General features: G+C 38.4%; 2 protein-coding genes and 1 long non-coding RNA gene across 6 annotated transcripts; all 3 read left to right on the top strand.

The window, feature by feature from the left end:
* Positions 1–11,969: 11,969 nt before the first annotated feature.
* setd1a (SET domain containing 1A, histone lysine methyltransferase) lies at positions 11,970–42,554 on the top strand. Of its 3 annotated transcripts, XM_056255229.1 has the most exons (21): positions 11,970–12,024; positions 12,995–13,139; positions 13,324–13,422; positions 13,540–13,810; positions 15,526–15,650; positions 16,445–16,716; positions 16,805–18,503; positions 19,233–20,225; positions 20,312–20,482; positions 22,014–22,098; positions 22,292–22,452; positions 23,677–23,716; positions 23,887–24,091; positions 24,179–24,231; positions 24,573–25,903; positions 28,416–28,806; positions 28,990–29,168; positions 29,418–29,528; positions 32,809–32,928; positions 33,067–33,204; positions 40,619–42,554. In XM_056255229.1, the coding sequence occupies exons 2-21, from the start codon at positions 13,002–13,004 to the stop codon at positions 40,790–40,792; spliced, it is 6,756 nt and encodes a 2,251-aa protein (XP_056111204.1). In that variant the 5' UTR covers positions 11,970–12,024; positions 12,995–13,001; the 3' UTR covers positions 40,793–42,554. The 3 variants fall into 3 exon arrangements, with proteins under 3 accessions (XP_056111204.1, XP_056111205.1, XP_056111206.1); XM_056255230.1 differs by lacking the exon at positions 11,970–12,024 and having other exon boundaries at positions 23,680–23,716; XM_056255231.1 differs by lacking the exon at positions 11,970–12,024 and having other exon boundaries at positions 24,576–25,903.
* A 2,178-nt stretch (positions 42,555–44,732) lies between these two features.
* hsd3b7 (hydroxy-delta-5-steroid dehydrogenase, 3 beta- and steroid delta-isomerase) lies at positions 44,733–70,255 on the top strand. Of its 2 annotated transcripts, XM_056255228.1 has the most exons (7): positions 44,733–44,750; positions 54,140–54,369; positions 56,954–57,109; positions 61,941–62,049; positions 65,809–65,908; positions 67,126–67,288; positions 69,331–70,255. In XM_056255228.1, the coding sequence occupies exons 2-7, from the start codon at positions 54,210–54,212 to the stop codon at positions 69,744–69,746; spliced, it is 1,104 nt and encodes a 367-aa protein (XP_056111203.1). In that variant the 5' UTR covers positions 44,733–44,750; positions 54,140–54,209; the 3' UTR covers positions 69,747–70,255. The 2 variants fall into 2 exon arrangements, with proteins under 2 accessions (XP_056111203.1, XP_056111202.1); XM_056255227.1 differs by lacking the exon at positions 44,733–44,750 and having other exon boundaries at positions 54,112–54,369.
* On the top strand, positions 57,130–57,411 carry LOC130088463 (uncharacterized). Its single transcript, XR_008807471.1, has 2 exons — positions 57,130–57,292; positions 57,340–57,411. It is a non-coding gene; the product is annotated as an uncharacterized LOC130088463 (long non-coding RNA).
* Positions 70,256–72,089: the final 1,834 nt, after the last annotated feature.

Raw genomic sequence — 72,089 nt, 5'->3', positions numbered from 1 at the left:
ATGTTGAGATTTCAACCAAAAATCAACGGTAATAGTATTGATTCAACATTACAAAGTGATATTTTTATCAACATCACTTTTGCACCCTCAGTTAATGTTGAAATGGTATTGGATCAACATTACACTGATTGATTATACATCACTGATGCTGAATCAATATTGAAATTAACAAAAAATAATCAATGGTAATATTGTTGAATCAACGTTACACTATGATGTTGAATCTAAATCACTGCTGTTGAATTAACACTGAAATTAACAAAAATAATCTTTGGTAATATGGTTTGATCAATGTTACAATGTGATGTTGATTCTAAATACATTTTGTTGAAACACTGAAAATACAACTGAAAAAGAATGTCAAACAATGTTGCCATCTGATGTACCAAGTTAATGTTGAAACATTAGTCGGGGACTCGGACTCGAGTCCAATTTTGAATGAACTCGGACTTGTCGCGCACTCGGATGAATTTGTACTCGGACTTGACACGGACTCGGACATTTTAGACTCGGAAAAATTTCCGAGTTCGGCACTGGAGGTTATTCAAAAACGAAACGAAACTACTTGTGTTGTTTCCACGCTGAGCATTGTAGCCAATCACAGACATGTATTAAGCGCATGAACACAGTGGCAAATCAGAGGCATTTTAGAGTCAACATGGGGAGAATTCGCTCAAAATGTATGTTTAGAATCAGCACGAGCTTTATCCTTTCGCAAAATAAACAAAGTCTAGACGCGATATAAATGAGAGATTCACTGTGCAGTGCGGACAACTTCAGTGTTTATGACGAGAGTTTTATTGAGAGTGCAGAACGCGGTAAGTGCTGGGGTGTATTGCAGCGCTCCGCTATTGACAATCTAAATAATAGTTTTGTTTTCGTGCTTCTAGATGACCAGTGGTTACGTTCACACTGTAATTATGAAGAGTGATAAATGCATTTGTGAATCCGCTAAATTTTAGTCCTGTGAGTCTTGAAATTGTTGCTGATTGACACAGTAACCATAGCAACATGAGAACGTGATAACCATAGCAACATTTTGGCGTCTAATAATTTTTATTATTTTTGTTACATTTACACTTTAGTCATAAGTTTACATACACCCAGGGTGCGATTTGTGAAAAAAAAAAAAAAACAGAGGGGGGGATGCTTTGAAAAAGAAATAAATCATGAGAACATGAACTTCATCACTGCATTTGCATTTGGAATTGTAAAATCTTTTTTCTTATTAACTCATGAAGTAGCCTAACGCAATATTTTTACTCTAATAGCTTATGAACTGTGATCACACACAACGAAAAAACACGCAAGAATTAAATCCCCCTCCCAGTACCACGGATAGTGCCACTCGGTGGTAAATTTATCTCCAAAATGTAATTTTTAGTTCTTTATTAATAAGAAGGATCATAAAAAATATTGTTTCTATTTAGTACTGCACTGAAAAAGCTTTTTCACATAACAGATGTTTAATAGCCTAGTCCACAAGGAAGGAAGGAAGGAAATTATTTTATTTGAAACAGGGACAATGCACAATAAACATTAAACTTGTTAAACAAGAGAATATGTCTTGGGCCAGGTTGTAGCAACATTTGCTAATTTGCACCTGTAGTCCCTGGGCAGGTATAACATATTTAAAATAAAATTGCACATGAGTTTGAAAAGAGTGATGTCCATCATACAGGTATACAGATTAACAATACAGAAACAGGGAGACCATCAGCCTATTTACTCTCGGTTTCACCCCTCCCCAACAAACACATAAACAATATAGCAGCATCTTAAACACATTATAGCACAATTCAACTCTAGACAATCATTCATAGACAACACACACACACTCACACACACACAATCTTAACAATGTGTGCAAACTTGCTTACTTAGCAACCAACTCTTTGACAAGCCAGAAAAAGTGTGAAAATATGTGCATAAAATATGTTCCGTGGGAAGGGTATTCCACTGTCTCATAGCGATACTTGAGAAAGAGGAGCTCCCAAGTTTAGTTTTACGACGAGGGAGGTTACACTCCCCCCTTGTGACACTTCTAGTTGTTCGCTCTGTTTTTTCAGAGCATAGTGTGACAAACTTTTTCAGAGGGGGAGCAGTAGCACTATATATGATTTTATGTATCAAAGACACATTCGAGTATTTTATTAAATTGTCAAGACTAAGCAGCTCATATTTGACCAATATATTACAGTGATGATAATAACGAGTTTTTTTATCATGAATCTTGAGGCAGTCTTTATACAGGGATTCTATGGGTTTAATGACTGTCTTACATGCTTGAGACCAGGATGTAATACAGTACAAGAGGTGGGAAATAATCATTGCATTTAAATATGTACTGGATGCAACAGTGGTAAGAGAATTTCTTATGTATCTATAATTTACTAAGTTAAATTTCAATTTATTGCACATATTTTTAACATGACCTTTAAAACTAAGCGTAGAGTCTAGAGTTACCCCCAGATACTTAAATGCATCTACATGTTTTATATGTTGGCCACTTACTAAAACTTCCGGATAAATATTAAGTTTAGACCGGTTTGTAAAAAACATAGTTACAGTTTTCTCAACATTTAATGTAAGGCATGAGTCATATAACCAGTCACTGACCTTACTCATAACATCTGATAACTTTTTGGCTACTTCTGTTGCACTTCTCCCATGGGTATATAAAACTGTATCATCAGCATACATAACAATGTTTGTACCCTTGAAAATCAAAGGCAGGTCATTAATATATAAGCAAATGAGTCCCTCAAGAAAAATGAGTCCCTCAAGAAAAATACAAACACAAACACAAAATACAAAACAAACTTGATTTTTAATATTGTGTGTCATTATTACCTGAATGATCCACAACTATTTTTTTGTTGTTGTTGTTGTTTTTGTAATGGTTGTTCATGAGGAAAAATCTTCCAGCTCCTGCACATTCTTTGCTTTTCCAGCTTTTGCATATTTGACTCCTTACTAACAGTGACTATGAGATCCATCTTTTCGCACTGGTGACAACTGAGGGACTCATACACAACTACAAACCATGCAAACATTTAGTGATGCTCAAGAAGGAAGCATCTGTTATGGATGGAACCGGATGTAAATTGGTGTAAATTGTTCAAAAATTGCACCATCATCTTGCTCAAAAGTTTACACTTCAATAGTGCGTCAACAAATTCCTGACCATTTCAAAATTTGGCACCTTTCCAGCAGTTGAGTCAATTTATTTTATTCAATCAATCAATGACATAAATATATTGAAAGATTATTCTTTAAAAAAGAAAGGGGGAGAAATAGGACAAAAGCATTTCAACCTTTCAAAATATAATTGGCTTCAGAAGTCTGATTTCTGATGTCATAACTGCAGGTGGTCCAACGGTTCAGGTTTTTAAAAATCTGTCTCGCATCAGACTACTGCCTCTTTTCCTTTGGGTTCTCTGAAAACTGAAAAAGAAAGCATGATGTTAACGAGTCAATTCAGTTGTCATACAGTCACATTCAAGAATGTTAATATACTAAACAATACGAGTCACTTTAAAAAAAAAAAGTTGCTGAACACAAAATATTCTAACTACGATTAGTATCATTTAATTCTGTTTATTTAATTTATTTTTCTAAAATCTATTAATGCTTCAATATCAAAAGAAAGCATTACGGCAGGGGTGTCCGATTTTATCTCCAGCCCTAATTAAACACACCTGAGGCAATCTTCTTTCTTTATTTTTTTACAGGCAAGTCATTAAGAACAAGCTCTTATTTACAATGGCGGCCTGACAATCAAGGTCATTATGATCAATGAAAACTTCCAGGCAGGTGTGCTGGAGCTAAACTCTTCATGAAGAGGAACAAACACCTCTGAGCTATAGCCATTAACTATATCTCAGTTCATTTTCTGTGAAACTACTTAGCATTCAAGTAACAAGTTTATCTTGTAGAATAAAAGAGCTCAGGTTTTTTCAATGAAAATTTCTTTAAAGGGATAGTTCAGCCAAGTCAAGTCGGCACCCGGCAGTAGTCTTGACAGACCTTGACTATGCGGATGACATTAGTTTGCTCTCCAATAACATGAAACAAGCTCAGGAACTACTACACAGGGTAGAGCTAGAGTGCACTAAGGGTGTACTCACACTAGCCAGTTTGAACCGTGCCCGAGTGCGTTTGACCACCAAAGCGCGGTTCGTTTGACTAGTGTGAGTGCTCCGAACCGTGCCCGGGCGCGGCTCGATTAGCCGGCCCTGGCCCGCTTGGAAGAGGTGGGCCAGAGCACGGTTCAGTTGGACTCGGGCGCGGTTCGCATGCAGTGTGAGCGCTAACCGTGCTGGAGCACGGAACAGGACGCGTGGCGTCATGGTTTTGCGACGCTCCAAAACCAACACAGTCCGTAATCAAAGCTGCAAAGTCCTTGCTGCACTTCAGCTGGTACCTTGCAAACCTCCTCATACGAGCAGCACGATTACGTGAAAATTTTCGCGCCACTAAGGCGACGCATCTGTTTAACAACAGGCTGTGGACCACCGTGGACCAAACGACACAAAATTATCCACAAAGAAAACAGAGCGATGGACTTCATTGTGTTCAGAGAGCGCCGCTCTTCTTGTTTATCCCGAAACCGTCGCACGCACCATAATGACGTAAGCGTGCTCCGGCACGAATGCTGAAACCCTATGTGAGTGCAGGCCAGAGGGGGAGTGGGGAGGGGGGACAATCGTACTCGGGCCCGGTTCATGGCAACCGTGCCTAGTGTGAGTACACCCTAAGGTTGGCCTTAGGGTAAATGCAAAGAAAACTGAGGTCATGACCTATAACGTACCACCGGAACATCAACCTCTGATAACAGTAGCAGACACTGTGCTTAAAGAAGTTGAGGACTTTAAGTACCTGGGCGCATGGGTCATCTCAACTGAGCAAGATCTAAAAGTGAGGAAGGCACTTGCATGGAGGGCCCTGAACGGCATGAACAGTGTATGGAACTCCAACCTCTCCCGCCAAATCAAACTCAGCTTCTTCTACGCGACAGTAGAGTCTGTTCTCCTCTATGGCAGTGAATGCTGGACCCTGAATCCAACCCTAGAGAAGTCCCTGGACGGGTGCTACACCAGGATGCTGCGTGCAGTGCTTAATATCAGTAAGAGTGTGCATGTAACCAACAAAATCCTGTATGAGGGAGTATCAAGAGTGAGCAACAAGATTGCTGTGAGGAGAATGAGACTTGCAGGACATTGCCGAAGGCATCGCGAGCTGCCAGCCAGCAAGCTGGTGCTATGGGAACCAACACATGGCCATCGGTCAAGAGGACGTCCCACGCTAACATACGTGGACATACTCAAGAGGGATACAGGAGCCCAGAGCACCAACGAATTGGCCGGATGCATGGAGAATCGGGATGCCTGGAGGCAACGATGGAAGGCTCGTCTGAGGACGACTTAGAGAGAGATAGTTCAGCCCGTAATGAAAAATCTGTCATCATTTACTCACCCTCAAGTTGTTCCAAACCTGTATGAGTTTCTTTCTTTCTTCTGTTGAACACAAAATAAGATATTTTAAAGAATGTTGGTAACCGGAAAGTTGACGGTGGCCATTGATTTATAGAAGGACAAAATTACCAAGTCAATGGCTACCATCAACAATCACGTCTGGTTACCAACATCCTTCACTCTATCTTCTTTTGTGTGCAGCAGAAGAAAGACATTCATACAGGTTTGGAACAACTTGAGGGTATACAGGCCTAAATAAATGATGTCATAATTTTCATTTCAGCCTGAACTATCCCTTTAAAGCTGCAGATTCACCAATATGTAGAACTTAATTTCTTTAAATATCACAAAATAGCAATGTCAGTCACTTTCTTAATAAACACAAGATGTTTTTTGTTATTGTGTTTCAGTGGAAACAAGCTAAACTGAATGGAAATTAGTTATTTCTCAAATTTAATACAGATTCAGGAATATGGATGGTTACCTGATTAAGCAGTGATAAGATACAGGATATCATCAAGTCCCAGGTCAGGTGATTATGCTGTCGACAACAACTCAGTGTATAATCAATGTCAGCATTATCAGGAGGGTGCTTCTCTTTTTTTTATTGACCATCTTCATCTGCCTTCACTCTTACTAAAGGAGCAATGTGCTCTGCATGCAAGCACTGATGGATGCAAGACATGGGCTATATGTTTGCAGTGTAACATTCTTGCTCATGTTCACGTCTCCTGTACTTCAAGAAATCTGTTAAATGGTGTTAGAACTTTATTCAGGAAATTCCTTATAAACTTTACTAAAGCAAGATGCAGCATCTTTTAAGAATGTAGAAAAATAGATGCTTTATTCAAACAGTTTAATAACTTTTTAATGTATCTAATTACAGTGAGTAACAACAAAAAGCGCAAATAAGCACGCAAAACAAAGGAACAGAGAAATAAGGTAGATGCACCATTGTTTGAAACTCTGCTAGAGAAGTCATGTAAGTATGTCTGGTGCTTCAACAAACAAGAGGTCTGTATAGGATGCACCCATGTTTTCTCTCTAACCCTTTCATGCATAGTGGTCACTACAGTGGACAGCTATTAAAAAAGCATTTTCTTGAATTTGCAAGGGCAAAAGTTGCACATCAATCTCTTCAATGGACCCTGGTGGATCATCCTATACATTGCAACCAAGTTGCAAGCCGTTGTGTTTCGAGTTTTTCCCCCTCCAAACCAAGATGGCCAATGGTCAGTCAGACATGCCAAGTTGCTCCGGAATATCCACCCGTTCCTTCTATAGGAGACTCTTGTAGGTAAAAAAAATATTGCAGCATCAAGCAACATCTAATGAGTCATATCACAGTAAAATTTTCCAAGTTTTGATTTTAGATTGGGAGAAAAATCTGATTAATCACCTGTCCACTATAGTGGACCTCATGCATCAATGGCTATATTTCATACTTATACTGTGAATATTGTTTTTGAAAATACTTAATCTGCAGTGACTTTTTTTTACTGTAAATAAATGTATTTGTATTATTAGAATGTTAATTTCATTGACATCGAAAAAAGTTATGTGATTACATAATTTATGTGACTTATGTATTACTTTACTCATTTCATCAAAAAATTATGTAATGCATTACTTGTTAGATCAAAAAGTTATCTGTTTACGCAATGAATGTTGCTTGTAATGCATTTATTTACTCGTAACATCAAAAAGTAATCTGATTACGTAATGCATGTTACTTGTAATGCATTACTTTACTTGTTAGATCAAAAAGTAATCTGATTTCGTAATGTACTATTGTAATGCTTTTCTTTACTCGTAACACCAAAAAGTAATCTGATTACGTAATGCATGTTACTTGTAATTAATTACTTTACTTGTTAGATCAAAAAGTAGTCTGATTAGGTAATACATGTTACTTGTAATTAATTACTTTACTTGTTAGATCAAAAAGTAGTCTGATTAGGTAATACATGTTACTTGTAATACATTACTTTACTCGTAACATTAAAACAAATCGGATTATGTAATGCATGTTACTTGTGACACATTACTTTACTTGTAACATCAAAAAAGTAATCTGAATGCGTTATGCCTGCCCCAACACTGCTCATTTCAGATGAGATTGAAAAAAACGTATCGCTAGGTTTTCTCAGAGGAGGGCTATGCTAGAAATGTGTCTATCTTGAACATAATCAGAATTATCAGCTAATGGTACACTGGAGGGAGCATCTGAGTGGTTTCCACAGTAGTACCTTGACAGGCTGTAGAAATTTCTGATGGAATCACGTCCTCATGTTCTGATATCAAAGATACACGAAGTGCAACTTGTATGAAGTTCAATTGCATTTGCAATATTTCGAATTTATATTTTTTGTATATATTTTATAGTTTTCACATGATTTGATATAATTGTATTGATTAGTTTGTTAAATACACATACTTTATCTGTTTGATTATTGTATTATGTTTAATACAGTATCTCTTCAGTTTAAACCATAAATGCATGCTGTCCACTCAAGTGGACACCTGAAAATCTCTTTGGAAAATTTGTAAAAAAAAAAATTAAAAATCAAATCTTGTTTTTCATGCCCTAAGAGCAATAAAAACACATAGGAAAAAAATCCTGACTGAGGTTATCATAATTCATGCATGAAAGGGCTAATGAGGAAGCATTAGACTACTGAGAAGTGCACATGCAAAACCAAAATGGGCGTTTACCAATTTCAATTTCAAACTACAATAAATGTTTTTCAACCATTTTTCAACAGACTTGCTAAAATCATGAAGGCCCACCCCTAAACCAAGCCCCCAGTGGGTTAGAGCAAATCGGGTAAAGCGGTTGAAAATGCCATTGTGGTTTGAAAACGGCACTAATTGAGAAACACCCACTAGTGTTCTGCAGAGATACATCTTGTGCTCATCAACTACAAATCACTGTTAGTTCAATGTCACTGTCTCCGCCCATGTGTGCTGTTGGCTTTCATCAAAATTTCAATGCTGATCCAACACACTTTAAACATTGAAATGTCAATCTCAACCAAAATGATGGTTTGGATCAAAACTCAACATTGTATCAATGTCACCATGCTAGGAAGTGATAGTGAAGATTTCTATTGTTAGATAAGATTTCTGTTTTGAATAAATGCTGTTCTTTTTGACGTTTCATTCATTAATTAATCCTGAAAAAAAGAATCACAGGTTTAAAAAAAATATTAAGCAACACAACTGTTTCCAACATTGATAATAGCTAACTGAGAAGAAAATTATCATATTAAAATGATTTCTGAAGGATCATGTGGCACTGAAGACTGGAGTAATGATGCTGAAAATACTGCTTTTACATCACAGGAGTAAATTACATTTTAAAATATATTATGATAGAAAAGCATTATTTTAAATTGAAATAATATTTCACAATTTTACATTTTTTTCTGTATTTTTAATCAAATAAATGTAGCCTTCATGAGCATAAGAGACTTCTTTTAAAAACATAAAAAATAGTAATGTTTCCCAACTTTTGATCTGTAGGCTATACATTTCAGCTTGTTGCCAAAGTAACATTTTCATTTAGTTTAACTTAATGTGTTAAAATAACAATGGCTTTAAAAAAAAAAGGATTTTTCACATATTCGTATTACAGAAGCAAATCTTAACTTGATTCTCATCCTATCTCACAAAATCTCATTTTATCAACCCTCAGGTCTGTTACCAAGCAACCAACGGACGCGCAAGCAGCTGGTATGTGAAGTAAACGCTAGAGATTAAAATGGAAAAACAAAATAGGTGTGCTTTTAATTGAGTGCTGCAGAAAGAGAAGTTTTGGTATCATATTTCGTGGGAGTCTGAAATTATTTATCAGTGTTTTTTTTCTTCCAAATTGCAGCACATAATTTGGGTGTTTAAAAGGTATTTTTAAAAAGTCGTTGCATCAAACATCGTTAATCTTCATATTGTATCATTAATAAATGTGATGTCATTCTCAGACAGGGCTATTGTCATGAGATTTTTACAGTTGCCTTTCAAATAATTTTGAAATTAGGACACCAGTCACCAGTGGGGCTGTCCTAAAGTTTTTTGTGGAGTTCGGATGCTTCTGTAATACCCCTTTATCCGTAGTTAAGATAAGATTATGCATACAGTTTTTTTTATTCCCTTTGGTTCTATTTTCACAAGTAAGGTGTACATTTTCAAAACTCTTGGAACAAAAATCCAAACTGATCACACTTGTAACAGCCAGTCTTTCTTTCAAAACCTGACCTCGTGCTTTCACTAGTTATGAAATCTTTAGTTTCAAACACAAGATCATTGTGATGAGAACATTTGGTTTAATCACTGAAACACAACAGTATGATCTTCTTTCAATTTAGTACCTTTAACAATCAGTTCATTCAACGACAAACAATGCAAGATACATGTTTCAATCACCATTGTTGCTGAAATACTTACACTCTAAACAATGCTGGGTTGTTTTAACCCAAATTTGGGTCAAATATGGACAACCCCAAATGTTGGGTTAAAAATGTAATTTCAAATTTTAACCCAACTTCAACTTTCACTTTTAACTGTACATTTTTTAATTAAATTTTTAACCCAACATCTGGGTTTGTCCATATTTGACCCAAATTTGGGTTAAAACAACCCAGCATTTTTTAGAGTAATATGGGCTACATTAGAAAATACACTTACATTACCTAACCATCTGTCTCCCTTCTATTGATGCATCAATCTGTTGTTACACACAGTCTTTGACTGTTTCCCCCCCTCGCTCTCTCGCTCTCTCTCTCTCTCTCTCTCTCTCTCTCTCTCTCTCTCTCTCTCTCTCTCTCTCTCTCTCTCTCTCTCTCTCTCTCTCTCTCTCTCTCTCTCTCTCTCTCTCTCTCTCTCTCTCTCTCTCTCTCTCTCTCACACACGTTTGTGCACAAACTTTGAACATATGGTGGTCATCATCTAAATCACTTGTGTAAAAATAATTAATTTCATTTGGTTATCCGTATCGGAAATGGCAAAAAAGTTCTATAGAAGTATAGAATCAAATCTAGGTGTACCAATTTACCATTTGTACCATTGAGATCAGTTGGATTAAATAATAGACACATGTATTAAACTGAATGAGAAGAGAAGCAAATCAAAGGTTTGATAATAAGAGTTTTATGAAAGGCAGTTACTGTGAATTAAATATTTATATAGATGAAACACTTATTTTGTGAAGTGAAACACAATTTGTGTATTGTACTAACAGAATTGAAAATATGCTGAAATGTTTGGGGAAAAAAGTGCACTTTTGATGATCTGTTGTGATATTAGTACTAAGAGTTTTGAGAATGTACATCTTACTTGTGAAAATAGTAATAAGCGAATAAAAAAAAAACTAATACATGTCATTTTGGAATAGCTTTTGTCCTAAATAAGGTTTTGACTAACATCACCATAGTTACCAAACATATCAGATAGGATTCTAATGTTAGGATCTTTCTGTAATGCGCCCCTGGAATAGAAATTATTAATAATAACAAAAAACTAAAAACACAAAAGCTCTTGGTGAAGTTTGAACTTTCAGACATTCAACCTCCAACCCAGGAATAACTTAATGTATCAGGAGTCAACAAAAGAACAGGTGAAATAAAAAAAAAACCTTGTCTACCATTATATTTACTACCTTATGTCCCACTAATAATAGTGAAAAAATAACCCCTTTTTTAAATAATAACGTTATAAAAACTGTTCAGTAAATAACCTTTAAGATTGTTGTAGCTCCACCTGCTGTTCACTAAAGTGTAGTTGGTTCTGAAATTGTGAACAGAATAAAATAAAATAAAATCTATAAAAATAAATGAATACTAATGACTATAAGTTTCGTTTGAAACGTGAAGTATTTCCTAGTCAGTACAATATGCATGTTGGAAAATGTGTCAATGAATCTCATCAACCTCTCGTATAGTGCAAAAAACAAACAAACATGATACTGATAACTTTATGTAGCTCAAAAAGATTGATTTCTTTGCCTTGTTTGTGCTATTTAAGAGATATTAGGAATATAAGCTACGTTGTAATTATTTACTTCATTATTTAATTAATGTATATTATTTTGCCGGTCGTTTGTCTCTTATTTCTGCGGATTGCTCATCATTTATCATCTGCACCCAACTTCTAAATATGTTGGTTGAACTATTTATCAAAGTAAACATTGTTATGAACTTTTGTGCGATTGTTCTTACAGTAAAGAAGAACCCACACAGAGACACGCAGCTGTATCAAGTTCGTACTTCGATAAAACGAAAATGCAGATTCGCCACAAAGAAGTTATGCTTGTTACAACGGTCAGAATTATTTTGAGGTGATCGAAGAAAGGTAAAAGCAGAATTTTATGCTTCATGTTAATGTATAGTACAGTTTTACTTTTAATGAAAACATATAGTCACAATATATTTAAAATTATTGAATAAATAATATATAACATAGCCACATAGTCGTGAATTATGTGGAAAGTACGAGTGCCAATGCAACGGCTAAATATTTCTAGTGACTGATGGCGAGCAGGCGAGGCTCTCAGGTTAGTTACGCGATGGCCGCTTACTGTATTATGTTATTCTTTTTAGTACATTTCATTTTCTGGCGGAATTTAAATAATTTTGCCGCATCGATATTGCACCGGAATACTAGCGACACCGTTTTACGTCAGATTTAGGGCGCACACATCAAAACGGAGCTAGATTTTAACCAAGGATTGTCTGTTTTCCCCCGTCCGATACAGGCCTAGCTGTAGCGAGCTAGCGGCTGTCGGAGCGGGCAAACCTCCTCAAGACGCGCGCTCCGTTCTGTGAGTGTTTTGGGACACCGTGTAGGAATAATTCATTTTGGTATCGGAAATTTGTGTCTATTCGTTTACTAGAAGTAATTGGCATTTGCCCTGACACATCATTTTTAAGTTGAGCTTTAGCTAGCTCGCGCTGTGAGCAGCTAGCAGCTTCAGTGTTTATTATGTTAGCTTGTTGTTGTTGCTAGTCGATATGTCAGATAATGCATTTTACATTATAACCGCAGTGCTTCTTGCTTATTACTCTGTAATAGGCAGCAGTAAGTCATATTTTTATTGTCTACACTTTAATATATGATAAATGTGACATTTTAACTCGGATATATAACTTAAGGGATGTCAGATCAGCTTGTCAGGTTGAAAACAAAATATTAGAGAATATCATAATAAAGAGGTGACGAATTATAGCTCCCTAAATAGAGACCTCTTTGTGTTTGTTTTTTAAAGAAAGTGAAAACTTTTCATGTGTAACTGTATTATATGTTGCTTTTTTACATTGTTTGATATTATTGTTCTATTGATTACACTGTCAAGTCATCAAGATTAAAGTGTTAGTGGCTGTTCTGCATGTGGACACGGTCAGATTGGTTGCCTGGTGAAGTAAATGAGCCATAAGTTAAAAGCTTTTCTCACTGCGACTTCAACATGAGTCATTGAGTGATGTGAGCATCTGCACAACATCTCAGTCTCCTCTCTGTCTCTGCAGTGATAGCATGGATCCGGACAGCGGGGCGGACACTCAGCGAACTCTCAGTCTGCAATGGAAGAGCTATAAGCTTGTACAAGACCCCGCTCTCCGACGGGTTGCTCAGAAAATCTACAGATATGATGGGATTCACTTTAGTGTACCGGTATGGACATGCATATATACTTCTAGCTGGAAAAAAAAAACAGAGCAAGGAGTCAGCCTATAATTCTCCTTTGAACTGGCTTGTTCATTAAATTAAAATGTATATATATATAAATACTTTTATACTTTTACATTTTGTGTATGGATATTTGATTATGTAAAGATTGTGTTCTGCCTATTTGTAGGATTCAGGATTCCCACCTGTGGGGGACTTGCGTGATCCAAGACCCCGCAGAATCTGGTCTAGACACACAGAGCTGTCGCTGCCAGTGCCCAAATTTAAGGTATGCTTTTCTTTTATCATTTCAATGCATCATGCTGCTTTTCTGGTGAGCTCTTTGTTATTTTTTTGTATTCTGCATGCTAACACATTACTTAATTTCTCTTTTTTTTTGTCATAGTTGGATGAGTATTACGTAGGCCCTATACCACTTAAGGAAGTGACATTTGCAAGGTTGAATGATAACATCAAGGAGCCGTTCCTGGCGGAGATGTGCGCCAAGTTTGGTGAGGTTGAGGAAATGGAGATTCTGTTTCATCCCAAGACCCGGAAGCACTTGGGCTTGGCCCGCGTCCTCTTCACCAGTACTAGAGGGGCCAAAGACACTGTCAAACACCTGCACAATACTTCTGTCATGGGGAACATTGTCCATGTCCAGCTGGATATCAAAGGTGCGTCTCTCTCTTTAAATTATTGTCTTTGATCATTAATATTCTGTAAGTAGCCTACTTTCTATATATGCTACCGTTCAACAGTTTGTGGTTAGTAAGATTTAATTTTTGAATGAAATTAATACTTTTATTTAGCAAGAATACAATAAATTGTTTAGAAGTGACAGTTAAGCCATTTATAATGTTACAAAAGATTTTTTAAATAAATGCTGTTCTTTTGAACTTGAAATATGAATCCCGGTTTCCACGAAAATTTTAAGCAGCATGACTGTTTTCAACATTAATAATAATAATAATAGTTTCTTGAGCATCAAATCAGCATGTTTCAATGATTGCTGAAGGATCATGTGACACTGAAGAGTAATGATGCTGAAAATTCAGCTTTTCCATCACAGGAATAAATTATATTTTTTAATTATATTAGAACAGAAAATTATTATTTTAAATTAATTATATTTTACAATATTTCTGTTTTAGCTTTTGGATGGTTGTATATATCTTTTGCGTACTAAGATGTAGAAGAAATGACTGGCTTATTACATTGTGCTCACCAGGTTTCAGTTTGTTTGAATCGAGTCTTTAAAAATTATTATCTTAGAAGAAAATAGTCAATTTGCATATTAATTGACGAGCATTAATATGGTATAAAATATACAAGTTTGAGCTGAATTAGAAGTGTCTATTTAGATGTTGAGTAAATTTGAAAAACACTGATAGTAAAACAATGTGTTGTCTCTTGCCAGTATTGATTAAAAATATATTGGTTATCAGGTGATATAAAAAAATATTTTTTTACTTACTGGTATCGATCAATTTTGGATATTTAATTCTGCATACTTATTTCACCCCTTTTTACATTTAGATGACCTTTTCCGTCATCGAATGCTCACTTAAAATTAAGGCTGCTCCCTAATAGTCAACTAAACATTATTCAATGAGAAAAGGCTTGGTAGACTCAATTTTAATTAGTCAGGTAGTTGAAGAAAAAACTCCAAGGATTTGGCGAAGTCATGCAGTGACAGATCGTTAACACGGCTGGTCCATGCGGTAATATGTCGGGAAGAAAATCCAAAGTGTGGGAACATTTCGACGGTAAAGAATGACCACAAAAAGGTGACATGTGACCTCAAACTTATCATTTAAAATATGTATGTAGTAGCCTAATGTTAGCCACTTTACATGGCTGCTTGCTCTAATGTTAACGATAACCTAATTAAATGTGCGCTAATATTAGGCCATATCCAAGTGTTCATGCGGAGTGTGGAAGCTAAATTATTACTCCGTTTACTGCATGAAATGTCTAACTTAAATTCCACATCCTCTCCATCGGAGTGCATTTTCTCAAAGGCCGGCTACATTGTGAGCAAGTCACGGGGCTCACTCATCCCCGACAACTTGGACAAACTCGTGCTCCTTTCTAAAGCTGTTATTTATATTATGTTACTTATTTTGTTTGTCTTCTGATCTCAGAGAAGAATTTATTTGTAGCATTTAAAATGTTTGATTTTAGTTGTATTTATTGTACAAGTATTTACATAAAATTGTAATGTGTGCATTCCTATTTGCATAGAAATGTATGTAGAATAATGCTTGTTTATATCCTGCCATTCTCGTCATTTCATGAAAATATGAAACAGTGGGAAAGTCAAACATTGCATGATGAAATAATGGCACCAGTCTGTAGTTGAATTTCAATTGTGTGCATGTTTTTCTAGGCCAACAGAGGATGAAGTACTATGACTTGATAGTGAGTGGCTCATACACCCCTCAGACAGTGCCGACTGGAGGCAAAGCTCTCACAGACAAATTTCAGCCCCCAGCCCCAACACAGCCAGATACGGTGAGTACACAAACAAATCTTAGCTCAGCTACACTGGAAAGAATGCTTTGCTTTCCCATAAGTGATGCTACTGTGTGCGGTAACCAGCCAACATTTCTTGCCGTCCTTGAAGCGCAGTGGCCTTCTTTGGATTGAGTTGGCTTAGTAGTTTATTCTACACATTAGTCACTCAAATACCCATACCTGTGTTATTATCATGTTCATGGGTGGACCACAAAATGTGTGAAAGACAAAGAGCTATCAAGCCTCTTACTGTGCATTCTTGAGAGTTTCCAAATACAGTGGAGAGGAAAACCGTTTCTGCAGAAGATAGGAGAGATTGATTCTTTGGTGTATTTGAAAACGGATGTGCTACTTAATATTTTTGTGGAACCTGTGATTAATTTTTTTCAGGATTCTTTGTATAGAAAGTTCAAAAGAACAGCATTTATTTGAAATAAAAATCTTTTGTAATATTATAAATGTCTTTTGTCACTTTTGATGAATGCATCCGTGCTGAATAAAAGTATACATTTCCTACTGACCCTTACATTTGCTCAGTAACGTAAGTGAAAAGTAAAACACTACAAACAATTGCAGTCTGAAATATCATTTTGAGATTAATTTATTAGTGTTTTTAAAGAGTTATACAATTTTGACTTTTGAGTGTGTTAAATGACAGCGAATATCATAAATGTACAAATCACATATGGACAATATCAACCAATACATTTAACAATAACCGATAATATGCATCACTCATTTTTATTTTTTATCCTCTCTAAATGCTGTTATTTCTTGTCTTCTTTTATTAGTCGTCTGATATCCGACGGAGGCTCTCCACAGACCAGACGGCAGCTCCTGCTCCTGCTCCTGCTGCTGCTGCTGCTGCGCCTCTCAACTCTGGCAGCACCACCCCCTGTTCTGTGGAAACTGGATTTGGAGACCAGCGCCTAGATACCCCTCCATCCTCAATGGGGGGGCCCTATACACCGGGTTCCTCTGCTTCTTCACAGGGTGGGGGTACCCCTTATACCCCTCGCTCTGGGACCCCTTTCTCCCAGGACTCGGGCTACTCTGTGGGCAGGTTGGTTCCTAATTTACATTTAAAATGTATATTTCCTTGGTTAAGCTTTAACAAATTGAAAAAAACATCCCCTCTTTTTTTCTTTCAGGCATGGTGGATATACCAGCACTCAGAGTTATCCCCAGCAGGATATGCTTCCATCTTCCTCCTGCTCCTCTTCAGCGGTCTCTTCATCATCAGGATTCAAGCCCCCTCGCTTTCATGATGACCTACATGCTCCACCTCCACAAGAACCCTCCGTGTTCCACAGGGGTCGGCCGGGATATCCTTCATCTGCACCTTTCAGACCTAATGAACCTCCCTATCCATATCCCAATGTTGGAGGTTCAGGGATGCACATGCCGCTACATCCACCCATGCCACCTCCAGGGCCTCAGTTTGAGCCATCTCCTCTGTCTGACAGAGAGAGAGACAGAGAAAGGGGTCACAGGGACAGGGATCGAGAGAGAGACTCAGGAGGGCGCTATGGAGGCGGGATAAGCTCCCGTCGTTCCTCTTACCACTATCAACAGGATACTAACTCTTCGTCCACCTCTAAATCCTACCATTCGCACCACTCACATCATCCCGACCGGCGAGAGGACAGAGACGGCAGGGGGTACCGGCGGGACAGTTCAGGCTCCCGCTCAGGAGATCACGGAAGGCATCGGAACCACCATCACTCCCACAACCACCACAGCAGCAGTGGAGGTGGGTCGAGTCGGCGGAGGAGTAGCAGAGACCGTGAATGGGAGCGAGACCGAGAAGGAGACTATAACAGCTCTGATCCGCGTTACGGAGGCCACTCAAACTCCAGCCACAACTCATCCAACAGCCTCTCCCCTCCCTCTGCCACCTCCTCTTATGGAGGATACTCGTCATCTAAAGACCTTTCCCCCTACGACACACCCTCCTCCTCCCGGCTGGAACCCTCGCCGGCCTTCCATCCTCAGCAAGGTGCTGGCGAGAGGGGTTTTGGAATGGGAGGTAGTATAGACAATGACTACCGTGCTCATTCTCACCACACACCCCTGGCGCCGCCGCCTCCACCTCCTCCCCTCCCGCCGGCCTCCGTGATCGCGGCTGCTGTGGCCGAAACCCTTGGCTCTCTTGATTTCGGCCAGGACAGTCCCATCCGAGAAGAACAGTGGACCAAACCTAAACGGCATCCCAGCACGCCACCCCATCCGCCTCCGACCTCCTCGCCTCCCCACGCCTCCGTACCGTCATCCTCCACCTCCCCGTCTTCAACGTCTCTGCCTCACCACCTCCCCTCTTCCACAGCATCCCTCTCTCCGCCGCCTCCACAACGTGACTCCTCCCCGGAACCAGACTCCACTAATGAGAGCCTGCCGTTCATGCACCACAGCAGCAGCTTGGACTCACGTATTGAGATGTTGCTGAAGGAACAAAAGGCCAAGTTTTCCTTTCTTGCCTCAGATGATGAGGACGATGAGAAGGAGGACAAAGAGAGAGGAAAAACAGATGAGAACACAGACGGAGGGGGGAACAAACTCAGAGAGGAGAATGGAGAACGGCCTAGTCACAAGAGACAAGGAGAGACGGAGGTAGGCCAACAGAGGAGGCGAGGAGAGAAAGATGGACGTCGCAGCAGGAGCAAAAGGCAAGGTGGTGGAGTAAGTGAAGGCAGGAAAACTCCTCCAGAGGTGGCCTCCTCCACTCCTACCATGCACGGTTTAGTGTCCGAGTCTCTTCAGGGCCAAATGCCGCCACCTCAGGAGGAGCACACAACCTCTGATACACACAGGGCTCCACATACCCCACCCACATACAATGGAGAGACACAGGTGAGTGCCCCCAGTTACATTTGGATGGATAATGGATCTATGAGCTTCTTTTTTTTTGATAGTAGGAAAATATTGAGTCAGTACATTAAACTAAGAAACAGGTAGCATTGATTATATTGTGATGTGGATCTCAACTGGTTGGAGTTGCCCAACAATAAGTTGACAGGCTAAACCACAGCAGAAGAGTGGTTTACTAGCCGAACACTGGGCTAAATAGTGTATTAGTTGTTTCATCTCCAGAGGCCAAAATACTGTTTGAGTTTTTACTTATTTTTTTTAGATTTCTCATACAGCTTTTGACAAATATGCAACAAATATGCTAAAAGGAAGCTCAGCCGTTTGAGTATCCTAGATATTTAAAAATATCTTCATTTGTCTTCCAAAGATGAACAAAAGTCTAATGGGTTTAGAATAACATGAACGTGAGTAAATAAAGAATTTTCAATTTTGTTGAACTATCGTTTTATCTGTTGAAGCTGCTGACATTTTATTTTTATAAATATAGTAATTCTGACATGATGTACATGAACCAGTAAGCTAACAGAAATTAAACTGACATGCTTTTGCTTTTTTTTTTTTTGTGCTCTGGTTGTCTCTGGCATGTTCCTTTGTGCGGTGTCTGAGTATTATTTCTCAGTTTCGGTGCACCAATACATTTGAATCAAGCTTGAAAATGTCCTCCTCCCACACAGTGTTTAAACTGTAATCTTCACAATCTCTTCTCCTCAGCCATCTCCTCACTCCTCTGGGGAGGATATGGAAATATCCGATGAAGATGACAATGCCATCACCACAGCGACACCCCATCCCGCTGCCTCTTCGTCCTCTTCACCAGCCACCTCCTCGCAATCTGCCCTCCCCTCACAAACTCCAGACCCCTCTGCAAGCCCCGCTCCTGACACCAGCCAGCACTTCAGCGCCACCATGCCACCTCCGCCCATCCCGTCTTACCCTCCACACCTCCCTCCCCCACCTCTGCCCGGCTTCTCCCTGCAGCCACCTCCGCCACCTGGCATACCTCCTCCGCTTCCTCACATGGAGCTGCACCCGGAGTACCCTCCTCCGCTGCCGCACCATATGTACGACTATGCCAGCTCCATGGAGCTCATGAGCCAGTATTGTGGCGGAGTGCCCATGTCATTCCAGATGCAGACGCACATGCTCAGTCGTCTCCACCAGATGCGAATGGCCTCCTCCAACAGCCCTACGGCACCACCTGGAGAAGTCCCGCCTGCCTCTGAATATCCCCCGTCATATCACCTCCATTCAATTCCCCCTCCACATGTACATCCGCACCACCCATACATGGACCAAGATGGGAATGTTGCCTCCCACTACGACCAGGACCACCGCTACATCCCTCCTCACTTACCGTACGCCTACCCGGACCCTCATGCCGCCCAGCTTCCGCATCATCATGCCATCCCCCCTCCCCACAGCCCCTGGCCTCCTCACCTACCACCCCAGCAGTTTCCTTCCCACTATCCTCCACCTGGCTTCGGCACAGTGCCTGGTGTGGATGGAGAGCTGTACGCAGCGGCAGGTGACCAGATGGCCATAATGGGCCATAACCCCTGCGAGGCCGTAGTGCAGCAGGTACTGGCAGCTTTGATTGAGGAGATGAAGAACATCATGCAGAGGGACCTGAACCGCAAGATGGTGGAGAACGTCGCCTTTGGCACCTTTGATGAGTGGTGGGACCGCAAGGAAAGAAAAGCTAAGGTAACATCAGAGAGTTTTCTTCATATTTGTTTTGAATGACCTACACTGTTCTTCAACCATGCCACCCCTTGCTCTCGTTTGCAAAGCCATTCCAGACAGCCATGCGGGGAGTTGCGGTGGTGCGCGAGGAAGACAAGAAGGATGAGAAGACCAGCAACCGACCTCGAGAGCCACTTATGTCTCTGGTAGACTGGGCCAAGAGTGGAGGCATGGAGGGTTTCTCCCTGCGGGGAGCCTTGCGCTTGCCTTCTTTTAAGGTGCCTGACTTTACCGCCTCTTTAACATCTAAAAGTTAAATTGCCTCTCCACTGTCTTATATTCACATACATCTGATATTCATTGAATTTCACTCCCTAGTGGCCGTCAAATGGAACTTTCACATTTGTCTTGAAGCAGTCCTTACCCTTTATGTAATCACCATGTTAAAATGAATGAATATATCCACACAAAACAAATGACCTCCAATACATGTGAAAGAAAAACATTGTAGGTTTTCTATGGCTAATTTATGTAAATAATTATAAAAATTATTATTTTGTACAGAATTATTCATAATCATCCATTTGACAGAAATAGTGCAGACATATATTAATAATTCTCTCCTCACCGTCATAGTTTTGATTCAAATACAACACACATGGTTGCATACAGTCTAGCTGCAAAAGAACAAATGTTGAATCAAATCAACCGAAGCTCAAATCGGGTCCATATTTGCAAACAACAGAGAACATTATTTTATTGGTAGGCTGACAAAAAATAATGTGTCGTATGATCATTTGACTATAATTCATTATATAAATATTTGAATGTCACATTTATTGCCTGATTCCGATTCAGCTCAGTTAAGTCTGACATCACCACGGTCCAAACGCTTTATCAATCACAAAAGCAAACGACAAATAATACTAGTGTATATTAGGGGTGTAACAATATATCGTGTCACTCAATATATCGCAATACAAAAATGCATCAAAATGTATCATAGATCGTGACAATATATATTGTGTATAATTCACCCAAAATGAAAATTTCTGTGTGAGGAAAAAAAAATTAAGTTTACAGAGTTTTATTGTCAGTACTACATTAAACTACTATATATAATGTTGAATAAAATGTATAATAATGCAATGGGGGGATATTTGTGGGTCCTTAAAAATAATTCTGTATTTTCAGCTTCAGAATCATGAATATTTTTATTCTGGTGTCACGATTGTCCTGTGCATTGGGTTACCGGCACCAAGTCTAAGCCTATTCATTTACACCCACAACGTAAAATCAAATTTAGCATTTTAATCAACAATTCATTTTTTTGTTAACTTTTTTATATCTTGAAGTATCGCAATAATATTATATTGTGAGTTCAGTATCAAGATATGTATCGAATCGTGACATGAGGGTATCGTTACACATACCGATCGAAAAATCATAATCTTAGTCTTTATATCCATAGCAAAATCTCTGTTGGCTAGTCAGTGATTAATCTTTTCTGAATTGTTAAAATATTGTTGTCCGGGACGCTGTGAGCCCAGAGACTGTAGTGTACACCCTGAGTTTTTAAAAACTTAGCTTAAAGGTGTGCTATAAATGAATAATACTCATAAATGGCTGTTGAGATTGAGAAGTTGGTCAGACCACTTGGACCAGGAAACAACAATCAATACATCCTTCCTGACTTAAGCAGATACTAAAGGATACTTAAAATGGAATGGTTTTAACAAGGCAGGCACACTTCATTACCATAATTTGAAAATATAAAATGATGTTATTAACAAGGAATCTGTTCTTCAGGTTAAGAGGAAGGAGCCTCAGGAGCTTGTCGAGGGTGATGAGCTGAAGGCCAGACCTTCCACTCCAGCCGATGAGGAAGATGAAGGTATGGTCCTCATGCTGTTTTAGAACTTGCATTAACTCACAGAAATTCTCTTTTTGACATTTACGTAATTGTACTTTTATAACCTCTCTCTCTCTCTCTCTCTCTCTCTTCATATATATATATATATATATATATATATATATATATATATATATATATATATATCTACTTCATTTTTCTCTCTCTCTTTCAGACTCCTATCAGGGGAAATCTGCAGACACTGCTACAGGAAGAACAGAGGAGAGGCGTGTGGCAGACAGAGGAGCAGCCAGAAGGAGGAGCAGAGCCAAGGCGCGTAAGCCATACGACCTAGACAGCGAGGGAGAAGAAACATCAGATGGTTCCTCTGAGAAGGTTGGTTTGTATGTCATTAAATCTGTCCTTTTTGTCTGTAGTAGTGGACACAGGCTGGTTTAGAGCGTTCCATTACTTCATTACGACTTGAGCATTATGCAAAGAATGCCACTCCCATGGCCTGCACCAGAGAATTGCAGAGGCTCATTATGTTTTTAAAATGCATGCCGTAGCCAAGCACACAAGAGTTGTTGTTGGTTAAGAGTTGGCAAGTTAAAAGGCTCCTCCTCACTTGAGCTCTCACAGAGCTGATGTGCTCATAGCCAATTTACTGACTTCTGATCTCCTGGTGAATCATTATAAATCAGTGTTATTTTAATATAATTTAAATATTATTGTAGTATTTATTATTATTTTTGAATTAACTTTTATTTTCAGGTTTCATTTTAATTTTAGTTTTAGTGGTGTTGTTATGTGCGTTTTCTATTTTTTGTTAGTTTTATATATTTCTATTTGGCTTCAGTTTTAGTTTACTAAACTTAATTTTTAGTTAGTTTCCAAGGCAACATTTCCATTTTTAAAGTTTTTCGTCTAATATTTATATTTTATTTTCAGATTTAAACTATTTTTAATAGTTTTAATTAACCATAACAAATCTGTTCTAAATTGATCATGAACCAACGTATCTGAACAACCTTATAAATTGAGAAATTCATATTTTATGTTTAAAAAAAATACAAATTGAATATCATAATGGTAATATTTTGATTATATATTTGTTCTAATAATTTGTATGCAGAAATGCATAACATGCATGACAATTAGATTAATCTCTGGAATTATTTCCATATAGGTATTCAAGTATGTAGATATTTGAATACCCAACTGTTCATGACTGACAGATCAATATTTATTTACTGTATACATTTATGAAAGAGGGTATCATGTCTTCAATATTTGATGTGAATTATCTTTTTTCTCCCATATAGTGTGTCACTATAAATTGTGGGATGCCCATGAAGGGAAAAACGGCTATCTAGGTCAATAGTTATGTAGCTTTTTACTTAGAGCATTGCCATTGTAAACTCTTGGTTTTAAATATGAAAGAATTTCTCCCTTTTTGCAGAATATATTATGTTCTACTTGTTTGTTTTTTCATTAAATAATGGCTAGATGGCAGCATTTCTTCTTTTCTTCAAGTGCTGTGGAGGAATTTCAATCAGATGAGTTCAGACATGTTATTGTCATTATTGTGACTGGTGACTCCTCATGTTTTGTGTTTAGGAGGAGGATGAAGACAGTGATAAAGTGGATGAGTCAGAAGGTATGAAGCCGCCTTGTTTTTCCTTCATACTGTGCTCATTCATTTGGGCTCTTGTTGCTATTTGCACATTATCACGACAATTTTAGCCTTTTATATGTATATCTGATCATATCTTGTAGATCAATGTTTTTTGATTTCCAACTATTTTCTCTATTGCTCATGTTTCTCAGATGAAGCCTTTAGTGCAGACAGTGATGATGAGAGTGTTTCTTCCTCTTCTTCTGAGAGCTCATCATCCTCCTCCTCGGCATCGTCTTCCTCCTCTGATGAGGAAGATGAAGAGGAAGGTGAGCAGGCTGCAGAGAGCGAGTCATTGGATTCAATGGATGAGTCTACAATGGACAGCATAGCTATGGACAAAGAAAAGGGTGAAAGGTATGTCCCTCTGTGAGAACCGATGCAATGAAGAGTGTTGTGTCGTTGGACTGATAAGTTGACATGACTCATGTCTCTTTTTTACAGGGACAAAGCCAGCATTGACCAATCATCAGTTACTGCTGCGGAGGTCAAACTTGGTCAGTTAAAGATCACTTTGTTTTTTAGGGAATTAAAGGGATAGAATACATTGTCAGCATTTATTCATCCTCATGTCATTCCATATCTGTATGACTTTCTTCTGCTGAACACAAAATATACTTTGAAATATGTTGGAAACAGTTAACAACATTCTTATTGTATTCAAGTCAATACAGGTTTGAAACGACATGAGAGTGAGTAAAGTATGATAGAATAAAAAAAAGTTGGTGCACTATCCCTTTAATGAGCAAATATATAATAGTTTGAAACTCCTGATTTTTATTTTCAAAAATATTATAAGTTTTGTGTTCACTTTATTATTTCTTTCTTTAACTACCAGAAGAAGAGAAAACGCCTACAGCTGTGCCTTCATCATCTCCATATCCCCGGCCTTCTTCCCCTATCCTCCCCCCACTCAAGAAACGGCGCAAGACAGTTTCTTTCTCAATGGAAGAAAGTGAGGTCAAGCCCCCCATTCTGTCATCTTCTGCTCCCTCTCCATCTCCCACTCCTGTCTCACAAGCTTCAGACATTCCTACTTCCACTTCTCCCGGAAGCACACCCACAGCAGCTGCTCCACCCGTCGCCTCCAAACCCACCCCAATGCTCCTTCCATTTGCTTCTCGTCCCAGCGAAAGTAACGCCCTGACTTCCCCTGCTTCTCCTTCCGCTGTTCTTACTGTCCCTCCACCAGTGCGTTCCCTGCGGCCTGATGAGCCCAAAAGGAGTCCAGGTACCCCACCATCTCCACAAACTCCCACTGCCAAAAACTCCTCTAAACGTGGTAAAGACTCCCCTAGAACTCCCCCTGTGCCCGTCTGTCTCACGGTCCAGAACCTCCCGCTGGACCATGCCTCCTTGGTCAAAATGGCCTATGAGGACCCCGTCCCTGTTCAAACCACACAAAAGGGTCGCATACGTGGCCGCCCTCGGACACTCGGCCAATCAGTTTCTGGCCCTCATCTGCATCCCGCTGTGGAGGAAGAGGATGAAGAGGAGCTGGAGCAGCGGCTGAAACTCAGGGAGCAGCTGGGAGTGTCCAGCCTGCTGCAGCTGGCCTCTGCCCCTAAGCCTGACCTGTCTGTGCTGGCCGATGTGGCGCTGAAGATGGACCCGGAGGCAGATATCGACTCAGAAGAGACTGAGACCTCAGATGAGGCAGAGGAGCACAAGCTGGAGGAGGAAGAGGGCGACTTCTTTGCCCCACACCCCCGTCAACCACTCCTGGATCCAGAGGGTCTGTTCGTCCTGCAGGAGCACAACTATTCTAAAATTCATGCGCCTCCACACCTCACATCTCCACAAAAGAGGACGAAACAGGACCCCACCGTCCTGCTTTCTGCAGACCTCAACCAGCACGGTGTTCAGGAAGCACCCGAAGAGGTCATTGGGGAAGCTCTTGCCGCCAGGGGAGAAGCTCCGGAGCTGTACGAGGATCTTTCCGGATTGGGCCTGCTGTGCGAAGCCAGGGACGCTGCTGAGAAACAGAGCAAAAGTCTCGGCCCACCATACAAGAGGAAAGGATCAATTAGCAAAGAGATGGAGATGGAAGAGAGGGGGAAAGGGAAGAGCAAGAAGAGAAGTAGGAAGGACAAAGAAAATGAGGAACTCCAGATCTCTAAGAAACAGAAGGAGAAACAGATTAAGAAACAGAGGAAGCGGAAGTTAGAGGTTTGTGATTCTGTCTGGTTCTCATTACAGAACTTGAGTGAGAATTAACATTTAAACGTCAGTTACTGTAATTGTTGTGTGAGGATTGTGCTAGACACATTAAAACTTTTCCAGCTACAAACTACTATATATATACAACCTCTCTATATATTAGGGATGTGTGCAACCCTCGTTAATTTCATTAACGTTTAAATGGGATTTTGCAACTAGTCGACTAGTCTAACCCCGCCCCCAGAGCCATTTGTATATGCTATCTATTTGAAATAGACTTATTTATCTATGAACAGTCAGATCCCATACCGAATGCCACTAAAAATAGGTCAGATTCATGTGATGTGCTTGTCTTGCATTATGATCATTGTATATTAAACTTAAACACTCAAGCAACGTTGGCAGTTACAGACATGTTTATATCAATAGGCAGGACCAATAAGTTCAAACCTAATAGCATATTATAAATAGATTTCCTCAAATAAATGTTAGTCCACATAAGTCAGCACGTCAAGGTATTGTTATTCGTTACCACGGCAACCAGGTTTTAAAGGGTTAGTTCACCCAAAAATGAAAATGATGTCATTAATGACTCACCCTCATGTCGTCCCAAGCCCGTAAGACCTCCGTTCATCTTCGGAACACAGTTTAAGATATTTTAGATTTAGTCCGAGAGATTTCTGTCCCTCCATTGAAAATGTATGTACGGTATACTGTCCTTGTCCAGAAAGGAAATAAAGACATCATCAAAGTAGTCCATGTGACATCAGTGGGTTAGTTAGAATGTTTTGAAGCATCGAAAATACATTTTGGTCCAGAAATAACAAAAACTACGACTTTATTCAGCATTGGATTGTCTTCCGGTTCTGTTGTTGAGCCGCGTTCAGTGATGCTGATGACGTAAGAACGTGTCTGACGTGTCTTTGGTGGGTCCGTGTATTCGGGCTCAAATAAATATGGCTGCGCAAAAAAATGCAAGTCTTCCTCTGTGTCGAAATCCTTAGACATGTTTGCGAAGATTGTTTTGTTTACAGCGTGCGTCTCCCTCAGACTGTGAACGAAGCTCGGGCGCACCAGATTACACGTCAGCAGCGTCTTACGTCAGCAGCGTCACTGAACGCGGCTCGACAACAGAACCGGAAGACAATACAATGCTGAATAAAGTCGTAATTTTAGTTATTTTTGGACCAAAATGTATTTTCGATGCTTCAAAACGTTCTAACTAACCCACTGATGTCACATGGACTACTTTGATGATGTTTGTATAACCTTTCTGGACAAGGACAGTATACCGTGCATACATTTTCAATGGAGGGACAGAAATCTCTCTGACTAAATCTAAAATATCTTAAACTGTGTTCCGAAGATGAACGGAGGTCTTACGGGCTTGGAATGACATGAGGGTGAGTCATTAATGACATAATTTTCATTTTTAGGTGAACTAACCCTCTAACGCTTCTCCGGTATGAAAAGTATGTACACATGACGGGCGTCAAAATCGCAAGAAAAGCTTGACGTGTAAATGACTAGTATCTCTAAGTCGACTTGCAGCAGCAGTATATAGTCGACTAGTTTTGCACATCCCTATTATATGTAGCATAATTATTTTTTACATTCATGTTGTTTTAGTCACATTGTATTGCATTAACAACTGATACAATCAAACAGTTTTCAATAGGCCTGGATAAAATGTTGGTAATTCTTGCTGTGCGGTGAATGTTTATATGGTTGTCGGTGAATGTTTATATGGTTGTCAATGAATGGGATCATATATATATAATTTTGACTTTAATAAGATTTCCCCAAAAAATAGGCAAGACCTCCATGATTCCTGTTCTTTCTGATGACAAAGCACTCGAATGAGACGAGCTCGTAATTACGACTTGCCGACTCGTAATCACAAGCTCTTTGCTGGGTTTAGCTACATCCAGCCTTCTGATAAATATTTACACCTGTTGCACCAACTAATACTATGACCAGTATAGCTAGTGTAACCGGCCCCTGCTTTTTAACGCTTTCACTCAAATAGATGCTCCCATTGTTTTTGAGCCAGAAAAATGCTGCTCTGATTGCGAAACAACAATTATAGTTTGATGTGCATGTATATTTATGCATGTTTTGTTTGTTGCTTGTAATATAACTATTTCATAAGGGGTAACAACTCATTTTAATTTAAATAGCTTGAAGCTTGAAAAGCTGCCTACTAGTTTCAACATTAGTCCTTGTGTGAGGAACTTTGCAACATCTTGCGTATTTTGTATACATATTTTCTCAATGTTCTACATCCTAGTTAAAAGGCACTTAGCTTTGTTAGGATGTAACTGTTACGATAATTTCACCATGTTTCAGGCTGTTGCGATATAACAGTTTGTCCTATAAACCCACAGAATTTGAACTGCTTTCCACTGTTCTGCATTGTTGCATTATTGGGTAATACTGATAAGTTTGCCAAATAGTGTCCGAATGTCCCCCTTTGGTGTGGATTTTGTCTGTTTCCTAACATTTCATACTCTTTTGTCAGGATTTCGAAGAAGATGTGGATGTGGAGCAGTTGGAGTCTGGTGAGCTTTCCAGCTCCAGCTCTGACTCTGGAGACTCTGAATTTGGTTTAGAGAGATCACTGGAGTTTGAAAAGGAAGAGGTTAGAAAGAGCGAACGACTTTTTCTTCAGGAAGCCGGCTTGACCCCTTCTACTCAGCGGCGGCCCAAACACGTGCCCGCGGCAGATCCTATACTCCGTCCCTCTTACAAGAACCGCAGCGAGTTTGAGCAGATGACCATCCTGTATGACATCTGGAACACTGGCCTGGACCAGGAAGATTTGAGACTCCTGAAGAGCACCTATGAAAAACTGCTGCAAGATGACCATGGCACCGACTGGCTCAATGACACACACTGGGTCCCTCATACCAATATCCTTACACCTGCTTTTATTGGTCATAGAGCAGCAAACAGTATTAGCAGTACCACTATACCAAATTTGAGTTTGCTAGAAGTGTAAATTCCTAGTAAAGAGAGTAAGGGGAAGGGGAACTCTGATACTGCCTTCTCAGTTGATTTTGCTCAAGTTTTGCCCCTTAACCTCTTGCCTGCACTCACCAACATCCCGAACCCCCGTCGGAAGAAGAAGACCCCAGATGGGCAGCTAAGAGAGCATGTCACTGGCTGTGCTCGCAGTGAAGGCTACTATGCCATCAGCCGCAAGGAAAAAGACGTCTACCTTGAGCTAGACCAGCCAGTGACTGTGCAGGAAGTTGGGGACTATGATACTGCAGTAGGTTCACTTTGTTTTAACAACTCAAATGTGTTAAACTTGTAATTAAAGCCTTATTTGTGTTTTTTTTAGGGGGTTTTGTTGTGTGAAGATATTTTAGATTTAAACGTATAAATTGTTGTTGTGCTAATGCAAATACATTTGACTAAATGACTAATTTCTTTGTTCAGCATGAGTATGGCAGACAGTTTGGGTCAGTAGTTTGTATCCATCTGAGGAGCTTTCACTCACTCTCTCTGTCCGTCACAGGGCTCGAATCGTCTGCTGTCTGAAAGGCGCTCCGAGCAGCGGCGTCTCCTCAGTGCTATCGGCACTCAAGCAGTGATGGACTCAGACCTGCTGAAACTGAACCAGCTGAAGGTAAAGTTCTTTAGTTCGTTGACACGACCATGACCTTGATCATACTATCAACACTTTGATTACAATGACCTCACCTCTCCTTCTATTCCAGAAACTCCCTTTAGCTTTTCGGTGCATAATTAATAGCATTCTGTTTAATGTTTGACTTACAGTAAGTGTAATGCCCGTATAATGGATGGCATCTAGCCTGGTAGGTTCACCGGGTAGGTCAGTGTGTACCCTTTGTAGAATAATTCATACCATTCATCCAAAAAGCATTATAAAGTCTGCTGACTCCTGTGCCATTGACCCTGACGGGCTCCTTATCAGATGTTTTGGCTGTTGTAATGCTCTGTAAGCTCTTTGACATCGAGTTTATGTGTTCAAAGTTAAAAGGTGTTCCTTTAAAAGGATTTCTTATCTTAGGACCCTCCTGTATTGCATGTTCTTTGAGGAAAGAGTTAATGAATGGACTCTGTATGTTTTTGAAAGGGCGGACACTGTTGGTTTATTGTACAGCAGATATGGAGGTACTTCTCACAAAGGATCCCCTATGGGTCTTAAATGTTGTTATTTTCACTGGGAAGCCAGATTATAATCAGCGAGCTGGATTTATGTGCTTTCTGTTGTAAAAGGCATCAGTCCATTTATCAAGTGGTTACTTGGAGAAAATGTCTATTTCTGTCCGTCTGTTTTGGAAAAACGTGTGTAGATTGATGTTTGGACAGATAGGAATGCGCCTGCCCAGAAATTGACGTGGTAATTGTTCAGTCTGTCATCATTTAATCACCCTCATGTCATTCCTGTACAATCAGTCAGTAAGATGATTTTTTTTTTTTCAAAGAAATTAATACTTATTTAATGGGTCAAAAATTACAGTAAAGACATTTAAATGAATAAATTACGACACCGCAAGCATTTTTTAATAAAGCATAAAAAAATGCATCTTATCATAGCAACGTGGATATGTTTGCACAAGCTCTTCAATTCGTCACGTTTATAGGGCTGGGCAATATGGCCTAAAAAAAAAATCCCAGATTTTTTTCTAGGAGGGGGAATCGAGAATCGATTCTCTCTTCCCCCCCCCCCTACTTAAAATCAATCTGCAGATGACAGAGAAATTGTTCAAAACAAGTTTTAACTTTATTTTGTTTTGATTTTCCTTCTGGGATTTGTTCTGGATTTCCCCCTTGGGGTTAGAGTGCTATCAGAAACAAGCCAAAAAGACAAGATGGCAGGCCCTGCCTTTGTAAACAGTGAATATGTAACATAACAACATAAAATGGGTGGATTGGGATTGGGGGGATAAAAAAAAAAAAAAAAAAAACTTGCATCACAATAAGTGTATTGTGATTGTCAAAACATTTGGTAACTAAACAGAATTTTATTAATTTTAGTGACAACACAATGTTTACTTGGTACAATGACTGGTATGCCACTGTTTTTATTATTGATTGACACAAATTTCACAATTTCAATTCAATTCTTGTGATTTGATTCTGATCTTGATTCAATATCGATTCCTTTGGATAAATATTAGGTACAGTAGATACGTTAATGTGTTATGTTAATTGTTCTCCAAAAAAATATCTCCCCTAATGCTGTAAACATACAGAGCCCTGTCAGCTGGTATTATTATTAAAGGTTAAAAATAACATCTCAAATGATAAATATAATGCGTTTTTTTTTAATAACAACGTTACAATATTTTAATGATATAGGTAAAAATATAATAAATATGTAATATAGTTATCATATTTAGCAAAATACTCCTCTCTATAGCAATTTTTTACGTGCTATGGGTCATTAAATGGCTTTCCTGAGGTAAATGTAACGTTACGTGACATATTGTTCTCCAGCTGTTTTATGGACCTCTTTCCGTGGTTGAAAAACACTTATCAATCGATTTTATTACATTTCGGTTGAACTTGAACTGTATCTTTCAAATTACCTATTGATCATTCGTGTTTATTTACTATTAACTAGTAGTAAAGAGTAACAGATGATCGGCTCACGTGCCGCTTGAACTGAGATCTGTCACGTCACATTTACAAGCGCCAAAACGGTGTTTATTGTTTGCATTTCCTAATTAAATTGACAGAATCTGAGAGCTGAGAATTCACCTCCAGAAGATTTTTTTTTTTTAAATAACCCCTTAAAATAGATGAAAACATCTCAACAGGTCATGTGACAAAAACCAACCGATCAGCTTCGGCCTTTCCGTAACTGCATCGAAAGCTCGGCCGAACAGCTGTTTATAGCTGTTCAGGCCGACTTTTTATTTCTCATCTCCATAAATATATCTAGTAGTAAAGCTAATGCAAGGGCTAGAAATCAATTAATTATTTGCTGATACTTCCTCGTCCTCATGGAGAGCACAGTTCGCACCGCTTTCTCCTTTCCACAAGCGCTGCTCTCTCGTGGCATCTGTCGTTGCTATGCAACCATGAATGAGCGCGTTTGCCGCGACTACATTTGAAATAACGATTTGCACGGGCAAAAAACACGCTATGTGAACGACCCCTCCGCCCCTTATGGCAACGTGACATTAGCCTAATGTGGCTCTTTCCCCCTTTCTTGTCAACAAGTGGATTTAGAGTCACCGCATTAGCAGTGCCGCCGGTCGCCATGTCTCAGTGTTTTTAGGTGTGTAAGTGAATGTCGTGATATTACTCATCATGCGAAGATTTTGCCATGGCGCTGAAAATCCGGTCATATGCCATGGCGCTGCGCCGCTCTGAATACTTGGTAGGGGAAACACTGATATATATAGCACTTTATACAATAGATTGCTTAAAATCAAGCAGCTTTACCATAATAAACATGAAAAACAGTGTCAGTGTCTCGTTTAATCGAAAGTACAACATTTTCTGCTATAAATCGTCTCTCCAGTGTGTTCATGTTTTCACTCGCGGATGTCTGACCTGTAACATAATCGCCACGGACCAATGGTAATACAAAGGTGTTTACCAGCCGTAGCGAACTTTTCTGGAAAGTTCGCTTTGGCATGCAGTTTCAAACTCCCAAAATGAACTTCTTACAATCTTCGTTTTGGCCTGATTTTGTTCAAAATTACATCACATCAGTTCATTTTTCCATTTCGAAGTATATCGGGGCCTTAAAAGGTCTGCATGTGATTAATACCGGCATCTGTCTTAATTAGAATTTAATAGCCAAAATATTGTCTTAATCGAGTTAACTCAATCTGTATATGGCTAAATTCTAGAAAATTATTGTGCCTGTAAATATAGTCTATCCTATACATCTTTACATCAAATTTATGATTGAATTCTGCTTGCAGTTCCGTAAGAAGAAGCTGAGGTTTGGCCGCAGTCGAATCCATGAATGGGGCTTGTTTGCCATGGAACCCATTGCTGCAGATGAGATGGTCATTGAATATGTGGGACAGAATATCAGACAGGTGAGCCTTCTAGCTGAAGTATAACTAACAGCTATGAAAATTATTTATACTAGGAAGTGAGTTTGGTTCTTCTTGGGGAATACGTGCTTGTTGATGAATTGGTGTTAATAGATGATGTGTTTGTTGCTTCAATTGTAGATGGTGGCTGATAATCGAGAGAAGCGATATGCCCAGGAAGGCATCGGGAGCAGCTACTTATTCCGTGTCGACCATGACACTATCATTGACGCCACCAAGTGTGGCAACTTGGCTCGGTTTATTAACCACTGCTGCACGGTAAGTACCCTCCTAGTGACGCATACATATCCATATATCTCAAGTACCACATGCCCTCTGATAAACATATTGCTGCCACTCCTAATGTGAATAGATAGTTGTTTTTGGAGTACGTTTATATAGACCAACCATTAAAGCTGCAGTCCGTAGCTTTTTTTGGGTTAAAAATGATCCAAAATACATATTTGAGAAAATACATAACCAGCCAGTGTTCAACGCTATCTGCTTGCCTTAGCTTGATTCAAAGCGGTAAGCTTTTAATAATGTTTTTAATTCCAGTGGTACTGGTGGATTTCCGCGGGAGATTCAAACATGTCTTTGCGTCACATCTGTACACATAAAGAAGGAGTCTCGGCTAGTTGGCTATATTGCGTGTGAGGATGTTGGAGGTGGAGATTTAAAGCCTTTTCTCACTGCACTTGATATAATTAAACTTATCAATTTGATGGCGAATCCAGAAAGGTTCAAACGACAATCACCAGTGACAACAGATTCACCCGCTGTAAAATGCAAAAGACTTTGTTCGGACTTCGAATAAGCGATTGTTAGATTTAATCAGCGTGATTTACTGCAATGTCAGAACCAGAACAAAAGTGGATGTTACTTGTTCAGATGACATTTTCCGGTGAAAATTCTTATGTTGGTCATACTTCCAAAAATAATAATCTGTGATTCTGAATGCCAGTATCGACACCGGCGCGGTGATTGACAGCTGCACACTCTCCTCAAACATTGTGTTCATCCGCGCTGTGCCATGTCGAAGTACGACTCACGTTAAGTTGATAATTCCGCGAATGACTGCAATTGCAGATTTCGAACAGAGATGGCGACAAAGAGGAAAACCTGCGGACTGCAGCTTTAATATAGCATTATAGTGAAGAAGCTCTAAAATAACTATGTTAACTAAGGTTATGCAGGTCTCAATGCTAAGGATTATTTAAGGGCCAGTGGTTCAAATTTTTTTACCTTTCCTGCCAAAATAAATAATAATTTATAAATAAATAAGTAATAAAATAAATAAATAAAACGGTTATTGTTTTCTTTGTTTTTGACCCATGTAACAATTTTAGGTCTAATAATATAGGGTTATGATACCAAAATTTAGATACCAGCCTAACTAATATAGATAAAACATTATTAAAGACAAGTGAACAATCAAAAATTAAATGAGAACAAATAAACAAATTACAAACCATAGCACAAATAAATACAATAGACCAAAGATGCAAATGAAATAAACAGTGCTTTAAGTTTTTCAGGTAGGTCAACTTGTTAGTATTCAGGTACAGATTATTTAGTCAAGAGCAGTGAGTGATTTTCTCATCGTTTTTTGATTAACATTAAGGACACCGGCAGCAGTGGGTTTATTAGGCTGCTGTCACTTTAAGACCTAATGCACAGATCCTATAAATTGACACTGACATGCATTTGTTTTCTTTCTTATCTGTTAACATTCACTGAAGATATAACCAACTGTGTTTACAAGAATGCTCAATGTTACGATCTTTAAAAGGCCTAGGGAATGTCGTACCATTAACATATTAATATGCTGCTAGATGTGAAAGTAGACTGGAAGAACATGTCAGACAAACTTTGAAAGAGAGAAATTACTGGATTTTATTCACAAAAAGCCGAAGCCACTAGTTCCAGTAACATGACAATGTATGCGCTATGTACAATGCTATGAAAAAAAGATTGGGAAGACAAACAAAAAGTGGCGCCAAAGAAAAGAACATAATATAACAAAAACAATCCTTAAGCTAACCCTAACCCTACTCAAAACAAAATGTGAAAAAGAAACCGCAATCTTCACGCACGCGGCGCTGACTAACCTAACTAAATAACAAAAGTACAAAGGTTGGCGCTCACCACTAACCTAGTGTGTATAACAGAGACAGACCTACGGGCAGTGTATACAGCGGCATACTGACCTACCGTTCGTCCTCCCAGATTATCGTAATGCCTCTATGATATAGAATAAACACACACTAATACATCGCACATCACTCAGTTCGCTACACAGAGCTCAACACGCCACAGGAGAGAGTGAATGAACGTGCCACAGGAGAGAGAGAGAGAGAGTGAATGAACGCGCCACTCTCTTAAAACCAGCTGAACGGCCTTTGATTGGTTCTGGAACGTCGCCTCAATGATGACTAACGTCCGGCTCAGCCAATCACAGCAATCCTGCGAGCAGAGATAGTGAACTAGGGACGAAAGAGAAACACAATGAACATAATGGCCAACACGTGAAACAGATCAGTGAAAACAAAACGCACGTGGAACGTAACACTCAACAAGACATGCATTTTTACAATTTTGTGTATTTGCTTGTTCAAGTGCAAGAAAACGAAAAATAACTCAATTCAGTATTTGCGCTGTTTGAGAGGTGGCTTTCTGCACACGCTTCTGTTGTCTGCACAGAAAACTATCTGACAGCACACAAGTGCTGAATTGAGTTCTCTTTCTCGTTGTCATCTACTTGAATGGTTTAAAATCATTTGAGTGTTTAATTTGGCAAGACTTAAAGGTTCACTGCAAGTTTTGGCACTCTAGCAAATAAAAAACAAAAATGCATGCATTTTGCAGAAGAACATTGTTTTGGTTGTGTTTCGGCTTTGCGTGACTGCAGATGAATAGGGTTCTTTCTCATAACTAATAAAAGATAGGGAGATTATCCTATTCCACATGAAACATTCACTACTAGGCTTAAGAAAAATAACCAGCTTAGATGGAAAGGATCATAAGCTGACTGGCTGAAGACGTTTCTGTAGCTTTACCCATTAATAGACATGGTACTGCCTTCAAAATAAATTCCAGCATAGCGCTACAACAACCATAATGAAATGACCCTTCACCATAACTCTGTTAGAGAGCTACATATGACAATTTATCTGTTCAATTTAATACATTCATGGGCGGCGCTAGGGAGGGTCTAGCAGGTGCTTCGGCACCCCCAAGAAAGACCAAAGCACCCCGTAGCACCTCCAAAAATAATTTCTGGAAGCAATTATATTCAGGCTGTATTCTATGGAAGCCCTGAACCTCATGGTGAAGAAAAAAAAAAGAAACTTATCTTGTTATTTCGAGATATGAAGTCGTTATTTCAACATAATATCTGTTATTTCAACATATCTCGTTATTTCGACAATAATAAGGAGACATTCTAATCTGCATTACATCACAATAAGCATTCTTATAATGGTTTTCTATGGGAGGAAAATGTTTAACGTTTAATTGAACGCGTTGCGTTCATATTCTGGGCTCATCTGATTTTTGTACATAGTATAGCCTACTTTATTATTATTTTAGTATCATAATGATTAATAAATGCAAGCACAATTATCCGTGAACTTGATAAATGTGGCAGATATGTTTTACTATGCACAAACAAATGCCTTTCAACTTATGTGTGCAAAATTCAGAATTAAATGAATGTGCAGCAATCTGTACAAATAGAGAGTCTGTAGGCCTACTATACGTGTTGTAGCCATTAAATAAGCACATTTAGTTTCATATTTGTTATAATGTTATTTTTTATGTTGATTATGATAAGTAAACAGCATGAGTAAGATAGTATGCACAATATATCGGTAGACATGGACTGGGTCAGACATGATTTTGACCACTTCATTAAGTTTTGTTTTGTAGAAAGTCTTTCTTTAAAGGGAATTTCGTTTTGTATAAATTGATTTAAAATTAAGATACAATCAATTGTCTGGATTTAAAGGACAAGTTCGGTATATATTCCAACTTGTTTTATCGTAGTTTTTGTCCCAAGTCAAAGTCAATGGAGTTGGACAAAAAACTACGATAAAACCTGATGGAAAGCATCTTTGCAGCGATTTTTGTGTAAGCATATCAGTGAACACCCCAGACCACTCGGTGAGTTTCACGTCTTTGTAAACTAAAGTTTAATGCGTTTTATAAAGGATTGTTCCAGTGCACCTATGCAACCATTGTGGAGGTGGGGGGGTGCAACCACAGAAACCGAAAATTCTCGGGCCAGCAGCATGTGTCCAAATTTCAATCTTAACCGTTCTATTTCATCAGAAACGATCTTAAAACAGGGCTTTAAGTGTAAAATACCGAATTTGTCCTTTAATAAATAAGAAGCAAATATAGCAGACAATATAATAATGACATGGAGGCGCCGGTGCGGTCACTTGCACTGCACGTGAACTGGAGCACATATCATAATAAATTAGGGCTGTCAATCTTCCTCTATAATACTTTTCGAATTCCATTCCTTATTTTATTTAATATTCGAATAATATTCTAATATTAAATGCTCAAATTCATCCTATTATTAATATTTACGACGTTACTCAGGCTTATGGATCGCCAATGCCACTATAGCATGTGGTTGTTGTTACACGTTCTGTCCACTAGAGGGACATCTAACATTACAATAAACATTTTATTCATGCTGAATATGGTTGAAGCGCTAACGATGGTTTTCGGCTAATATCTCCGCTAAAACACCACCAAAAATTCTGAAACTTATATAGTTCTTTTCAGTTCGACTAGACGGTTCCAACGAGTTCGGTGCTCGCCAAATCCGTTGAGTTTTCACCGAGATATTTGCGCTTCACGGGCGCTTTTTTACGTTGTTAAACATTTACCATTTTTGACAGTATTGTTATGATGATACAGCGTGGATAACGTGCACAATTGTGTTACGATTCAAAAACTTTATTGTTCATCAGACGAAAGAAAAGCATTTAATTTTCACATGTGTGTAAGCCAAGGTGACGAGAAAGGCAAGATTGCATTTTTTTTTAAATTTTTTTTATATACACATAAAAAACCCAATATTCGAATAGTAACTTCAGCATTCGAATAGTATTGATTTTTTTAAATATTCGAATTATATTCGAATTTCGGAATTCGTTCCAACAGCCCTATCATAAATGAACCGAAACTCAGCGTATGCCTCACAGACATGAGAAATATATCTATAGAAAGCTTGAAATGTCTTTAAACGAAACAATTAAAAACGAAAAGAAATAGGCTACTCTCTGATTATGTAATCCATTGTGTGCATTTCTCTATAGGCGCGTTCACTACTGGGATGGCGATCGTCAACTTCATCTTTGCCGCCGACACTGACACAGAAAACACTAGTTTATTAATAAAAATCAATGCACGCGTGTCACCGGATTTACAAATGCACATCTTGCTTGTTGCAGGCATACATATTATGTTGAAATAACATTATTAATAATACATCTTTAAGAATATTTCATTGAATGCTGAATGTTGTGCTTGTTCAATTTAATCAAATTAAAACTTTAATTGTGATAATTTAAATAATTGAATATTAAATATTGAGTGGCCAAGTTTTGCTCATTTATTAATAGTATTTATATATATATATATATATATATATATATATATATATATATATATAATTGCGCAGCACCCCCTCAGCACCTGCGTTAAATTCTCTGGCACCGCCCCTGAATACATTACTCACCTGTTGAGTGATAAAAACACCATCTCCGTGCCGCTTTTACAACATTTCAAATCCCTCCGTTCTCACCATCTCTGAAAAGCCAAGCCAATGTGTATTCTTGAAGGTTCGAGATTTAGCATGCTCCATGTCAATCTTTCTCGTTCGTTGTGACAACTAACCTATGTCACTCCCACACCATACATGCGTCAAAGTTGCTGGAGCAACTTTTCTCTATTTACGGATATGACGAGACACGCACGTGCGAGTGACGTATTTATGCAATTTCCCACAAAAACCATCCGACAGGTCTAAAATAGTCTAAAACTCTTATAATAGGCTTACCATAGCGAATGAGGGTAAGACAAAAACACGTTTTGAATGAAGGATTGACTCTTTTAAATTGTTAATTTTGAACAAAAAAAAAGTTACTAAGTGTGTACCTTTTAAAAACACATGCAAATGATAAACTTTTGTGCCAGTAATAATTCTGTTGACTAATAATTCTGTTGACTGTCCCAAGTGTCTTTCACACCGTTATAAATGTTTACAGGTGGTCTTCCAGATTAGCAGATTTTTGTCCCCTATCTTATCCTATGCTTATTTATTGCTTGATCAGACTTGCTTAAAGTTGCATCTGGTCTTTACATGGTCTGTAAAAGCCAAGAAAAATGCATGTTTTTTTTTTTTTTTTGCTCCATCTGTCAATGGAATTTGTGTTTGCACTATGGTGATCATCCCCTCCAGCAACCCAAAATGAGCTCATAGATTTTGTTAAACACATACCCCATAGAGCTATGCAGTGGAACAAACTCTCAGAAACAGAACATTTAAAAATGCCAAGATCTCCTATGGGAAGAAACGTAATTCAAGAAACCAATTAGTGGTTGACCGATATTGTTTTTTGATGGCCGATGCCACTATCTTAGAGTGCAAGGGTGGCCGATATAAAGCCAATATTTATATATATATATATATATATATATATATATATATATATATATACACACACTTTAGGTTGTATTTATTTTAATCAATATTTAATAAATTATAAATAAATTAGACAAATCTTTAAAATAAACATGCTTATACTTTAGATGGCAACTTCTTGATTCTGCAATCCTAGTATTTTTCACAAATAAAGTAAATGTTTAAAAATATATGAATAAAAAGAAGTAAACACTGTAACAGGGCACTCAGTAATCTGGTAATTTTGTGCACACTGGTAATCATTTTAAATAAAGACAAGGTAACGCTAATTTTACATAAAGCACTGTAAAAACCGATATGAATATGACACAGTGGGCAACTGGATATAGCACAGCATATTTTAAAATGAAGGATTTAAAGTTGTTCGATCGCGTCTCCTGTGAAGCTGATCTTCTGTTCGCATTCACTCACTTCGCACGGACCGACCGTCACTCGCAGGAACACGTTTATGCAGGCTACAAATGCACACTTCACAAGATATTACAGCTGGATTCTATTAAATCTGCAAGGTTTGTGAAATTAAATGTTTATTAGATATTCAGAGATTTGTTTAAATGTAGATGTGCATTTGCTAAATGTTGACGGTAAATGAGAAAGTACTTTAGCCTGATTGTTTGCTTTTTCTGTTACAAATAATATAAAAGCAAACGCTTTACTTTTTCACATAACGTTTACTTTTTTGTTTACCAGTTCTGTCTAACAAAGTATTAGATATGACTGACAGAGATCGTAAACTACTGAAGACGGAGAATGTGAGTGAGCGCTGTGTGATCAGGCGCTGCCGTTCTCCAGCGCCGCCCGTCAAAAAAAAAAGTCCGGAGCACCGTCAAAATAAAAGTCCTGCTTTCAACACATCGCCCAATCAGAAAAACGTATTAAAAACTTTAAAAAGGCCAAATATCGGCCGATATATCGGTCGACCACTGAAACCCATATTTATCCATGATTTCATGTACTTCTCTCTCACAGCCCAACTGCTATGCCAAAGTGATTACCATCGAGTCCCAGAAGAAGATCGTCATATACTCCAAGCAGCCTATTGGTGTGAACGAGGAGATCACGTATGATTACAAGTTTCCCATTGAAGAGAACAAAATCCCATGTTTGTGTGGCACGGAGAACTGCAGAGGAACCCTCAACTAAAAGTGTGCTAGTCCTTCCCCAATACAAGACTTGCCAATCAGCTTTCCTGGCCCACAAGCTGTTTTTCTCAGAGCGCACAAAAACGTAGGTAGTGTGTGTAGGGAGAACGTTTGGTCAGACTCTTTGAAAAGCTTCTATACAGAGACACAGTGTCGAGATGTTTAGTCCAGGGTCATTGGGATCTCAGCACTGCCGCAACACCCTGAGTTCCATCTGTGAATTTTTTTCTCTCCTGTCCCAAGCTCCTTATCTAATTTCGTTCCTCCTGTTGCAGCTGTGTCTGGTGGTGTTGTTTTTGCCAAGGTCTATGCTTTGAAATACCGCTATTAATCAACTGCACACACACACACACACACACACACATATTCCACTCACTTCTGCACAGCACATGACAGTGTGGCACCCTTAAAGTGCTGGGTCTTTTTTTCAAGGGCAACTTTTAAAGACCTACCTAAAGACATGGATTTAAGACTTGTGTAATGCTGCACCCCTGTTGTGAGAGAGAGTATTAATTTTAGTTTATTTATTATCATCCATGTTCTGATGCCTGTCCTTTCATGTCATTCATTTAGGTCAGATCTACCACTGTACCTTCTTTTAGATTATTTCCGTAGAATCACCTCTGCCTATTTTTATTTTAATATGAAGCTGTTTTGACGCACGTTTCTTTTCGAAACTTCCTCTGAGCTGAACCTATCTTAATTAAAAATGTCCCCTTTTCCAGCATGACATGCTGGTATTCTATAACTTTATAAATTATATAGTATTGTAAGTTACATTGTACATTGCCATTTTATTTTCATAAATGAGTTGTTACAATGCCAGTACACTGTAACAACACCGTTATTATAGAGGTTAATATCTACCTCCCATCATTTTAAAACACCCTTACATGAAGTCATAACCCTTTCATCAATAGTTTTTAGCAATATAAGGACAGGACAGATGTGGTCGTCTTTTTGGTGTGCTGAAATAAACGCACATTGATATTTTAGCAGAAGGATGGAATTATTCATTGGATTTTCTTTTGCCATTGATATTTTAGTGGACCACTGAAAAATGAATGGGGTATATGTTTTGAGATAAAGCACTCTACTTTGGGGCTAGTAACTCCTCTCTGCTAAGGAGAACATGCTTGCACAAATATGTATATATAATCACACAGAGTGCATTTTCTAAGAGTTGAAAGATCAGAGTTTGCGTGTGCATATTTGAACACAAAATTGATGTCCCAAGTCCCCTGAAAGATGTGCAGAGAGTCGCTAAAACGTCTGTTCCTACTGTTCTTTCCTTTCGTATTACTGGTCATCTGTCTCTCTCTCTCTCTGCTCTGCCATAAATTGACATGTTGACATTACTTATTTGCTTCCCCTTACCCCACACCCCCCCTTGTCTGAGGGCCTTGCCAGCACTCTGTTCCTTTGAGAGGAAGACCTGTAAACTATGTAGATTTATTGCAGTCTTTCAGTAAAAACTGATCCACTGAAGTGTAACCATAAAAAAAAGGACAAAAAAGTTAAAAAGAATTACATGTAAATATTGTAGAGGTGTTTGTTTCTCGTAGAAACACACTGGTTCTAGTCTGTAAATATGTTCATCCTTTTCCTACTTCCCATTGCGAGAAAATAATTGTACATACCTATCATTCAGTTTTTGTTTTTTTAATTTGATTTAAAGTTTTAATATTATTTGCAATATTTCTCTTGTATTAATGCGTTGGACCCTTTATTAATGGTGCATTAAAATATTTTTTAAAAAATAATTGCGGTTCAGTTTTTCTTTTCCCATTTTTCAGAGTATGAACTACAACATGTGGATGTGTGAATCACTTCACCCCTTAAAGTAGTCAGACATGACATAGTTAATAATATATGACCTATTGTTACATTCAGGCATGAGCAGAGAGGCACTGCTGGAGCTCCTACTGTGTGGAAATGAAACTGGAAGCATTTCTAAGGCCCATTTTAGCAATATATTTCCCCTAGAGCAGGGATGGGCAACTTCGGTCCTGGAGGGCCACTGTCCTATACAGAGTTTAGCTCCAACCCTGAAAAAATCACCTGTCTGTAACTTTCTAGTACTCCTGAAGACCTTGATTAGCTTGTTCAGGTGTGTTTGATTAGGGTTTTATTTATTTATTTATTTATTTATTTGAGCAGTAACCATTCTGCTCAAAAGGAGAGAGCCGAAGCAAAAGAGCTTATAAGCGCCCCCAAATTTTATACAAGAAAATGTCTCACTTCACATTGGTTCAAGGAAACAAAGTGCAAAACAACAACAAAGAGACAACAAGTATCTGGTCATGGTAGAAGTACCCCTAATGACAAAACATTTCTTCTTCTCTATACTTTTCAAAGATCTTTTGTTTATATTTGTATTTAAAAAGATTGATGTTTGAACTTCGTTTTATCACTATCTCCAAATTATTCCATGATTGTACCCCATTGACTGTAAGGCTAAAACTCTGAAGGGTTGAAGCTAAACTCTGTAGGACAGTGGCCCTCCAGGACCGAAGTTGCCCATCCCTGCCCTAGAGGGAGTAAAGCCCCTCCTGTAAGAATCAAATAATTGTTGAACTTTGTTTTATGTAACGTAATTGCCTTGGCAGAATTACCTGCCACATCATAGTTGATGCTACGTTCAGCTAACAATACTTTTTTCACAATCCACTTAAATCACCCCACTGAGACTCAGAATAACCGCATTAAAATGGCATGTTTCACTTTAAATGTAGGCCTATTTTATATATATATATATATATATATATATATATATATATATATATATATATAATTTCCCCTATTGTAGAAATTTGTCTTGGTTGAGAAAACTGCTGCAACATCAACCCACAAAAACAGATTCACAATTACAGTATCATCTGAAAATTTCATTACGAATTGATTTGGTTGATGACTAGTGCAGTCATGTGTGTATAAAATTATCCAAAATGATGAACTTAGACCTCCTTGACCTAGGGTTGCCACCCGTCCCGGTTTTCCCGGGATTGTTCTCTTTTTTGATGTCCTTCAAAGCTGGAAACGCCCCTGGTTGACCCCTCCCCCTCAGTGTCCCGGTTTTTCACAAATCAAAGGTGGCAACCCTACTTGACCCCCCTGTGCTGCTTACTACAACAGCAGACAACACTGAATTAAATTTCACTTGTGTCCTGTTGGTTAAAAAAGGATTAATCTTTAAATTAACTACTTTCTCCAGCAATGTATGTGGTTGAATCATGTTAAACGCAGAACTAAAATCTATAAAAACAGCCTAGGCAACCGAACTTTCCAGATGCTTCAAAACAAGGTGCATTAGTGTAGAAATATAGCATTATAGTACCCTGATTACTCTTGAAACTGATAGTGATCTAAAGATGGCTCCACATGCACTCCGCTGCTCTTCTATAATACGCAGTTCCATTGATTTCATGTCTTTAGGAAAACAATGACTATAATCCAGTGATATCTAAAGACAAGAAATTTTAGGAGTTGGAATTATAATAGATTTTCCCCAAAGCTCTGGAAATGCCGACAAGCTTTTAGCCTGCATCATGGCAGATGGCCAGCAGGACTGAGTTGGATGAGCATCTTCTTTTCTTCTGTTGAGAGGCAATAGTAGATATTTGAGAGGCAATAGTAGATATTTCGACAAAGATTGAGTGGCATTTCCAAACTTTGTCTTCAGATTATTGGAGATTTGGGCTATTGTTACAAATGTAAATAATGGGCTCTGAATACTGATGTGTGTTTTTTTTTTTTTTTTTTTTACTAAGGCAGTAGTAATAACCTCTGTCACTCTTGCTCTCCTTTACCATGTTTCTCTTGTGAGCTGTAAAATGTGAGGCGGAAGCATGCGGCTTGCAGAGGAAGATGCACCTCCGTTTAAAAAAATTGCACAGGAAATAGAAACATCAATGTTGAGCTCACTGGATTCATTGAAGAAAATAATGGAAGTTACAGAGGTAAGGGGTAAATTCAAAGATAAAAATAGAAGTGTTTTTGTATAGACCACCTGCGAAGTTCTTGGTAAAATAATGAGAGAGATGTCGAGGAACACGAAGCATCAAGTGACAGCAGTAATCTGACTTTGCGATAACCTCATTTTGTTGTGGGCCATGGACACAAAGGAGACTGGATAAGGTTTCGCGGAAACTCTCTTTAGAAACACAATACCATTGAACTGAAACACAGTAAGTAGCCTACTCATTCATTCTGCAGAGGAAATCTGAGCGGATACCATGTTGAAGTGTTCGAGACCTCGAGTACAGTTCTGGCGTTAAAAGACAGGACATATCATTCATTCATCCTGATGACGTCTCCTTTTGAAGGCAGCGTCCTCCGGTCCGGAGGGCACATTTGTCGGCAGCATTCGTCATAAATGTCTTATTTCAGAACAGTAACAATTGACCGTTATTTCCTGTGAAGCGTAAATTGTTGTAATTTCTTAATGACTTTGGTATGTAGTGGTCAGTTTACTGAAATTAAACGGCCTCAATTACGTATGCGGCCGCGGGTGACAAATGCGACCTTCGGAGGACGCGAATTTTCGGTCGTGTCTGTAGGGATACACCAAAGAACTAGCAGTGCTAGTGCTAATGAAAGCCGACTGTGTCGGCTGCGTCGGGGGAGCGTCATTTGAACACCGAGAGAACAGCCGACTGTCAGCTAGCATGCGCGTTCTGCGCTTGTGTAAACACCATAGACAGTATAAAGCCAGCCCCGTTCACACCATAGACAGTAAAAGAAATGGACAGAGCGATCTCATTGGAACTCAGTTGAGACAGTTGAAGCCCACTTTTAGCGATTTTTGAGAACTTCCGTTCCTGACGCGCAGACTCAGACCGACTCAAACTAAGCTTGATGACGTGAGCAACCTGTCTGACAGACGTTAATCTTCTAGTAGCTGTGCGTGAAAACTGCCAACGTTAATCTTGCAGAGACGGGGAACTTGAGCAAAGAGTTATTTGGCGTGAGTGAGCAGGAGTAAGAATTCCGTTGCTTTTATGGACTCATTATCTATGGGCTTCTCCCTTGACGGGACGTCCCCCCGATTGCCTGCGAGCTTCTCCTCCTGTCTGTACGGTAATTTCTGTACAGCGCGACAGAGAGTCGAGTGGTTATGACGCAATCGTTAGCCTATTGTTACAATATCTGTTTCTACGGGGCCATAATGTAACACAGAAGGTAATGGAGCTCTGTATACATTGTCGTGTTTGTTTAGAAATAAATAATGGACAAATGGAGTCTTTAAACGCCTCAGATGTAAAGTTATTCGCTGTCAAAGTGACGGCAAAATGAATGGGAGTCAATGGAAATGTTAACGCAAGTGAAGTTCTGCTACAAGATGGCGGCACCCGGCCGGCTTCAACTTCCGGTCTATGGATTACCCCCTTGATAAGGGTAAACACATAGACAGTATAAGAAATGGACAGAGCCATCTCATTGGAACTCAGTTGAGACAGTTGAAGCCCATTTTTAGCGATTTTTGAGCACTTCCGTTCCTGACGCGCAGACTCAAACCGACTAAAACTAAGCTTGATGACGTGAGCAACCTGTCTGACAGACGTTAATCTTCTAGTAGCTGTGCGTGAAAATGCCAACGTCAATCTTGCAGAGACGGGGAACTTGAGCAAAGAGTCCTTTATCGTGAGTGAGCAGGAGTAAGTATTCCGTTGCTTTTATGGACTCATTATCTATGGGCCTCTCTCTTGACGGGACGTCCCCCCGATTGCCTGCGAGCTTCTCCTCCTGTCTGTACGGTAATTTCTGTACAGCGCGACAGAGAGTCGAGTGGTTATGACGCAATCGTTAGCCTATTTTTACTAAAACTGTTTCTACGGGGCCATAATGTAACATAGAAGGTAATTGAGCCCTTTATACATTGTCGTGTTTCTTTAGAAATAAATAATGGACAAATGGAGTCTTTAAACGCCTCAGATGTAAAGTTATTCGCTGTCAAAGTGACGCCAAAATGAATGGTAGTCAATGGAAATGCTAACGCAAGTGAAGTTCTGCTACAAGATGGCGGCACCCGGCCGGCTTCAACTTCCGGTCGATGGATTACCCCCTTGGGTAAACACTGATACTGTCTTCTTTGGCAGATAGAGGGTGCTTCTCATTTCTTATTTGTGCATCCTCGTTTCCTTTCCTCGCTTCCTTTCCTCGCGTCTCAGCTCCACCCCCTGTAGGACGCGAGGGAAGGCTACAAGGAAAGGAAACGAGGACGGAGGAATTGAATGAAAGCTTTTTTTTTTAAATTTTTTTTTTTTTATTAAATCTTAACAATACAAACAGCAAGACACACAAATAAAGTCATTAATACAGAAAACACAATATTAGACAAGAACATTGGAATACTTGATCACTCGAGCGTCACTTCACTACGTCATCAGCAGTGCTCAAAGGATCTGCCTTTATGTTGTTAAAGTTTGTTTATTTAAGAAATTCATAATAAATAATAATAAAGCAAGATAACTTGTTGAAATATGTGAGTTGTGTGGTTTATGTAAACTACAAAAGTAAAGTATAAATTCAAATGATTGTGACAGATGTGAAGGGGGAGGAGAATTGATACGTGCGTCATGTTTAGTCGGTAAAACTCTTCCGCAAAGGGTACACCTGTGTATCCTCGCTCATAGCTCCTCTGGAAGCCTCCTCACTCCTCGATCCTCGCGGTGCAATTAGAGAATTGAGATGTCCTTCAAGATGGCTGAGCTCGATCGGTTTCCGGGTCATAGGATGGAGGACGGAGGAGCGAGGAGACGAGGAGGGATATTGAGAAGCACCCATATTCGTCATTCAAAAAGGGAAACCGACGCTGCGGGACAGCTAGGCTGCAGATACACAACCCGTAAACAAAGCTTAAGTTACCGTTTTGAATATCAATCTTGCTAAACACTTTCTTTATATGTTGCCCGACGGCCGATCGTCGGCGTGGTGTCCCAGGCATGACTTCAAGCAAAGTTGCTGCTATAGTTAACGCTTAACTATATTTTAGATAGGCCTAACCTAGAAGTTCCCGAGTCACCGGCGGTGGCGAACCGCTAATGCGGATAACGTTAATGATTCAGTGTCTGGAATCTGGAGGACCATGATCCTGTCAAGCCGCATTGCGTAGGCTACGTGGGTACAAAATGAAAACATTAATCATAATTAATTTCGATAAAATCATGTGTCAATGTCATGTAGGAGATCTGTTGAGTGTAAATCTTTTAAAGGGATAGTTCACTTTGAAATTAATTTTTGATATGTTTTAGCTTACCTTAAGGGCATCCAAGATGTAGGTGTCTTTGTTTCCGCAGTAGTTTCAATTTTGATATTTTTAGGTCAAACCGTTCTTGTCTGTCAGTCATAATGCAGGTCTATGGTCACCACCTCAAAGAGCATGCACAGAGAAGTCCAAATTAAACATGATTTAATGACTCGTAAATGTTAGTACACATTGATGGCCTAAGACACGAAACGAGCAGATTGTGTGAGAAAACGAACAGTATTTATACCGTTTTTACCTCTGAGTGGAAGGTGAATGGCGCAAAGCTCACTATAGGGATAGACATTGCAAATATGCTTTCCATTGGGGCGAATGAAGTCTGGTTTCGTGTTTGTCACGCTAACCGCCGCAGCACACACTATGGAAGCTTGTTTCCGCCACTGAATAAAAAAATAAAAATAATAATTGCGACTTTTTATCTCACAATTGCGAGATATTAAGTCAGAATTGTGAGAAATAAAGTCAGAATTCTGAGAAATAAAGTCGCAATAATGAGAAATAGTCGCAATTGCTAGAAAAAAAGACATGAGAATTTTCTCACAATTCTGACTTTTTTTCTCACAATTGCGAGTTTACATCTCGCAATTCTGACTTTATAACACATAATTGCGAGTTTATATCTAGAAATTCTGACATCTTTTCTCAGAATTGTGAGATATAAACTCGCAATTGCGAGTTATCAGGCCAATTCTAAGTGAAGTTTATATCTTACAATTGCGACTTTATATCATGCATTTCTGACTTTATAACACGCAATTGCGACTTTAATATCAATCAATTCTGACTTTATATCTCGCAATTCTGACTTTACAACACGCAATTGCGACTTTATATCACACAATTCTGACTTTATAACCTGAAATTGCGACTTTATATCAATCAATTCTGACTTTATATCTCGCAATTCTGACTTTATAACACGCAATTGCGACTTTATATCACGCAATTCTGACTTTATATCTCGCAATTCTGAGAAATAAAGTCAGAAGTGCGAGATGTAAACTTGCAAGTGTGAGAAAAAAAGTCAGAATTGTGAGATAAAAAGCCGCAATTACCTTTTTTATTTTTCATTCTGTGGCGGAAACAAGCTTCCATAGCACACAGTCTGCTCTGGTCCAGAGACACATAGCAGAGAGGATCATATGCCCAAGTCTGCGCAGACCACAAGACGTATCGGACCCATTTTAATACTGCACAGAATGCTTTATTAAGCGATTTGGAGGAGAAACAGTTCGGGCATTAGAAACAGCACTGATGAGTGGAAGAGATAACACAGGTGCCATGCATGCACCAACATACATTTCAAAACGGCACATCAACACAAACTACACTTTTCAAACGACAAATCCTCAGCATGATAATGATCACTGTTTTGTTTTAGTGACAGTTTCATATTAAATCTAAAGGGGGAGTCTATTTGACTGTGGCTGTCAAATACGGCTTTACCGAGTTCAACAGCTCTGGCCGAGCTGTGATATAAGCAAAATGTTATTGACTATTTTAAAAAAGGTGAGGAGCTGCTCGATTTGTCCGCCCTGTCTTCCTGTTTCAGTGGAAATTACGTTACCAGATTAAAGGTCCCATGACATGACATTTTCACTTCCTGAGGTTTTTTAACATTAATATGAGTTCCCCTAGCCTGCATATGCAGTGGCTAGAAATTTCAATCGGTGTAAACCGAGCTTTGGCTATCTTTCTCTGCCTTTGAGAAAATGAAAGCTCAGACGGGCTGATCTTGAATCTTCTCCGTATGACGTCATACAGAGGAAAGGTAACCTCCCCTTTCTCTGCTTTGCCCGCCCAGAGAATTTGGCTTGCCCGTGAGAAAATGAGCTAGGAAGTACGAACAGCGAGCGCGATTTGAGTTTTTCCTCGAGAGATATCATGGCTTGCAAACGAGCGAAGCATGGCAGTTGATCAGTGTTCGGATGTACAAATGAACACAAAAGTATTTTTTAGTTCCTTCATCCGAGCCTCTGAAGAAACAATGGGTTAATTTTATTTTCTCTGGAAATGCACCGACACAACTTCCCAAAGTTTTGGTCCAAACATTTAACCGACGAATGTTTCCTCAACTTGGGCCAATAAGTTACAGAGCTGGCCTCGATGAACGTCTGACTCTGAAAATAAATCGATCGAGCTACCAAGCAACAATTTCTGATGTGTAGCCAATTGTTCAAGTTCAGACAGGTAAGTTAATCTTTCTCTCAAAATCGTTCAATACTGTTTATGCATCAATAAGTCAAGCCAGTGACTAAAATATCAACATCACATCGTTTCTTTTAGTAGGATGAAAACAATCTTATTTAAATTGTGATCAAATTATACAGAAAGCGATCAAAGAACAATCTTTCCACACAGCGCGAGTTTTTCTGGACAACTCGTTATGAAATCAATGACGCACGTTACACTGCACAACAAAGCTCTTACTGTATGTACATCATCGTGTTTGCATTGGTGAAAGCATTAGAGAGAGTGCCGAAACTGCGTTGCAATGATAAGATCTTCATTCTTGCGATCAACAGACCGTCATCTGCTTGCTCAATGCTCATCACTGCAACATTTTATGTGATGGGAATAGATCTAAATACTTTAAAAACTTCTCACGATTCGTTAATCTCGATAGCTGTAATAGTCAATACGTATAATAGCTGTAGTAAAAGTATTCGGGAGAGAGTTTCACATGTAATACGTAGCTATTTCATATGCAAGCATGTCAGCCAATCACAGCAGTGGCCGCGGTTACACTGAATCCCACAGCAGACACGCCCCTTCAAACACAGCGATCAAATCAGAGGCTAAAATCAGGCTAGGAAAAATGCCTTTTATTTCTAAAGTATGACTATTTTTTATCTAAAAAACATACTAACATTTTAAAGGCAACCCAGGAAACATTATAAAATAATAAAATAACCCCATGTCAGGGGACCTTTAAGAAACTCTGCATGTTTTATAGCGCTTCAGCCTTTAATCTTGGCTTCTTGCATGTTGATTATTACCACACTGACTTAATTTGGTGGACAAAGGTTTTTTCAAATATTAATATTTTTATAATTATAGAATACAAATTACTTTTATTCTAACAATTGAAAACATGTTCATCATAGAAGAGGTGTGTTCAAGTCATTTGGTTAATAAATTGCATTATTAATCCATCTTTAAATACAAAAATGCATTACATCGTTGACCCATCTGCAGTCAGTCATGAAGGGATTTCTGGAATGTTATTCTTGAGCCACATGACATGCAGCCAACACTTCAGTAATATAACACAATAACCATATTCAGCTTATTTAATATAAATTGAGAAATGAAAGAGAGAAGCACAAATAACTGCAGTTCATCCAGTCATTGGTGAACTAGATATAAAAGAATACTTTAATGATTTCTTGTTAATTTGCAAAACTACTTAATTAAAACTGAAAGAAAAAAAAACTGCTCAGACTATAAAATTCCACTGATCTGATGCCTTGTTTATTTCAATATAATGCACCTCTTCCTCTTTCTGCTTACAGTGCTGTATGAACTATGAACCTGTCAGCTGAAACTGTTATTATGAAGTATCATTTACTCAACCTCATGTTGTTCCAAACCTGTATGAGTTTCTTTCTTCTGTTGAACACAAATAAAAGAAATTTTGAAGAATGTCGGCATCCAGACAATTAGTAGCACCCATTGACTTATATTGTAGGACAAAATAAATAGTGTGAAAAATATCTTCTTTTGAGTTCAACTCATACAGGTTTGGAAAAAACATGAGGGTGAGTAAATGAGGACATATACTATCTCTTTAAGCTTCTTTTGTTTATAATGTTTCAGTTCGTCAAGTTAAGAAATGTTGGATCTGATGTAACCAGTTTGGTAATATAGTCCAACTGCTAAACGGTTTGGCTACGCAAATTCTCTTGCTTAATTTCCCTTATACAGGTTTTTTTTCCCACGCAGTGTTGAAGATTATGCAAAAAAGAAGCAGTTTTAGTGCCCAACTGAAAGTGCTGGGAGTGTTATTTGATGCGATTTATAAAGTTTAAACTCTTTTCTATCCACATTGGTTTTCACATGTTCTGTTTTTTAACAGATTAAATTGTATTTGATATGGGCTAAATGGCACTGTCCTTGAAATGAAATTGGATTCGTGATTACAGTTATGATCATTGTTAATTTTTAACCACTCACACACTTTGGGATTGAGCAAATAGGTTGCGTGACTTTGAATTCATGTCTTGATAGGGCTTGTAAGATTTGATATTTGTGCAGAGTAGACAAGTTAGTATTGCATGTTAGTGGATGAGTGATCGTGCACAAAAGACTAATTAAAGAAGTCAAATTGGAAAAAACTATTTGCTCCAGTGGGGTAATCGATCTCCATTTCCTCTCCATATTTGCTTGACGTGCGAGAAGCAATGAGGTTCATTCTCGTGTTACGGAGCACGTTTGAGCTTTAGCAAGAACCAATGAGGTTCAATCTCGTGTAATGCAGCACATTTAGGGCGCTTTCACACTTGGTTCGATTGCCTGTTCCGAACCCGAGTTCTATTGCTCCCCCCTCCCCCTGCCCCCGATGGACTGTGTTCACAAATATTATTTGTATCCGAACCGCGGTACACTTGCGTCATCAAGCTGGAGCTGGCGCGTAATCATGTTGCTTGGTAACCGGCGCCGCTATGAATGAAAAGGCGTCAAAATGGATAGAATTGGTCGCTTCACATTTGTTCTTCTTTTTTTAAACCTTTGGTTTTGTTTTCAAAGAAAAGATACAGAAACACACTTATGTCTGCCGCAAAAGTAGGCCTACTAAAATCGTTCCAAAGACAGCTGGCTGTCAGCCGAAGACAATTTTTGCAGAGGCAAGCATAAATCATCTCTCTGCTTGCAGTGCGTCAATCCCGCTTTTCGTCAAGGTAGTGTACACACACACACACACACACACTGACGACTGTCCTGTCGACCACATTATACATTATACGTCATCAATAGCGGTTCACTTCCGCGGTTTGGTTCGATTGCGTTCATATCAGCAGCGAACCGTACCCCAGACCACCTTTTTAAGCGGACCCGAGTACGGTTCGCGGGTGCGCACCCGAGTTCGAAAGACAGCGTTCACATCATCCAAACGAACCGAACTCTGACGTCATTCGAACCCGGGTGCGCACCAAAAGTGCTAGTGTGAAAGCCCCCTTAAGCTTCAGCAACAACTAATGAGGTTTATTCTCATTTAGTTTTACGACCACTAAATAAACATTTTGAAGCGTCAAAGTGTCAGTTGCGTAGCTGTATATAAAGGAACAGAAAGCTCATAAAAAATATCTTAATTTGTGTTCCGAAGATGAACGAAAGTCTTACGGGTTTAGAACGACATGAGGGTGAGTCATTAATGACAGAATTTTAATTTTTGGGTGAAATACATTTTTGGGTGAAAATAAATAATTTGTCACGCCATGGTGTGACAAATTATTTATTTTTAAAAAGTGCCAATATTTACTGTCTCTCAATTAAGGTCATGGTAGTAGTTGCATTCAATTAGCCTACAAAGAATTAACCATTTAGGCTTAGTCTTTCCCTATATTTCTTATCATGGATTCCATGAATATGGAACCATTTTCTCTAAATATTTCAGATTTGCACGGATTACATAATTATTTTATTATTGATTAAATTATAAAGTCTGAAGGAATGGGTGAATAAAGTATTTTTTGGAAAAATTACATTTTGACACTAAAACAGCGTGCAGTTTAAGCTTTGGGCTCTTTTTAAGTGTCTTTCCAATTTTAGATGGGTGGGCATTGTCAACAGATGGTCCTCACTGCAGAACACGAAATCTAGGGGGAGGACCTGCCGAATCTCCGCCCCCTGATCCCTAACCCCACCCCTAATCCTACCCATCTCCACCCCTTAGATCTGGATCCAACTCCGCCCCCTGGATCTCGTGTACTGCAATGAGGTGCTACTGGAACAGACCACAACTCTAGGAGGAGTGAAGCAGACAGTTCTTGTTCATTCTCTGTCACGTTGATCTGTAGCTTGTATTGCTTGTTGTTAAGCTGTAGGCTGATTGTTGACGTCATTTTGTGTCTTTTGCAGAGTGAATCACCCGACTGTCGTCGGTAAACACTTCAGTCAATAACGGGACAGGATTCAACGGAGTTATAATATGTCTAATGAGAAATCGAAGTTAACTTATTTGATAACTGGAGGATGCGGCTTTCTTGGGCAGCACCTGTTGAAGGTTTTGTTGGAGAAGGAAGAAAATATCAAAGAGATCAGGCTTTTCGATAAAACCGTTTACCATAATCTACAAAGTCACAGTACAGGTAAGAAACTCATGGAATAAACTGTTAATTGCGAGCTTATTAGTTCCCACAATGGTTTGAATATTGATATATACTAATTTGTTGAATATACGTTTATGGTTGTGTCTGTGCGTCCCACCTATTCATAGTAACGTTCACTTTACGTTCGTTCGTTTTAGTTTTCAGACGCTTGATTTAACTAGGCTACATCACGCTATTTTTATCCTGTTTTTAAAGTAATTAACAATTTTATCACATCTCAAATGATGGATTGCGTTTTATAATATTCGAAAATGGGAATTAAATTATAAACATTTTTGGATTAATATGACAGATTCCTTTTTATTTTATACTCCTTTCTAGCCTATTTATTGTTGCATACCTTGAAAAAAATGAAAGCAATCTTGTTTGGGAATGACACAGGCTAAATAAAAATGTTATATTCACAAAATATTTACCTTGATTGTTCTTTATTTTCTTCAAATGTGATGTGTGATGAAGAAAATAAAGAACCCCTTAGAAAATAAAGAACCCCTTATATCATCCCCATATACTGATTGGCTTCTTCACTGTCTCCTCTCCACCAGTAAGCTAGTGTGTGGTGAGCGTTCTGGCGCAATATGGCTGCCGTCGCATCATCCAAGTGGATGCTGCACATTGGTGGTGGTTGAGGAGATCCCCCCCTCTATGTAAAGCGCTTTGAGTGCCTAGAAAAGCGCTATATAAATGTAATGAATTATTATTATTATTATTATTATTAACAATCAATATTAAATTTTGTCGGTAATACCAAGTACACACAACTTCTGAAAACAAAATTTCTGTTTGTGTTGGAAATGAAGCCACAAATCAAAGGGGACAAGTGGAAATATTTTTGGGAAATAAATAAATCTCTAATTCTAATACTCTAAATATTGAAATTATGTATATTCTTCCTTTAGATGATCATAGTTTTAAACAATTTGTAATTTATTGGTTGTTTTTGACATTCGTGATGAGCACTGTATAGGGTGTAGTTTCTGAAAGTGCCCAGGGGAAACATCTGTTGTTTTTTATGACTCCAATAATGGGAAAGAACATTGAAAAGACTGAGGAAATGGAAACGTTCATTCATGTCATTGTGTATATTCTGGCTTGGTAAAGTTGTTGAGGTCAGGCCACACCAGTCACTTCCATCCAATCCAGTGTCCTCTTCTCACCTTCCCTGCTCCATGAATCTGATGTCCTGCTGTACAAAGGGGATCTTATTCAGTGTATTGACCAACCCCCACTGGTCATGTTATAATTTTTTCAGTAAGTGTGTAGCTCTGCTTAGCTGAAGCACATTGTCCTTTTGCACTATATCATTATGCAACGTCTGCCTGAGAAATAGAAGCACGAGGCAAGTTGGATTTTAATTCAGGTAGCTGCTTTTAATTTATGTCAAATGGTTTCTATAAGCCAGAGTTTCTTGGCTCTTTCAACAAGTAGATCTCATACATCACAGTGTCCGTTGTCCTGCCTTAATGGACTCCTCACATATTTTGCTAGTTTTTATCCCGGGGGCTATGGGGGAAAGATTGCATTACTTCCACAAAGATGCTTGGAATTGACAACAGATTAACATGTGGTCAAAGTCTAAATGGCAACAGAAAGACGTTAGATAACCATTTGTTATCAGAACTGAACATTGACCTACTTGCATAGTGAACTAGTTGGAGGTTTTTTTTTTTGTTTTCTTTTTTGTATGCGACTGATTTTATATAAACTTTGTGACTGCTTGCAAAGATTTTGTTCATAGGCAGACTTTTTTTCCCCCCTAGTACTATAGAAATCTTTTTATTGTATAAAAATGCATTTAAGTAGCCTATTGAGTAATATTAATTAACAACATGTACTTACTATAGGGTTAGGAATAGGGTTTGGTTAGGGTTATTTGCGTGTAATTATGTATCATTTATTGCTATTGGTACAGTAAGTGGTTGCACTATTTTAAGGTGATGTAGTTACATTGTACTTACTCAAATAAGTTCTTGCTTTCTGCTGGGTGAGGTAGTGCTGTTGTCATGCGTGTGGGACCAGGGTAAATGACAGTCACTGGATACTAGGGACGGGATTTCAGGGCAGGAGTAGCTGCGCAGGAGGCGGTTGGAGCCGCTACCTGACAACGACACTACTGGAACGGCTTCTGCTTCATCCTTGCTTCCTTTTCTTTTTGCAATGGAAACATCTTTTCTTCTTGGTTGTTTTACATTCTTCATGGGTCTGCTTAGTTTTCTTTCTAAATGCACTGGATCTGTTGAATCCGGTGACAAACGTTCCTTTATTTCTTCTCTTGATGCAAGACCAGAAAGAGATGTCACCTGCTCCTCAGACACAGTAATAGACTGTTGGCGGTGCACTAATGTTATTTTTGAAGGTTTACTTCTTGGTCCTGCTGGATCAACCACTGAAGTCACCCTGTAGTCCTCAAACTTATGCTTGGGTGGACGAAGGTTTCTCTTCTGCAAAACTGTAGAAAATCTAGATAAAATGCCTTTTTTTATAGACATTCATGCATTTTATTAAAACACTAACAATCCATTTGCTTTTTAAGGTATCTTCTCTCTTTCTCTTTTATTCGCAGAGCATGTGAAGGTGGTGGTGGTGCAGGGGGATATAACAAATTATGGGAGCGTGCGTGATGCCTTTCAGGGAGCAGACCTGGTTATCCACGCAGCTAGTTTGGTTGATGTGTGGTATAAAGTCCCTGAGAAGGCCATCTATGCTGTCAATGTACAAGGTGAGTGAAGAATAAGATTGAGGAACAAAAGGAGATGGATAGTAATGACTTCACTGTAGAAGTGATGCCAATGTTTTGCACTTTGAACGGGTTTAGGATGTTGGCTGAGAAAACACTGAATGTTGCCAGCTTCGAAGATGGACTACTGTTTAAAAGTTTAGGGTTGGTAATGTCTGTTCAAATGTATGCTCACAAGGCTGCATTTATTGTAACAAACATATAGTAAAAAGCATAATATTGTGAAATAATATTACACTTATTATGTTATAATGGAATATATTTTTGTCAAATCTGAATTTTCAGTATCATTACTCCAGTCTTCAGTGTCACATGATCCTTCAGAAATCATTCTATTACGATGATTTGCTGCTCAAGAAACACTTTTGTATTATTATCAATGTTAAAAACAGTTGTGCTGCTTAATATTTTCTTGGAAACCATGATAGATTTTCTTTTGTAACCATGCAAGTCTTTACTGTCACTTTTTATTTCATGCATCTTTGCTGAATAAGTATTCATTTCTCTTTAAAAAAATCTTCTAGACCCCAAACTTTTTGTAATGATTTAATCCTCTGGAGGCAAGTTGAAGTGAACCCAAATGCAACTTTAATTCCAAAACATAATCAAACATAAAACAAAGGCATGAAACTGGGAACTCAAAACAAAAACAAGAACATCAACTGGAAACATTCAATAATAGGCTAGTTGCACGTGGCCGCCATTTTGGATTTTTGATCAGCGAGTGTGCGGTTGGACACTTCCGGTTTCGCTTTACGCCCGGTGCAGGGAGCCGGAGAAAGCCGAAAATGATCTCTTATAGTTGTTTATAGAATAAATTATATCATTTAAAATACTACTAAGATATATATTACTATCACATGAGCAAATGGCAATTAAATGCACGGATGCAAAGTCAGATTAATGAATGAAATACAACTGTTCATGCACGAACAGAAGATTGTCTTGGTCTCATGCTGCATACGCAATGAGAATTATGCCTTCTGTTATTGAGTTACAACTACGATTATATTTGATTATATCAGCAGACCTGATTTTGCGGGACACAGAGAGAACTTGCTATTATTATACTAGGTGAATAAATATAGATTTTATATTAGATGTCTTTTTGCAGTGATATGCTTTAAATTGCTAATGTTAATGACGGCGCTGACCGGCGCTGTGAACCTCACTAATAGGCCTAATATAAAACTCATTTTAACAGCACAGGTCTATTCAATCTAAATAATTAAGTGAAAATAATAATCCAATCATCGCTAAAAAACACATTTCCAAATAAGCACATACATTCCATTAGGAAAGACTAGAGAGATTAAATGCGTTCTTACCGGATTCAGTGCATCTTGAATTTATATTTTTTTGTCTGATGGCAGCTTCGAGTAGGGGCTTCTCATTCATTATGTGTCTAGACACATCTCCTTTTTTAGGGTCACCTGTAACTGGTTTTTACCATGTTTTTTTCTCCCATTCCTTATACGAACAAGACGCTTTTTCTTCTCGGGAGGCCAGATCCATTTTTCTGTTGCAGTTTTTTTTGTCTGTGTGTGTGGGGGTTTCTCGGTGTTTGTTTTCCCTCTCTGACTAGAACCAATAATTACGGCTGCGCTGCGCATGTTCAGTGTTTTATTATTAACATTTTTTATTGTAGAATTGTCATTTAAAGGACGATGAAATAAAATGATGCAGACGAAATTAAAATGCGGGACACTGCTTATGACTTGCGGGACGTGGGACAAAGCTTCAAATTTCGGGACTGGTCACCAACGGGGAATGCATGAAAAGCTGACTTCTTTGTTTTAACGTGTTTCATAACGAGAAACAGTGAAGTGCTGAGGCTGTCACCTCTGAAAGGCAAGTCGCCTCCCTTGAATTTTAAAAACAGTCATGTGCATCAAAAGCATGTCATCAGAGGGTGACAAAAACTCCCGGGTCGTCGGCATTACTTTATTTGGTAACATTATTATTGCTCTAACTGTTTGTATTTTAGTATGTCATTTAAATGCATATAATCTTCAGCGTATTTCACCTGTGCGTTTCTATGCGTTCTATTACTGCATTTATTTTGTGCAAGTGAGATGAGTAAAGATCATCTTAAATCATAAATATTTCATAAATCATTATCTGTTTTTTTTATAAGCAGCACATACAGTATTTGCTGTAAAATATACACAAACTTATAGCTAGGCCTATATTAAATTGTTTGTGTTAACTAACGTTACAGTTAAAAATGTAAATTACTCGCAATTATTAAGATTTTTTTTCGCCGTCGTTTTTATCTATAAAGATAATTGATGCAAAGAAAGCATGTAAGGAAAATATATGTTGATAATATTGATCGAGCAACTGATGTAAGTAAGTGAAAATATATGTTGATAATATTGATCGAGCAACTGCAAGTAAGTGAAAATATATGAAAATAGAAATGAGAAAATAGTAGGCCTATTTATGGAGATAAATAAGACAGGTCAAACGTGTGAATGTTCAGGCGGTATTGTATGCAAACAAATATAATCGTAGTTGTAACTCAATGTTAACAGAAGGCATAATTCTCATTGCGTATGCAGCATGAGACCAAGACAATCTTCTGTTCGTGCATGAACAGTTGTATTTCATTCATTAATCTGACTTTGCATCCGTGCATTTAATTGCCATTTGCTCATGTGATAGTAATATATATCTTAGTAGTATTTTAAATGATATAATTTATTCTATAAACAACTATAAGAGATCATTTTCGGCTTTCTCCGGCTCCCTGCACCGGGCGTAAAGCGAAACCGGAAGTGTCCAACCGCACACTCGCTGATCAAAAATCCAAAATGGCGGCCACGTGCAACCAAGGGGGTAATCCATCGACCGGAAGTTGAAGCCGGCCGGGTGCCGCCATCTTGTAGCAGAACTTCACTTGCGTTAGCATTTCCATTGACTCCCATTCATTTTGGCGTCACTTTGACAGCGAATAACTTTACATCTGAGGCATTTAAAGACTCCATTTGTCCATTATTTATTTCTAAAGAAACACGACAATGTATAAATGGCTCCATTACCTTCTATGTTACATTATGGCCCCGTAGAAACAGTTTTAGTAAAAATAGGCTAACGATTGCGTCATAACCACTCGACTCTCTGTCGCGCTGTACAGAAATTACCGTACAGACAGGAGGAGAAGCTCGCAGCCAATCGGGGGGACGTCCCGTCAAGAGAGAAGCCCATAGATAATGAGTCCATAAAAGCAACGGAATACTTACTCCTGCTCACTCACGATAAAGGACTCTTTGCTCAAGTTCCCCGTCTCTGCAAGATTAACGTTGGCAATTTTCACGCACAGCTACTAGAAGATTCACGTCTGTCAGACAGGTTGCTCACGTCATCAAGCTTAGTTTGAGTCGGTCTGAGTCTGCGCGTCAGGAACGGAAGTTCTCAAAAATCGCTAAAGTCTGGTTCCAATGAGATCGCTCTGTCCATTTCTTTTACTGTCTATGCGTGCAACTAGCCTTTTGACAAAGACACATGGCAAACATGAGGACTAAAATACACAGACTAATTACAAGACAAGGAACACCTGTGAACAATGATCAGACGATTAACCAATGATAAGACACATGGCAGGATCACATGACAAACAGGGAATCACATGGCAAGACACAGAAACATGACAATGACAAGAACAAGAAACAAAACCCAAAACCCAAAACGTGACACTTTTAAAGAGTAGTGTTTTGGGGGTTTTTTTGTCAGTGGGTGTTATGTAGGTTTTGGTTACTCCCACAGTTTTTCTTTGGTGACATTTCCAGTAACCTTAAAACTTTACGATCTGTTTGGTCCGGAAATGCATCATTTACTCTCACAGACAAGGCGAGAATTTGCATCGTTTTCTTTCTGCAAATGAGTGAGCATAATAGGCATGTGCTTTTTAGCTACAGTCCACAGCTCTTCTACAATAAACCCTCATGCTAGGCTGGACAGATCATGTGGCTTTATGAGAAATAGAGCGTATATGCATTTACTTACATCTCATTAAGCTCATCATAAAGATCAAACTCTCCATTTACAAACATTACATAAAGATGTCTGATGTTGGAAATGCATTCAGCATCACCATTTGCATGAGTTAAAACATGACTATATTATCAGATACGATGTTCTTATATATGTCTTCAGATCTGTCTTGGCCCTTTCATGGTTTTACACTTATTCATCAGCCTGTTTTTAATTTTGACTGTTTGTGGTAGACCTTATTGGTTTTAGTGTTCCTAACATGTGTTTAGGACTGTGTCAGTTCAGCACTCATTGATATAGACAAACCCAGAGGATACAGATAAAAACAAGAGCAAGAGATGATGAATGTGCTATCGTACTGGAATGTTCCATTGGTTTGGATCCTACCCTACCATATCTTTTGATCCTTTTCTCTCACATCTGCATTCCACATTCATTTCCCAGAGATCTCCTCTTTAAATGCCATTGAAAGAGGCTGGATACTTAAAAGCCATCTGCACAATGGATAACCTTTATTTTTCCACTTATCACTACGATACTTCAGAAAGTGTTTACATAGCTGATGGGTTTCTCGTTCAGACTATCTGGTGCTTCCAAGTGCATGAAAGCATTACTTGGAATTTAGGGATTGTTTCATCACTTCCAGCTTAACAAGTCTGATTCTCGTTAATGTCACTGTAAGCAACACAAACACCTTTGTTTTAGCTCCTTCATTTGTTTTAATACAGCAGTAGTGTTGCTTTTTTCTTCACCCCTTAGTTGTTTTTAATGTATTTTTATTTAATGGTTTTTCTTTCTGGATGCTGTTTTCCATCAGGGACGGAGAATGTAATAAATGCCTGTGTAGAAATCGGTATTCAGAATTTGATCTATACAAGCTCCATGGAGGTGGTTGGTCCAAATGTTAAAGGAGATACATTCATCAGGTAAGTGTATTTATTCAAATTGTGTTTTTGATATATGTAAGACGACTTTACATAGTGTTGTGTGTTCAGATTCAAAATATTCACTGGAATAAAAAGAGTTTAAAGGATTTGGGTGTAATGGAGAGAATGTCTGTGAGACTGAAGGAGAGGAAGGGTTTGCACATGCTGATTCTGGAATGACAGCTGAATTCCACAACGTTCTCAACATTCCATCTTGAAATATCTGTCAAGCTGAATAATTACAGGCCACAGTTGTGATGGACACAGTTTGGGAATGCTATTTACACTTTTTTAACATTCAAAAAGTAAAGGTCTGTATCTCTGCCACTGCAGTTTTTCTACTGGTCACCTGAAGCAAGTGACGCTTGCATGTCTCAAAACACTTGTGGTGTTGTGCATCGTGTTCTAATGTTAGGAATTCTAAAGTAGCAATTGCCAGCTCTGTAATTAGTCAGCCCTGATGGAATCTTATGTTTTTCCCACATGTTCTGTGCTGATTTTGCAGGAAACTTGTGAATTCTGCTTGTAAACATGTTAGAATGTGAGCTGAGAGTACTAAAGACACAAACTATTTAGCTACAATATGTAAAAAAAAGAAAAGAAAAATGTGTATAAGTTGGGAATTGTGAATGCTCCACGATCTGTGGAGAATTCACAATCAGATCGTGCTTTGGCCTAGTAATCAACCAAACTGAAAGAAAAATGTGTCATGCAGTCTTATCAGTGACCCAAATGACAACTTTAGGATGACTTTTAAGTGCAACAAAGGTTTTTAACTCAAGTCTTGCCACCAACTTCAAATAAAAAAGCACACTGGGAAAACCTTGAAGTCTTCCCATTACTGTCACGTGCTAAAAACATTAATGTTTTCCTGAGTGACTAACACACAGATCATCAGTTTTGAGATATTTTCATTCAAACATACACACATCCACACATTAATTAAATTATTTAAAAGCAACAAGATTATATTTCAGCAATTATATGTCATCCCTCCTCTCTCTCCCTACTTCCCTCCACATTTATACCAAGTCCCTGTGCTGTGTTTTGATATCTAATGTTTTTAAACATCAGTTGCAAGCCTTTCTAGGTCATGAAAATAATGAATGTTTTTGCTGGAAAATGTGAGCTGCCATAGACAACTATTCACACAAGAAAGTTAAAAATTATCTTCATAACCTCTTTGGAAAGCAGTATTGCACAAACGATTTGTGTTGCTGCCATATCTGTTTATTACGGTGGCCGAGACAGCTCAACGCACTGCAACTGAAGCAAACACATGCAAATAGAAAAAAAACGCGTGCAAATAGAAAAAAACACCTGCAAATTAAAAAAAACATCTTGCATCAGTTTCACAACACATGTGTGCTCCAAATCCAGAAACGCGCTGCAAATAACACAGACCACAACGGAAATGTTTCCAGGGGAACCAAATAAGTGACGAACCCGGCTTGGACATGCTTATTGCTCGTGAGCGTTTCTGTGCCCTACTCCCTTCGAAGGGCAGACGGCAGAGCCCTTAAAGTGGGACTTTGGTGTGAGCAGGGCTCTAGTGTGCCATTATAGCCGTGTGGAACGCACTTGATTAAGGAGCAACTAAAGACAACGTAATTCCTCATTATTTTCACCTGGGATGTTCCCATGACAACACAGCACGGCGTCCATCAGCTGAAGAGCTGGTCTTACGACATAAATATAATGCTGTTAACATAACGGTCGCAAATACATTTGTATTTTTGCTTTTTTTTAAATATGCGTTATATATCTGTGTGTCTCAACTTTAAAAATTTTGGACCCTACATTACCTAACATTTCTTACGAAACTTTTCTTTATGAAAATGTAAACATAACATGAAACAATTTGTACAGTGTAACTGATGTATAGATAAATATCTTTCCTTCATGTTTTTCTTCTTTATCTTTTTTATTTATTTATTTTAGTTTCCAATTCATTGTTCTTTTCTCATTTGTATTCTGATGACATTGAACATATAATACATTTTGTACATTGTATACAAGTTGTAGGGCCTATGACATAATTTTTTTTTATCTCTGTATGTTTTGCACAAATAAATAAATAAAGTAGAATTTTAAGCTGTAAGCACCAGCACGCATAGATTTATGGATATTTGATATCTATCTATGCCAGCACGTCCCAGCCGGGTTCGTCACTTATTTGGTTCCCCTGGAAACATTTCCGTTGTGGTCCGTGTTATTTGCAGCGCGTTTATGTATTTGTGTTGTGAGCTTTTGCAGCGCGTTTCTGTATTTGGTGGTGTTGTGAGTATTTGGAGCACACGTGTGTTGTGAAACTGATGAAGATGTTTTCTTAATTTACGGGTGTTTTTTTTTATTTGCATGTGTTTTTTTCGATTTGTATGTGTTTTCTTCTGTTGCAGCGTGTTGAGCTCTCTCGGCCACCGTAGTTTCTCTCACAATACAGAATTTTAAAAGCTAAAATGCAACAAACTATTTCTATAAATAATTGTAATTAATTACAAACCCCAACTCAAACCCAAAGTTATACCTAGGTAAAATGTTTGAGTTAGGTTTGGAATTGTTATTAAAGGTGCATTGTGTAATATTTAGGAGGATCTGTTGACAGAAATGCAATATCATATACATAACTATGTTTTCAGTGGTTATGTTTTTATTACCTTAGAATGAGCCATTTCTATCTACATACACCGTGGGACCCCTTACATTGAAATACGCTGACATGTTTCTACAGTGGCCCTCAACGGACAAACATGTTTCGTCACTATGTTGTTCTTCGTGAAAGAAGATAGCGAAAGAAGTCAGCGAATAAAACACTGACACAATGGTGAACAAGTAACAATAATATTCGCAATAACATAGTTTTACTGAATAATTAAGTAAACCTAATTTCTTAATTTATCTTTGTAAAGAAACCTCATTTCTTAACTGGCTACTCTCTGCTGTCTCGACATCTTTTCCTGTCGGCCACTGTAACTTCTGCCACCACTAGATGCCGCTAAAAATTACACAGTGCACCTTTAAAGGTGCTCTAAGCGATGTCACGCGCTTTTTAGGCCAAAACATTTTTTGTCACATACAGCAAACATCTCCTCACTATCCGCTGGCTGCCTGTCCCCTGAACACACTGTAAAGAAACGCGATCTCTGTAGGCCCAGGCTCCACAAACAGCAACAAAAACAAACTGCGGCGACCCGCTCCCCGAAACATAACAAACTGTTCCAGCCAATGACCGACAAGAAGGGTTTGGGGGTGTGGTTTGGGGGGTTAGTGTGCGGATGAGGAGGAGGGAGGGTCTAGCTAGCCGCCGTTTTGTTTGACAATAGTTCGAACGTCAACAAGAAGTGACGTCAGCCAGGATCGCTTAGAGAACCTTTAAGTGACAATTATATATAAAAAATATATTGTTTCATTTGACCAAAAATGTCATTTTATATGCGCAATGACAGAGACAGTGATGTTTCAGCCATCCTCAGGATGTAGCGTCATTTTGTGCTTGCACACAGATTCCATCTGTGCAAGCTGTAACAATGCATCTGTGTCTACTCATTCAGAGAGGGTATACAAAGAGAGCGAGCATTATGGGGATGAATTTGGTCTTATAGTTTGAGAGTATTGGTTGGGTTGTGCCACATAATTTTAGTTTCAGACTTGAGTTGAGGCTTCAACTTAATGCCTGTGTGGCTCTGCTACATATTACTTAACAACATTTAAAAACAAATCTCAGACTTTAACTCTTTGTGTTCTTCTTCCTTGACACAGAGGGAATGAGGATACTCCATATAATATATTTCATGAGATGCCCTACCCAAAGACCAAAGCTGCAGCTGAGAAAATGGTGCTGGGAGCCAATGGCACAAAGGTACTGCACAATTCAACTGAGTACAACAATCACACACCGATTTAGAAATGACCCTGGCTTTTCTATTTTTAGTGTTCAATCACTTAGAAAAGTCACAATCACCATTTACAAACACACTGATTAAAAACAGGAAACAGGCACTGATACATTTTCCTATCTTTAATTTACATGTAGGAAGTTAGAGTATGTTTACACGACAACAATGTGCTAAAAACGGAAAGGTTTTTTCTTTGTACAGATGACAACGTTATCAAAACGATTCATGTTCTCACGGATCTGTGAAAACGACTAATAACGCTGTATTATGCATGCCAGACGTACACTGAACAAAATTATAAACGCAACACTTTTGTTTTTGCCCCCATTTTTCATGAGCTGAGCTCAAAGATCTAAGACTTTTTCTATGTACACAAAAGGCCTATTTCTCTCAAAAAAATTTCACAAATCTGTCTAAATCTGTGTTAGTGAGCACTTCTCCTTTGCCGAGATAATCCATCCACCTCACAGGTGTGGCATATTAAGATGCTGATTAGACAGCGTGATTATTTTACAGGTGTGCCTTAGGCTGGCCACAATAAATAAAATAAAAATCTTTTTTTTTTTTTTTTTAAAGTGCTCAGTATGGGCGCTCACCAAGCGCGCATCCAAGCTCACATTTTGTTTTGAACTACATGATTTACATGCATTTTGAGGCATATACTGTACATGTTTGCAGTTTTATCAACTTTTCTGCAAGTATTTAATGTCATTTAAAAAATAATTATTGTATTCTTTTTTTAACATAAGTTTTCTACTTAGTACTTGCATGTGTTATATTCAGGAGAGATGTACAAATATCACCCAAATATTATTAAAATCTACTAACATTTTGATGGAATTGAAACTCTTACCTCTCAATCACATTCTAGTTGCTATTTTCCAGCTTTGCACAATACTGCACCCTCCCAAACCCAAGGGAAACAAATACCACATAGCTGGAATCCTTAAATCACTATGTATGTTTTTATTATCGTCACGCCTTTCCTCTTGGTGTTTCAGCGTGCAATGCGTTTACTGGCGTTTCTAAACACTATAAATCTTCATAACATTGTTGGTGTCTTCTGCATCTGAGTGATTTGTTCTGTAATGGAATATGGAAAGATAATTTGTTTGCTTTTCTGCTGCAAAAAAAATGATTGATTTCTTTCTTTCTCCTTTCTCCCACTCTCCATGATTAGGTAAAGGGAGGGAACATTCTCTACACATGTTGTCTGCGGCCAACAGGTATCTATGGGGAACAACACCAGCTCATGAAGGACTTCTACCAGAACGGGGTCCGTACAGGTGGTTGGGTGATCAGGGGAGTTCCACGGGACACGGAGCACGGACGGGTTTATGCAGGTTAACCAACAGACTCTTGCTTCAGTGTGTGATGATTCTGATTTACCATAAACACAGTAACTACAGCAACAGGGGAACTGAGAAAAAATTATAGAATCTTGATTGATTTGATGTCACTTTATACACTCCCTTTTTTCTGAATCTGAGCACATCTTTCTGTCACAGTTCAGGGGCTTCATTTATAAAACTGTGCGTAGAATCCTTACTAAAAGTGTACGTGCGCCCGAAAGCCAAAAATGTCGTACGCAAAAAAATATTCAGACTTATAAAACCGTGCGTACGCCAGAACCTGCGCAGAATTCACTTTATAAATCCCAGTCAGCGGAAGATTGTGCGCACATGCGTCTCCACCCCGAAATAACCATATATGGAGATTATAACGCCTAGTTTTACTATGCATATCCTCATCTGCATATCATTTGCATATGATTATTCATCCACATGATAACAACACCATTAATGAGAATGGCATATTTAATCTAAATGTTTATATCAGAAGTAAAACATAGTTTAAATCATTCATTTGTTTATTTAAACTGTTATTGTGAACATGCACTGTATTTATGATGGACTCATAATGAAGATTTACGGTTTTACTTCATCTGCGTCAGTTTCACTAAACGGCCCAAAGCACTCGCTGCCGCGGATATTTAAGAAGGGTTGGATATTTGCTTCAAGTGATAGGTTTGGTGAGTGAAATTATATTTGTATTATCTTTCTGTATATGTATAATTTTCTTTAGATTTTCTGTCTAAAAGTGACCAAAAAGACATTTAACTCGAGCTCACCATTGGTGTCGCCAAACTGCTCCTTCTCCAAAACGTTCGTACGCATGGGTCAGAGTTTGCGTGCAGGTGCGCAAATTTTCCCGTCAAGTTTGTTTTTATAAATCACAACTTATGCGTCGGAAGTAGCGTAGGCCTCTTTCAGGGCCTGTTTTGTGCGTACACAATGGTTATAAATGAGGCCCCTGGTCATTGCCAGGGTTCTGTCACTTCTGTCTAGTTTATATCTTGGTTTGGTGACAGAGCTCTGGCACTCCCGGTTTGTCATGTGCTTGTGTTATAGTCCTGTTTGTTGTGAGCATGGCTTGTCATGTGTTCCCTTGTGCCATGTGCTCTCCTGTTGATTGTCTAGCCCCTCCCATCTTGTTATCTGATTATTGATTAATTTGCTCCACATGCCTTCCCTTGTTACCCCTTTTTATTTGCTTCCCTATTTATTCTCCCTGTGTTTGCAGTCCTGTACTGGTTCGTCATCTATGTATCCTCCTGTTCCTGTGTCCTGCCATAGTTTCTGATGTATTTTGATGCCTGCGTTGTTTTTCCCCCACGGGGAGGTTTTGTTTGTATTTAGTTTCCTTTTTATTATTAATTAAAGATCCTTCCATTCTCGCACTTGAATCCTCGCTTCACCATTATTCCACCCGAGGGATTTTCACATCTGGGTGATGCCACAGATTCACAATTATGATGATCCCCTTCCTAAAAACTCTGCTATTTTTGTGTGTAAAGACACATTTATACTGTGAAAAATAAAAGTCTTATAAACAAGTCTTAAATATTGCCTGGAAAATATTCAGTAGTATTAATGATAATATTTATCTTTTTGTAGCCATTAGATTACTTTTAGTTAGATGAACCTCAAGCATAAACCATAAGTAAAACAAACCATGGCTGTCAGTGGAATCAGTTAATTGTGATAAATCTCATGATTTTTGTCCAGTCTTTAGAAAGCAGAATGGAATAATATCTAATTTAGTACAATTTTAACTTTATTTTATTTGATATAATACATTTATGTATTTATTTTCGACTATTTTATATTTTTACTATTATTTTTCTCTTAATTTTTTAATGTTCCCCCTAGAACTCTTGACTTTATTAAATGAGTAGGAAAAATGTCAGTACATACATAGAATGTGAATGTATCTGTGCTGTTTATATATTTATGTAATGGTTTTAAAAATGCTATAATTAATTTGCTTGAGTTTGGAATGATAGACTCTCTTAAATACCTCGGATGTGTTTTTTTGCACGCAGGTAATGTGGCCTGGATGCACCTGCTAGCAGCACGTGCTCTGCGGGAACATCCCGATCGGCTGGGTGGGGAGTTTTATTTCTGCTACGATGACTCTCCATACAAGAGCTACGAAGACTTCAACATGCAGTTCCTGTCGACCTTCAACTTTCGTCCGTTGCATGTGCCATTGTGGGTGCTGTGGTTCATAGCGTGGATGAACGACCTGATGCGCTGGCTCCTCAAGCCGTTCTACAACTACACACCACTGCTCAATGGATACACACTCGCTGTGGCCTGCACATCCTTCACTGTCTGCACAGACAAAGCGTTTCGGCACTTTCAGTACCGACCGCTCTACAGCTGGGAGCAGTGCCTGGCACGTACGCAGAGCTGGGTCAACACGTTCCCTTTAGAAACCAACACTAAGGACACCTAACAGCTGCTTTAATATCATGAGGACAGGTTTAATAAACACATCTGTGGCCAAATATGAAAGATGCTTTTTGGGTTTGAGTAATGACCTCTTATCTAATGATGGACTGCACAACATTTTTTTATATGTTGTACTTCAGTATTTAGGATGTGCTTTGCATTAAGTACATTTAATCATTAAATGAACCTCTTGATCATATAATCACAGTTAAGATGATCTCTCAGACATTTAGATGAATGAAATGTCATGTAATTATTGGCATTAGTATTAACAACTGAGATAAACTTTACATTACGAGCACTTTCATGCAAAATGCACAACTGAAAGTATTTTGATAGTAATCTGGCAAGTCTTTGAGCTGAATATATGTAATGTATCAGATATAACGTGTTATACAATCAACCACATATGCCTGTATATTTATACATTTCTTTGTCCAAATTATTTAACTGAAAAATATTTGTGTAAATATTATATGGAAAATATTTAGATTTAAATACATTTTATTGTTTCTCTACTCACCATTAGGATAATTAAATGCATAAGTTTGAAGAGAAAAATAAAACTATGGCTGTCAATAGAATAAATATTTTTATTCCGTCCAGTCTTTACAAAGCAGAAGGAGTTTGGAATAACACATTTTAATTAATTTATTTTATTATTGTTATTATTCATTTTGTCATTTACATTTCTACACAATTTATCTCAGAAATGTTCCAACCCCCCTAGCAATCTTGGCTTTATTAAATTAATTAAATGGAAATACTTAAACTTAATGATGTGCTGTTTTTATTGCTTCATGATTTTAAAATTGCTATAATTAAGAAGTTGAATCACTTGTTAATGTTACCTATACATATAGCTCAATTGCAGTAAAGACTTCCAGACTCTCTTTTTTTTCTTTAAAGAATCATTACAGTGACTCACAATAACCACCCTCATCCTCCAGGAAACTCAGATGTTCCATCTCTGACTGGACAAGAAACACCATCTGATTTTACCAGATGGCCAGGTTTTCCACATCTGCTTCTATTGTTATAGAGATGGAACTATTGTTATAGGGGGGAAATATAACAATAGAAGCTATAACTTTTTCATAACAATAGAAATATACATATAACACATATATAACAATAGAAATATAACTTTTTCAAAAGCAATCATTTTGCATATGGTACCCATATAGACATGAAAGTAGACTCTGTTTGCACTTTAAAGAAACAAAAGAAAGAAAGAAAATGCATAATGTACTTAGTCTCTCTCTCTCTCTCTCTCTCTCTCTCTCTCTCTCTCTCTCTCTCTCTCTCTCTCTCTCTCTCTCTCTCTCTCTCTCTCTCTCTCTCTCTCTCTCTCTCTCTCTCTCTCTGTGTGTGTGTGTGTGTTGGTAAACCCTACGAAGATGACAATATCCAAAATCCTTGTCCTTGTGGGGACATGTTTTGGTCCCCATGAGGAAAACAGCTTAAATCATATGGTTTCCTGTGATGTGTAGGTTTTGGGGTAGGGTTAGTGTAAGGGGGATAGAAGATACAGTTTGTACTGTATAAAAATCATTATGTCAATGGAAAGTTCCCATAAAACATGAAAACACGTGTGTGTGTGTGTGTGTGTGTTCTTCCACAGAAAAAATAGTCATGCAGGTTTGTAACGACATGAGGGTGAGTAAATGATGACAACATTTTATTTTTGGGCGAACTTTCAGTGTGGTTAGAAACATTGAAAGAGCAGAAAAAACACGAGGGTGTTCCCAACTGGCTTCAGTTCAGGGGCATTCCCTTGTAATTGGTTGTAGACTATGGGAGTACCTCGTAACAGCTTCCATAGTGACCGTCACAATATTTATTCTTATATAATTGATGAACAGCTGTGCACCTCTGAAGGAATTGTGGTTAGACAAAGATGAGCTACATTGCATGTACAAACTGCGACATCTAGTGGTTAACATGAGACATGACCTCTTCGAGGAATCTGTATTTGTAGAATGACTTACCTATTTTCTTGGAATGATGATAAATCCTAGTGATAAATCTGTGTATATACATTTTCTTTTGTTCTTTTTTAAATATGAAGCATTATGTCAACGTCTGTTATTAAAAATCAATAATAATGGATAAGATAATTTTTAATGGCATTTCTCTAACTATCTATTCTCAAGTGACCCCTCTTCCTCTAAATTGCCCTTATTTTTATACACATGTGACATGGCATAATAATTTTGCTCAGGAATAAGTGCCTTATAGTTTGATTTACCCTTTGTAATGCTTTTGTATAATCTGTAACTGTTTTTATCTTTCGTTTGGCATACGCCTTTTGTATAATGGCATACAAAATTATAATTTTTCAGGG

This window comes from Rhinichthys klamathensis, unplaced genomic scaffold (assembly GCF_029890125.1).
Source record: "Rhinichthys klamathensis goyatoka isolate OS25496 unplaced genomic scaffold, OSU_Roscu_1.1 h1tg000119l_1, whole genome shotgun sequence".
Classification (NCBI taxonomy): Eukaryota; Metazoa; Chordata; class Actinopteri; order Cypriniformes; family Leuciscidae; genus Rhinichthys; species Rhinichthys klamathensis.
Note: the sequence above shows the minus strand (reverse complement) of the source record. Positions and strands in the feature narration are given on the sequence as shown.

Bases quoted from the DNA above. Each gene is read 5' to 3' on its own strand.
- setd1a (XM_056255229.1), top strand. From the start codon at position 13,002: ATGGATCCGGACAGCGGGGCGGACACTCAGCGAACTCTCAGTCTGCAA. The intron at 24,092-24,178 runs GTATGTCCCTCT...TCTTTTTTACAG, and splicing joins GACAAAGAAAAGGGTGAAAG to GGACAAAGCCAGCATTGACC. The intron at 33,205-40,618 runs GTAAGTACCCTC...TCTCTCTCACAG, and splicing joins TTATTAACCACTGCTGCACG to CCCAACTGCTATGCCAAAGT.
- hsd3b7 (XM_056255228.1), top strand. From the start codon at position 54,210: ATGTCTAATGAGAAATCGAAGTTAACTTATTTGATAACTGGAGGATGC. The intron at 54,370-56,953 runs GTAAGAAACTCA...TTTTATTCGCAG, and splicing joins TCTACAAAGTCACAGTACAG to AGCATGTGAAGGTGGTGGTG. The intron at 57,110-61,940 runs GTGAGTGAAGAA...GTTTTCCATCAG, and splicing joins CTATGCTGTCAATGTACAAG to GGACGGAGAATGTAATAAAT.